Below are 60948 nucleotides of genomic sequence, written 5' to 3' on the forward strand. Positions count from 1 at the left end.
CTTACAGTTCCCTAACCAGAGGCTGATTCGCTGGGCTCTGATGCTCCAGTCCTATAACTTAGATATTCGTCATATCGAGGGGCGGGACAATGTGGTGGCAGACGCTTTGTCTCGGGCTCCCTGTGAATGATGTACTGTTTTTAATGTGGTTATTTTGCTCTGTTTGGTTCCATCATCTTGTTGTTTTCTCTTTCTTTCCTCTTAATCAGCTTCCAGGATCCAGTTGCTGAGGATCGAGAGGGGGGAATGACAGGGTTATTAGGGAACAAACGGTGAGGTGTTACTTTATTTGGTATTATATATATTTTGATATTCTGTATTGTAGCTTATACTTTGTTGTTTTGTTTAGGTATTTAGTATACATTAGTTATATGAGAGAGAGAGAGAGAAGAATCACTTGTTTTGGTGCCAAGGTTCCCTCTGGGACCCTGACTTTATTGGTTTGTGTCTGTGTGTTTGCAGGTCCTTGGATGGGTGGAGCCGATGTCATTTGAGTACTAACTGGGAACACCTGGCCAGTGCCCCAGAAAGCATTTAAACCCGCCTGCCCTGATTTCAGTCTCGCTCTGAGCCCTTCTCCACTCACCACGCTGCGGTTGTTTTTTGTGTTGCCTTTTTGGTTTTTTTCTCTGCACTGACAACACGCACCTCACATTATACAACACATCCACACACTTTCAAACACCACTGATACTGACTTCCACACACCATTGCAATTATTGTTATTTACTTTAATAAACTTCAGTTTATTATTGCTGAGTTTGGGTGTGAGTCTCCCTCCTTTGTTGTGGCCTGCGAGCCGGTCATGACAATATATATATATATTTATACTGTCTTATATGTTTTTATATGTTTTTATTTATGTAACATCTTATTTTATGTTTTGTCTTATTTGTTTTATATATGTAATGTTAATGTAATATATTTGTAATGTATGATCTTTACTTGTTTTTAAGCACATTGAGTTTATGTATGAAATGATGTGCTATATAAATAAATTTGACTTGACTTGACTTGACTTGATAGGACAGAGTAGAAGACACATTTCACCAAAGTCATGGCATAGATGCATTTATTACCAAATAAATCAATATCCTTTGAAATATGTTCTTTTTTTACATGAATCATGTTATGTATATTGTATATATATGTCATGTATATTGAATGGCAGCGTATTTCTGCCGCCATGACAAAAAATCTGCTCAGTTTCTTTTTATAAAAACTAAATTTGCTCATTTTAACACAAAACTCATCAAAACAAGAAACTTTCCTCATTGTAACAAAAGTTGGTATGTTATAAAAAATGAACTTCCATGATGTTGTCAACATGATAAAATATCCAGTTATATAGTGTGTGTTTTTATGTTTAATGGCTGCTTTCATATTGTTCCATGTGGCTACTGTCTGTATAACTCTCTGGATTTGTTGTCAGATCAGATTAGTGACTGACAACAAATAACGAGAATTAGAGAAATGCTAATTTTGCATAATAACAAGAAAGTTTTGTGATATAACAAGGTAAAGTGATATGTTGTTACAACAGAAAAGTTAATATAGTAGTAAGTGCTAACATGCCTGTATGTAGCAAAATTAATAAATGGTAAAAAAAGAAACATGACAAATAGCCTATTTATTTTTTGTTTTTTATTTGATTCATGTACAGGTTATATTACACGGGAAATATACCAAAATCTATTTCAAATTCTCTTGTAAAGGCAATAAAACATCCCTCACTGAAAAAAGGATGAAGGCTAGCCCTACAGTAGGGTGGGACTTAAGCTCTTAAATGTGCATTTGACAAAGTGCAAAACTCAATAAAAAAAATAGTAGCCCTCTTTAAAAGTCTCTATAAACTCATGAAGACAATGAATGACACTTTGCACCCAATTATACAAGTGGACATGTTTGGTAGTAAAACTTCCATCCAAGAGTGCAACAGCTTTGTTCAGACTGCTGCATTGCAACCAGACAAGCATGCCAGCTCTAATCCCTCTCTGTCTGGAAGCAGTGACCTCTTTTGTTCAGTTGATGGCTTATTACCAGTATTGATTTTGGCTCCTGTATTTTATAGACTTCCTGCAGGGAGGCAGATGACCCGTGCACATATCAGCTACAGCTGGCCACTGAGAACACCGACACACATTACCAATTTGTTCTGCTTGAGATACATTTGTTGTTTACTTTTGTTTCTTTTGTTTTTTAAAACCTCAAAGGACAGGATGAGAACAGAGCTGATGACAGAGCTGGAAAAAATGTGTCCCGTTGTGATACTGGGTCATGTGTGATGCTCTTGGACTTAACTCTGCGTACGTTTTTGGCTTTGTGTGGTCCTCACATCGGTGGAAGTTTGATTTCATCTGCTCCATTTGGGCCTGAGCTAAAAGTGGATGAAACATCTTATACTGTAAGTGCTAAGAGTTGACTGACTGACTTATTTTACTCTCCTGTTTTGATTACATGCATAAATTTGTCATTATTCTTCGTTTTCACATATCAGACATATTAATGCCACTGTTCTGTGAGAGTAAATTTGGTCCTTGCTGTCTCAAAATAGGATATATAGAAGATTAAAAATACTGCAAATGGTCATAATTTTAAGTTTAAGTGTATCAGCAAACTAGGAAGTGCGTGGATAACCTTCTTTTTAATCTGTCTGCAGTTTTTATGGTATTTCAGTGAAGTATTAATTGTACACCAATGTTAGCTTTGGGAGGGTTGGACTTTTCTGGATATACTGTAATTGATTTAGAGTAGGGAAGGGTTTCGATTGCATTTTATTGAATTCAAATCCAGTATCGACTACACTTATCAAATCTGAATCCTTATTTGCAAGTAACTAAAGGCTAAAATACCTACAACTCAAAGATGTATAATCACACAACAGTTTTTATTGGCAACCTCATTAACAACCTGAAAATGACATGAGCAGCATAATATATGAACTGTTAATTAAATATCTGACACATTCAGTTAACAGCTATAGCCTTCTGTACTCCAAATACTGATGGTCCTGATTCAGAACTATTAAGCTGATCAGATTAAAATTATATGAATCAAAGTTTAACTGGGTGAATCTTAAATTGACGTGAACTGATCGACTGATAATTTCTACAAAAACTACAAAAACATGCATCCACTGGTGGCCACACAGTGTTTTCAAAGTGATGTTTGTTTTCACTCACAGACAATCCTTGGCTGCAGAGAGCACATTAACCAGAGAACACATTAACGTTTCCCTTTTATAGCCGTTACAGAATTAATTAGCTCAAGCTGATCTAATCTGCCACCGGTGATATCTGTTATTTTAACCAGCGACAGCGATGGTCGGTTAAAAGTGAGAAGCTGCAACCTTCTGTTCTCTACTGGTCTTTGCTAATGAAAAACGGTGAGGAGAGATAAAAGGTTTGATAAGAGATTTGTTAGCGTTGGAACTTAATGAATCAGTTGCCGACTGGGAACTGGAACCAAAATGGAACCGGCCGTGGGAATTCATCGCCAATTCAGAGGACAACTAATATCCAGTGATGCTGGAAATACAGATCATAATATTTTAGTGTTCCCTTCAATGTGGGTTTTAAATATCTTGGCTCCCCAGCTTGGTTACGCAGGCTTCAATGTTTATTATCTAATATACAGTACATGCTTTGTTTTATTATCCAAGTAAATTACCATGTTGAACGGTGACCATTTTTGGAAAGAAACAACCAAAGAAAACTCTGGTATCCAGTGTTCAGTGTAATAATTTAAAAATATCTTTGTGTTTAGGGAATAGGATTTTAGAAGGGGAATATCTTACGACGTTAGATGTTTTCTTTTCTTGATATTTCTATCATTATATAAGACAACAGGGAAAAGTAGCCCACAGCTGTAGTGTAACTTTATCTATTCTTTAGGAGCTGCCGAAAACAGCAGCTGCCTGATTTGTTAGCACATCTGGTTTAGACCGACAACAACCACCGTTAAGGCTTCCTGCTTCACTGAGCTTTTCCCCTTATCACTCTCAGATGTTTGTGTTTTCCTCACCATGGTTTTAAAGACAGGAGTCTCCTGGAGATGGATGGCAGTTTGGGGCAAACAGATATTGACGCTAAATACAACCTAGAAACTATGTCAGGGTGCAAACTGTAGGGGTCAAATCTCAAAACCCCTCAGGGAACCAGCATCAGAAATATTTTTAAAGCAGATGGCAGTTTGTGGTGTCACTGGTGACACTTAAAGACTGACAACTTGTTGAGTTTTTGTTGCGGTAATAAAATCTCAGTGAAAGAGAGATTTTACAGGCTCAGTGTATAATTTGCTGTGACTGTGGCTGCCAAACAGCATGGGACACTGTGTGATTTCACACAGAGCTGCAACGATTCAAATAATCAGTTAGTCAAAGTCCAAAATTTACTGGTTCCAGTTTCTTAAATAAAGATAGATAGATAGATTCTTTATTGTTATTGTATTAATACACAACAAAATACAGTTTGGCAGCAATCCTTAGTGTAAATATGAATATTTTCTTATTTCTTTAGGCCTCTATGATGATAAACTGAGTATCTTTGGGTCATTTGAGGTTGCATCGAGGGCTTTGGGAAGAAAAGATCTACATTTTTTACCCGTTTTCTGACAATTAATAGACCAAACCACTAATCAATTATTTGAGAAAATACAGATTAATTGGTAATGAAAATAATAGTTGCAGCCGTAGTCGCAAACGTAGAGAGGTGACTGACCATGAGTGAGCTTTTAAAAGGTATAACAATGATGAAAGGATAATGTAAAATAAATTACAGTACTTAACAACTACTCTCGCACAGCTTTCAGTGTCTAAACCTCCTAATACAAACAGCCAAATACCTCCGCTACTCACATCAATCACAAAGTACTTTTCTTACATTTTAAGTGCAAAACATTACATCACACGCTCAGTTCACAGAATACAGACACCTCATGAACATAAGTTTCAACGTTTAGTGTTGCTTGTTATAATATTACCCTGATGAGCAGCATCACAACATAATTGTTAATGACTTTAACACCACTACAGTACAGTGGAAAAAAATGTTATTTCCTGTCTTATTTACTATTTACCAATTGTGGTTTACTGTTTTATGCTTTGCAGCATTACAATATTATCATTGTTTGCAATATTTTTGGTGATTACTATAAACTTACAAGTGATTGACATATTTAATGTTTGTCTTGAATAAAAACACACTTTGTGGTGGATACGGAACAGAAAGTAAACCAATGCAGTGAAATACAGTCACAATCATCATTTTGCCTTCTATTAATGTGTGATTTACTGTGGCGTAAAGTCAGAATCCAGATGTCATTACCTATATTTACAGTAATGCATCATATTCAATAAAGTTTTCAAAAGTAATTCTTAGTCTACAGCGACTGAATTCTGCATAAATTGCCCTTTATTTTTTCTCATTAATATATGTATAATCTTGACAAAATGACAGATTCTATTTTAATAATGTCTAGGGCCAAAACTAATGATTATTTTCATCATTGATTTAATCTAACAATTATTTTCTCGACTAATTGTTTGGTCAATAAAATGTTAGACGATAATGAAAAGTTCCCATCACAAGTTTCCAGAGCCCACAGTGACATTTTAAAATGTCTTGTTTTATCCAACTAATGGTCCAAAATTCAAAGATTTTAAGTTTACTGTCATCAAAGACTAAGAAAACCAGAAAATATTTATATTTGAGGAGTTGAAAACCAAAAAAATACATGAATGATTAATTGAAATTGATCAAAATATATCAAAATAGCTGCCATTTCATTTTCTGGATTCAACGGATTTATCGACAAATTCATTTCAGCTCTAATAATGACCATTTTTTATTTTAAAATGAAACAATGATTAAAATTCAACAATGAAGATATACAATGTTGAGATGTTCTGATTGACTCACAGTGTTTTGTACTATCTCATTTGATACAGATGTTTTGATTTTGCATGCTATGTAAGAGTCACATTTGAGAGGCTGGAAATGCCATAAAATTGTCAAAAATACCAATGAAGTCACTTATAACCACAAATCTGTCCATACAGCAGCTGCACCCTGAGCAGGTTGTCGCTGATTGTCTATTAGAGACAATATGTTTACCACAGAATCTCCCTAACGACTGTATCTATTGCCTGACTGTGTGCCATGTGTAAATCATCTATGAGTAATTTCAACGGAAATGTTCCACCTCCCACGGGCACCCACATCTGAAGACAACAGTGCAGTTGTTGTGGTAACGGCAGGTTGTTATGGTTGAGTTGGGTTTTGATGAGGAGGGCATTTTTATAAGTGGCTCTTCACCATTTATTCATCAGAAATGTCTGTTTTAGTAGAAATAGAGCTTTCTTACTGACCTGAAAGTCTTTAATCATATTAAACAGCTGTTGAACTAATTGAACCATCCTTGTCTGTTGAAAGTTAATAAAATCATTTAACTGTGGACAATATATTAGTTGGATTAGTGTGCAGTTTGTCTTTTAGATTTCAGCAGTTTTAACCCTTAAGGCTGATTTATGGTAGGTCACTCATCACTTTTGATAAGTGTTGCTTCACAGAATTTTTCAACAGAGAAAAGTGTCTCAACACTTTCCTTTCAATGTTGTGCAATTGGAGAATTTTATTAATGTCATGCACACCATCATATTTTGTCATGCAATGTGAGTGGGTAGCGTTACTAACATCACTATGGAGATTGTACAAATGTAAACAAAAATATTGGAATTTTTTTTCTGTATTAAGTTGAAAGTGAAGTATATAGTATCCATCATTCTTAATTTCACATTGAATATAATTGAAACTTTGCTTTTGATTTACAACTTAACATATTATTTAACAAAATAAAACTAATGAAAATGGCATGGCCAAACATATTGCCACCCTTAACTTAGGCTAATAGTTTATAGCACAGTGTTTCTACACTTCACCACTGGTAGTTTGGCTCACTTTTCTTGAGCAAAATGCTCCAGTTCTCTCAGGTTTGATGGGTGCCGTCTCCCAACTGCAAGTTTCAGCCCTTTCCACAGATGTTCAATGGGATTCAGATCAGGAGGCCACATCAGGACGGTCCAATATTTTCTTCTCATCTACTCTTGGGTGCTTTTTGACGCATGTTTGGGGTCATTATCCTGCTGGAAGACCCATGACCTGCAACTAAGACACAGCTTTCTGACACCAGGCTGTATGTTGCGCTCCAAAATGCCTTGATAGTCTTCTGATTTCATTGTGCCCTGCATAGATTCAAGACACCCAGTGCCTGAGGCAGCAATGTAACCCCAAAACATCATAGAGCCTCCTCCATGTTTCACGGTAGGCATGGTGTTCTTCTCTTTGAAGGCTTTATGTTTTCTTCTGTAAACATAGGGTTGGTGTGATTTACTGAAACAGTAAACTTCACTGGGAATTTAATAATTATCATTGCAAAAAAATGTGTGTTTACGTGTATATGTGTATATATAAAGAATATCGGCCGATAAATCAATATCAGCATTTCTTTACTCTCCCAGAAATCCAGTATCAAAATAATCTGTTCATTATTTTCTCGATTAATCGTTTAGTAATTTGGTTTGTAAAATGTCAGAAAATGTTGATCGCGGTTTCCCAAAGCCCAAGATGCAACATAAAATGTTTTGTTTTGTCTCTGTCCACAACCCAAAGGTTTACTGTCATAGACGCCTAAAGAAACCAGAACATATTCACATTTACGAAGCTGAAACCAGAAATTTTTTTAATTAAAAAATGACTCAAAATAGTTGACAATTAATCTTCTGTCGTTGCAGCTTCGTTAGACAGACAGTTTAGAGGAGGATTTAGATTTCTTGCATTTCCTGCTGAAGATTAGGTTTCAGTGCAGTTCATCAAAAGATGGCCTCTAGCTGCTTTAGATCTCTCCCACAAGGACTTCAGACCACATAACATCTGACTTCATATCTGGAACGACTTCACTCGTGTGCTGCATGAACAGGGTGGTTTTGTACTTGCCACAGTCAATGGCATGTTTCCTGTCTGTGGCTCACTAGATTTCTGTCCTTGCAACAATGCTTGATTTGGCCATGAGAAATATGTAGAGGTTTTTGATACTTGTAATGGGTACATACCATACTTTTCAGTGTTTCCCCTGGGCTTTGGGGTAGGGTGGAGGAGCTAAACTCGGGAGAGACCCAGCAGCCAGACATTTCTCCGTTCTCTGTTTAGGAGAAGCTGAGACTGACACTAAACTGAGAATAGCTGGTCCTCCTTAAAGGTCAGTCCACCTTAAGTGAGCCTGGTCAGGTTAGGCTAGCCCATTGTTGCTAACTTCGGAGCTAACCCCCTTCACTTTTCCATCAGTTGGGGAAACAACAGACGTGACTTTTCTTGGTCTTGAAAAGCTGCAGCATTTGTTAACTGACACACTGTAGCCTGTACTGTACATTTACTGCCAGATTGACAACTTAGTACCAACCTTTTCCTCTGCTCCGCTCGCATTCACCATCACTTTTCTGCTGCCCGCTCTCTCACACTCGCTCAACCACACACTCGTTATGGAAATACAATACGCACTGCTCTATGCCTTAAAGGGGCAACGCTACCAAGAGTTTCCCAAGCAACGTCACAGAGGTTGACTCAGGTTTCTGAACAGCGCTGCACAGAGGCTCCCAAATGCTATTGATTTCTGAATGAATGGATATTTGGCCTTATTTTTGCAGTTAACAACAAGATTTTTTGGCCTGGCAGGGATTCTCGTTGGCCTCGTAGCCCACTAGGCCTGTACAATTATAGTGGAAACCCTGCTTTTTGTTATATTGTGTTATTTTATACTGTTAGATGTTAGATGTCTATGTTTAACATGGTCAAAGGTCCAAAACTTGAGGTGAACATATGTAAAAATGGTTCTTGTAAGACAAAAGCCAGGGCTTTAGCCTGCTCTGCTGGCTTTGTTTGTAATGCTACTACTCTACTTCCTCCTCATGACGTCAGATTGTTTGTGCTTGTCTGTTCAACAGTATTTATTGCTAAGGTTGTTGCTAACGTTGTTGCATTTGTTGTTTGCATTGCCCACCCACATATTTCTGATCAGATTCTAACTTGAACGTGTACAGGTGTATTTGAGAAGTTTATATTTCAATTGAAGAATGAGAAAAAGAAGTTAAATCCAGCTTCTACTCCTCTGGAGTTGCTGACCAATCAGAGCAGAGTGGGCTCACTGGGAGGTGGGCCTGAAGAGTCAGGAGATGACTGACAGAGGCTGAACTGAGGGGCTGCGTAAAGGATTCGTTTAAGATAAATTAGGAGTTCTTTGAACTGTAAATCATGCAACGATAGTCCATTAGAGCCCTAGAATACAAATATAGACCAGGAATGGTGCGTGACAGTCCCCTTTAAGCTCTTTTAAAAGTGTTATCTTTGATTTAATTACATTCCACTTGTTTACCAGTGATTAATCCTATTAATGGACATTTGGCACAGGGCAGGGTTGTTGTCAAGTGAACATGGACATGTTTACCCAGTAGATTGACCTGAACTAACCTCCCAGTAGCCTGACAAGAATGACATCACTTCTTCTCTTCCCAGCTGTCTGCAGTACTTGTTGTGTGAAGAGCACAAAGCAGCTGCTTTTCGATAAAATCTTAGACTTCACTGTTTGAGTCAAATCCATCTTAACTCATCTTTCTCACTAATCGTGATGACAGTTTACTGGAAATAATGTGATGTGTCAGTTTGGTATTTGGTATTATGTGCCAGAAATAGCCCTCGAAGAGATCCATTTCTTCTGAAAACAGAAAAATATCAACAAACAGATATCTTAAAGCTGTTAATGTCAGTATTATTATTAAACAATAACACTGAAGTGTGGTCATTTGGTTTAGTGTTCAGAATTGCTCAGAAGCATAAAAAATACAGTTCATGAATTCTAAGCTGAGTACTATTTTTGTTTTGTTTTTATTATTAACTACATGTTTGTTTAAACAACAGTGACAGAGCAGGCTGGAGCTTATAAACTTTTGATGGAAATATGACATGGAATTGGTTTATCTGGACAGTTGCATGGGGTTGCCATGGAAATACCCTCAGCTGATTGGCACCTTGTTGTCTTTTTTCTCCCTTTTCCAAATTCTTCTGTAACACTCTTGTAAATGACATGACCTCATGGGTAAATATTTAGTTGTATCTTATGTGCATTTGTTAATGTTTCCTACCACTTTTTATACAAATAGAATCATGAGCAAAAAATGTTGATGGCTTTTTGCTCATCTACTATGCTGATGTTTCCTCCTGCTGTGGCTTCGCTTCATTCAGACTCCAGCCTATCCTGAGATGGTCCCTAACGCTTCCTATAGCATAGAGAAGTAGCTTTGCGCTGCTCTTGATCGGAAGTGAGAAAGTTAACCAGATGTGCAGTTGCCAAACCAATCAGTTAGTCCACATGCTTGAAGCCTTTTACTCTTGTAAAACCAAAAAAATACCGTTTGAAAATACTTCTGTTAAAGTATAAATTTCACATTTGTGTTGCTTAACCAAATAAGTTTTTGTACAGCATTGTCTTAATGGGCTCACTACTACCCCCTGTGGCAGGAAAACGCCCACTGTTACCCTGGTTGGTAAGCAGGGTGTAGTTTTCAAAATAAAAACCTTTCTAATCAAGACAGGAAATAAGGCAATATAAGCTTGAAACAGGTAAAAATATGTAATAAAAACAATAGAAATAAAATTCAACGGGGCTATCTCTTCTTTAGAGCTAAAACATAAATTGGGTTATTTACGCTGGGTGTTTTTGTCCCTCCATCAACCACAAGGGGCAGCAATGAGCCTATTCTGCACTCAAAAAACAAGAGTGTCTCAAAGATGTATGCTTTTTCAGAGGTGTTTTCAAACAGTGTGTTTTTGCTTTTACAAGAGAGAAGGCATCAAGGATGAAGAGTCACTGCTTTTCTATCTGTCTATCTTCTATCTGGGACCGTGTTGGGGCTAACCTTTTGTAGGACCCTAGGTTTACATTTAGGCTCCCAGGTAAAAAAAAAAAAGGGGGGGGCACAGACCAAACTTTTGGGACACAGTAATTGTTTGGGAGAAATAACATTAATCCATCTCTCTCTTTTTTTTAATGAAAAACATGAAGTGTGCACAAGATGCAGAGAGAGAGAGAGATTGCTAAAATATTTAGAAATGTAGTATCGGGACCTAACAAGGGACAGGAATGCATGTTGGATATAAGTATTTCCACTTTAACATGTTATCCTTTGGATTTTGTTTATGTCTGTAATCCATAAATAAATCATATCATATGCAAGAGAAATGCTTGCACCATAGAGCCCAGTTTTACATACTTTATACCCTGAGGATCTTATGTGGTAACAAAGAAAATGTGACAGATTTATGTTACTTCATAACAGTGCTGCCGTTAGACATGTTGTAGTGTAGCTACACATACACTAATGCCTCAAATGCCATAGTTAAGTGGCTGAGTTCGTTTTATGTCAAGCACTAGAGTGATGTTAGTGTACTGTATGTATTTTATGGTACATTACTAACATAGTTTGGGGGCGGGGGTGCAGATGACGTGCCGAGTTGATAGCTTCCCTGCAGATGGACAACAACTGCAAAATATCATCTCCATGTAATGTTTACCACATTGTACACAGATTTGGTTTCCATTGTTAGCCGCACAGATGAAACAAATTTAATTTCTCAAACTGACAGAATATCTCATTTATGTATTCCCAACCATCCTGTGTCAGACATAAAAGGAAAAGATAATAATCAGTTGCAGACAATGGTGTGCTGTGCTGCCAGTGTGGCCCGGCAGCTAGGTAGAAATATACTGTGTCTACGTGATGTATTTATTTTAGGCTGGTTGTACACTTTATGCCCTCTATGCAGCACAGCCAGTGTTGACAGTTACTGATGGCCAGCCGGCTCATCTGCACATCAGTCAGCAACAGATTGCTTTGAAGGAAATAATTTAGCTGCGCCAGTTTCCAGTTAAATGTGGTGCAGTTGATGTATGTTAGTGCTGCAATACTTCGCTTCACTAAGCCATATTTAGTGTTTGACCAAAGCATTTTAATAACAGTACAGGTTTATAAGATTTAGTCTGACGTAATGTATCTGTGTTTCCTCACTGGTGTTAGAAATTAGCCTCAGAAGAGGAAAGTGTTTCACCTCACCTTTTAAGCTTCATCATTCAACATTTCCTTATACTGTAGACATACCATAGAGGTTTTATTAGACTATTCCTCACATGTATGGCAAACTACGGACCTCACAGTCAAAGACGTCATAGGAGTGAGAATGATCACTTCAAGCTCCCACACATTTTCCATATGTCCCTGTCCAAGTGGAGACCACAAAGTTCCTGCAGCTGTGTGCAGTAAAGCGCTGAGTAGCTGCTAAGTAAGGCCAGGCTTAGTAGCCTCTGTGAAGACCAGCCATCTCCCACAGTGGGGAAATGTCAGCTGGATGGAATGAAGCAGGCCTGGAAACAGGGGAGGCCCTGCTTGAAGCACGGCACAGCAGAGAGTACCAGTGTTATAATCATAGACTATAAAAAATATGGACGCAGCCACCGTGATGTCACCCACTGGTTTGTGGACTGCTGTTTTGAAGCCTCAAGTTGGGTGATTTGACTGTTGCCATCTTTGATTTTTGGAGCCAGAAGTTACCATATTTGGATGAGGGGGTGGAGCTGACCCTCGCGCTAGCTTCTAGCTTGGTTACCACTGGTGCATTTACAGTCTATTGTTAACTGTGATAATGCTAATGCTAATATTTGCTAGTGAAAAACAGGCTTAAAACCATAAAAACAAAATGTACTTACTGGAAAAGTTAGTTCAATCAAGCACTGAACAAGGTGACCAAATTGTTACAGTTAACTTGAGCTGAAAACTCTGGGGTTATGTCACCATGGTAGCAACTTGTCCATCACAAGGTAGCCATGCCCTAAAGCATACCCTGCTTTATCATCTGTTTTACTCTAAATGGGGCTGTAATTTACAAAGTGAACATTATGCTGTATTGAAGAAGACTTGAAAGTAGCAATTGAGACCATAAACTCATTGGGAAACAGTTTACTGAGGTAATAAATCAAGTGAGAAGTAGGGTCATTTTCTCATAGACTTCTTCTCTAGACTTCTTTTTGCAGCCAGTGGAGTTGGTGGCCATCAGAGAGAATTTAAGGCACTTCCACATTGGCTTCACTTTTCTGTGACTCCTGTTTTGCGACTCGGAAGATAAATTTATTCAAACATTTCTTCATTATGTATATTACTTTTCTTTCAAAACTGTATTTACTGTTGCAAATTTGTAGTATACATGCATAAATATAATTTCTAGGAGACAGGATTGTGCTATTTTCTAGCTCTTTCTACTATTCTTATTAAAACAAAGTCATTTGGGATATTTCCTGATTTACAACAGTACAACATTTTTATACCCAAAGTGTATGCTGTATGGTTTAAAGCAGTGGTCCAATGGGGACCAAGGGTTTGTGACTTCCTAAAGGGCTGCAAGATAAATCTGAAAGGTAATTGACGAGATAGGAAATAAGAAAAACAACCTGCACAAAGAATGTTTTACTTTTTATTGTGAATTCTGGTTAGTTTGACGTCTTTAGCCTCCATAAAATATTGAAATTAAACAATTTGGTTGAACTCCTCGCAGCTCAGACATTACAAGTGGACATTGCTTTGCTTTTCCAAGTTGGAAAACATTGGTGTAATGCATTCAAAGTTATTTGAATAGTATTTAAAATGCTGTTAGTACTTCCATTGTGGCACAATGGAATTACAATGATTGTACAATAATAATATCCAAACAAGACATGGAGACTTAGCAGGATTGCAGCTGGCATGAATGTCATCAACACCCAAGAGCGGATTATAGTCTAATGCAGTGATGTAAACACCAGTTGGGACCTTGGCACAAGTGTTTAACATGATATCTGAGTTGACACATTCACAGCTTTCCACTGTTGTATTTTTGTCATCTGGGACTTTGCTGATGTATTTTTGGACAATGTGTATTACCTTTTCTCAAAGCCTTAGAAGATTTGTTGAGGAAAAATGCATGTTTCCATTATCTTCTTGAGTTGGCAAGCTTCAGTGTTTTTTTACGATAGTATTGCACACATATTTGGAATAATCTAGAATTGTGATTGTCAGCAAAACACATCAAAGAGGAGCTCTGAAATTCTGTGCTTTATCATTTTTGCGGTTCCCTCTAAAGGTTACTGTTTGGTAAAATATCACTGCGCTAAAATTTGAATATTAGGGACAAAACACCAGGATTCAAAGTAAAAATAAATGCATAGCAAGTAAAACTAAATGCAGCCAAAGGTAGTGGGTATATTTTAAAATTCCGAACAAGGCAGAGGATATCTTGTTTTCAGAAAGGTTCTTTGTGTGGTTAATAACCCCTGAACATCATTACAACACTGAAAAGACGCTCCTGATGTAGTCAGTGCATGCTTTATATTTCTTTGTCCATTTTAATTGACCATGAACATTTCTGTGTCAACTCAAGAAGACCATTGACAGTGCAAATTTTCCAATCAAAAGGAGGATGAATTGGATTGTGTCGATTACAACACCATGACTTACATTCCCTTTATACTTTTAATGTCGAGCCAGTGCTTTATCTTGTTTCTGCTGCTCAAATAATGAGTAGTTGGTCATTTGAGTAATTTTATGTGATGCATCTCATCTCATATGAATTCAGACACTATTCTTTTTACAGTGAAAGAGTTACTGAAACATAATAAACTGATTTTATGGTAACTTGGGGGCAGCAAAAATGAGCTGTTAACACTGACATAATTGTCAGTTTTATAAAGATGATATGGCAAACAACTTGCCTATTTACACATCCAACAGATACGAGGCAACGTTAGCGTTCATTCATAGTCGATTTTCTGGCAAGCTGGCAAATATAAATCCAAGATTCACTCTTCTTTTAGCTCTGTTTTGGTCTCCACCAACTCCTAAGGGAAATATCTGGCTTGTTAGCTGCTTAATGCTCTACTATGTTCACCAGCTAGACTTTTGTCTGGTGTTTGGTGCTGGTGCAGTGGGTTTTTAGAGGGGTTTTAGAGGTTTTTTTTGCTATAAACAGCTGCCCTCTGGGTGTGTGAGACTGAACTATAATACTAAAGTTTGGAAAACAAAAATGAAGTGCTGAAGTACACTGAAACACTCCCTCAATCTGAGGGGAACTGAGAAGAGTGATCCATTGTCATGTTATCCATTGTTAATATAAAAATATTGTTTAGAGTGGCTTTAAACTTGCACAAAAATACAAGTTTATTATCAAAGGGAGTTAACTGCTGGACCTGCAATCTAAATAGAAATGACATGTACATCCTTTATAAAGGATGAAAGCAACCTTGTAATTCTTCTCATCACACTGATATAAACTGCAGTGATGAATGAACGATTGCTGATCCTATTAGCGATATCGGGTCTTGTTGTTGATTTAAGCTCTGACTCAACCCAGCCAAACACAGCTGTTAACAAAGGGTCACATTCAGTACAGTTCATTCACCGATGTCACTATAATCCTATAAACTAATACCTCGACATGCAGATCTCTAATCTGTAAAGAGCAGAAGCTCATTAGAGCTACCACACCGAGACAACAAAGGGAAGGGATGACCATGCGGAGTTTGTGGTTTTAGTTGAAGCCGCTCTTACAGTTGTAACCGCAGTCAGAAGCTCTCAGTAAATGTGCTGGCAGGCCTCAGGAGCGACCTGAGAGGGATTTGTAATGCCTTCAGAGCCATATTAGTGCATGTTTGTGTGAGCATTGACATCTCTGGTCTGCTCAGTGTCTGCATGTGGCCTTTAGCTGACGCAGAATTAGACTGATGAGGGTATAACGTCACATATGAGGAAGCATGGCTCTTCATCTTTCTGTCTTTTTTCTGTCTTTACTACTGTTGTCGACTGTTTCTACATGATTAGATGTTAAACATTATTTTGTTGGGTTTAGACACATAAATCCACCACGGCACATTACTTACTGCAAATGATCTGGTATTTTAGAGCAGTTAATTATTTTGCAACTAAACCTTGTGTACTTGTAATTCACGTCTGTCACACAAATTGTCATCGTTTAACTTTCCATAACCATCCTGTCAAACTGTTGTCAGATGTACTTCTTACAAATGTTGCAATTGTCATATTTTTCAAGAGTTTTATTGGTTCATTAAAACTAATGAGGTCATCTGAGAAGTAGTTCCTCTATGTTGTGTTTGAGTTTGTTGATAATAAATCTGTTGACCTCTACTGCGAAAAGCTAAAAGTGTAGCGGAACAGATACAGCACAACAGGATCCTGGACGATGACCTAATAATAATAATCATGCTATGTTTATCCATGGATAAGGCTTGGAATTAGCAACAATCTGAAGTACAGTACTTATAAAAAATATTCAGCCCCTGGTGGAAGTTTTCATGTTTTATTGTTTTATAACATCGAATCTCTCTCTGATCAGCAGAAATATACTCTTTAATGCCAAAGTGAGTATAGTAAGTATAGGAAGCATAAGTAGTCTCCTTCTTTAAATAGGACACACCTAAATCATCACTGGTGATGGAAAAGGTGGTTTAGAAGTCACATAATTGGTTAAAAGGAAGTCACCTGTGTGTAGTCAAGGTGTCTCTATTGATTTAAGTATATAAATATATATACACTCAAACCTGGAAGGTCCAACTTTTGATGAGTCAGTATCATGATAAAACCTACACGATGAAGATAAAAGAACTCTGCAAGCAACTTTGTACAAGTTTATTGGATTGGAAAGTTGTTTGGAAAACACAAGTCAGAGGATGGATATATGAAAATTTACAAGTCACCGAATATCCCTACAACCCTAACCCTACGGCAGCGCTGTAAATCTAAATCTACACCGTGCAATAAGGAGACTAGTGAGAGAGGCCGTCAAGAGACCGATGACAACTCTGAAGGTGTTACAATCTTCAGATGCTGAGATCGGAGTCGCGTCTTTATGGGAGAGTGGCAAAGAGAAAGCAACTCTTTAAAAAAGCTCAGCAGACATTTCGGCTACAGTTTACCAGGAGGCTCATGGGAGATTCCGAACTTCCAAGTGGGGGGTTTTACAGTTAAGTACCCTGCTACTAATGGTGCTCGAGATTTTACATTATGATACAAAACATTTACACTGCAGCTGCAATTCAGCTCACACGAGTCGCCCCGTTCTTTCTTTCCCTCAGTTTTGTACTCTTTAACTAGAAAAGATCAAACAGCACATTTAATTCCTACCTTAAATCTTCTTGCACCAACACTTTGTGGTTTTATATCCAAAATGTTTAGCTACATAATTAAACATGTAAGTAACCAAATAAGTATTAACAAAAGGTTCATGTCTGGATGAAAGAAATGAACTAAATGACAGTGATTCTACAATACAGTCTTATTTGACAGTGTAATTAAATATAAACTTTCTTTCATCTTGTGATATTTTCCAAGTTGCTGTATACATTATATAAACATGCAGTATTTTGTGGATACAAAAAGTAAAATTGTATGCCAAGTGGTGATTTTGCAGTCATGTAGATACTGTAAATGGATTTTTTTTGTGTTACAATCACGTTTGAGAAAATAAACGACTACATTTATTTACCTCATGGCTCATTGTAGGTGAGGAGTTGAGCCGAAACTGAGCATGACCCACCCATAGCTCCATGATTACAACCTTTTCAAAAGGTCAGACTGGAGACACTTTGATTTACTTGCCAGTTTTCAGCCTGTTAAGATTATAGAGAACTGGACCAAGTAGCATGTCAGCCCCAACTGTATGCATTAAATAAATCAGCTATAATTTCCAGGAAAGAATGCCGCTGTCCAATAAATGTTTAGTCTCAGGCAAGTTCTCAAAGCAGGCCATCAAGTGCACTAGAGATGAAAATGTATGTCATTGCACAAACTTAATAGTTTCAGTCAATGTGTTAAAATGTACAGATTATTTAGAGAGAAACTTTGGAACGTCTCAAAAACAATTAATTGCTGAATTCCTGTTATTCTGTAGCAACCATTAACATTTTTTTACCATTTAAGGGTCTTGTATTCATCTATATTTTTTGCTTTTTTGTGCATCGCATGTGTTCTTAAACCTTAAATACACATTTCTCTGTGCTATGTTGAAGGTAGAGCCATGTTCTTTCTGTTTTCTCCAGTCCACATTACAATTTCACCGCTCATATATTTTTTAATATCTTTTTGTATCATAAAAATTATATTGATATAGCCACATGTTGAATCAAAGCCCAGAATAAGGAATTGGATGTTCAGATTGAGGAGGATCTGTATCTGAATCTGTTCCACCTACTTTAATCTCCAACACAAGAACACCTGTGTTGTTTTAACAGGGGATTTTGAAGATGGTCTTGGTCTGGTTTGGGTCCCATCATGGAGCCATCTGCTCTGCAGATTTACTGTTGAACGTGTTTGACTGTTTGACTTATTTTTTACCACTCTTTTAATACCTTCTGCTTATATATCACTGAATTTCATTCTATATAGTTTTTTTTAATTCTTTATAGGCTATAGTTTTTGATGAATGCCATTTATTCATATTTTGCTACTCTAGTAGTCGGACAATGTCGGTCGGTTGTTTGGTCCTCTGCTTTTGTTCAGACTGAAACATCTCAGCTATTAGATGGATTGCCGTGATATTTTGTGCAGAAATTCATGGTCCCCAGATGATGCATCTGAAACACTTTGCTCCTTGACCTTGGTTTTCATCTAGCGCCACCATGTGGTTGACATTTGTGGTTTTTAGGTAAATATCTTGAAGACAACTAGATGGATCACCATAAATGTGGTACAGACATTCTCCTCAGGAATGGAGACAAACAGAACAAAAAAAAACTTTGATCCCTTAACTTTTCATCTAGTGCCATCATCATGCCAATTTTTTAATTTATACAATACTTTAGTTTTAGGTATGTGGTTATAAAACCATGCCATTCCCATCAGCCTCAGCTGTACTTCGTGTTTAGGGCTAATTAGCAATTGTTTGCATGACAACATGATAAACTAAGATGCTGAACATAGTAAACATTACTGTCTCTGCTAAACATTAGCATGTTGGAATGCTGACATTAGCGTTTAGCTCTCAGCATCACTGTTCCTAAGTGCAGCCTCACAGAGCCGCTAGCTTGGCTGTAGACTCCAGGGCTGCAAATAATAAATATTTTCATTATTGACTATTTGCTTATCATTTTCTCGATCAACCAATTAAATGTTTGATCTATAAAACACCAGGGAACAGTGAAAAATGATTATCTCAGTTTCCTAGATCAAGGTGATGTCATCAAATGTCTGTTTTTTGTCCGACCATCAGTCCTAAACCCAAAGAGATTCAATTTGCTATGATGTAAGACAAGGAAATTCTCACAATTGAGAACCTAAAAGCAACAATTTTTCAGCAGTTGCTTGAAAAGTGACTCAAACGAGTAATTGATTATTAAATTCAATTAAATTTTATTTATATAGCACCAAATCATGACAAAAGTTATCTCAGGGCACTTTTCATATAGAGCAGGTCTAGACCGTACTCTTTATTATGAAAACAGTCGCTGATTAATTTCCTGTCACTTGATATATCGATTAATCCACTAATTGTTGCAGCTCTTGTAGACTGTAAAACCCTGTTTACACTTGGTTTTAAAATGCTTCTTGGGAGTGTAAACGACCACCGAGATGCATTGTGATCCAATCACTCAAATCGCTTGCTGAGGTGGTCTGGAATGCATTTCACCACATATCTTTTGTAGTGTAAACGCTAATACGTCTTTATTCATCCCCGACAAGAGCGTAACAGGAAAATCCATCATCAATGCAGGACGTGGTGGTTGTTTTGATGACAGTGGTCCAATTCCATAATGACTTTGTCCTGCTAATCTCAACAGTTGGATTATCCCGTACATGTATATTAGTTCTTGAAACATTTTTGTTTTCTTAGCTAACCTGTGCGAAACAAATCTGGTGACAGATTGATATACTAACTGTGCACGGGGCTCTTTGACCGTCTAGCAGAAGTGATGTAATCTGAACATGGTCAGCTGGACACCTTGGAGACACAAGATAGATAGATATAGGTAGGTGTGAACGGCGATGTGTCTCAGCTGTCCACTTGTGTTCAGATCACTGAAATGCATTTTATAACAAAGTATAAACAATCTCTTTGTCTTGTTAAGTAGTGGACATTGTTGCGTAAGTGTGTTTTGTTCCATTTGAGGCAGACATTTTTCACATTGTCTTCACTACCATTTGTTTAGGGTTGTAGCAGCAGTAGCTTGCAGTGGTTTTTGCCTGAGCAGCATGAGCTCTATTGCATTTTGCAGTACATGTGAAACACATGTGGAGTCTTAAATTAAAGGGGTTCACAGTGTGACCTATTTACCTCGTTCCACACACATTTTCTCATTCCTCAGGGCCCTCTATCAGACTGGATCCCCGGGGGTCGTCAGAGGCTCACAAGAAGATTTCATTTGATGAATAGTGACAGATTTTATGAGTTTATCCTCTGCCTGTGAGTGGACCCACTTCAGCACATACTTGAACTCCATCTCAGACATACATATACAGATAGATAACAAATTCAAGGAAAATCCTGTACAGGCCTGAATGCTTGACCCCTACAGTGAAGGGATCTGATGGCTCTGTTATGCTGTAGGAGACATTTTGCTGGCATGGTTTGGGTCCACTTGTCCCTTTAGAGGGAAGGATCACTACAAATCAATACAAAGTTGTTGTGAGTGATCACCTTTATCCTATGATGAAACATTTCTATCCTGATAGGAGTGGTCTCTTCCAGTTCACAGTGCATGAGGGGTCACTGAATGGTTTGATGAGTATGAAAATGATGTGAATCATATGCTACGACCTTCACAGTCACCAGATCTCAACCCAGTTGAACACTTATTGGAGATTTTGGACTGACGTGTTAGACAGCGCTCTCCACCACCATCATCAAAACACCATATGAGGGAATATCCTTTGGAAGAATGGTGTTCAGTGTTTCCCCTAGGTTGAGTGGTTTGGCCTGGCCGTTTTCTATTTGTCTGTTTAGCGTTGTCAGGCTAGGCTAACCCATTGTTGCTAACTTTGGAGCTAACCCCTTCACTTTTCCAGCAGTTGGGGACTTTTCATGGTCTAACACACTGTAGTCTGTACTGTTCATTCACTGCCAGACTGACAACTTACTGCTAACCTTTTCCTCTGCTCCGCTCGCATTCACCATTGTTTTTCTGCCGCTCGCTCTCTCGCTTACTCTCTGCCCTATTCCATAAAAGGAGTTACCTGCAGTTTCCCGGGCAATAACACAGATGTTAACTCACATTTCGAGACAGCGCTGCTCAGAGGCTCCCAAACGCTATTGATTTGCAAATTAATGGATATTTGGCGTTATTTTTGACATTAAAAAAAATATTTTTTGGCCTGTTGGGGGTTCTCTCTTCTATTATAGGGGAAACACTGGTGTTCATCCTTTCAGAAGAGTCCAGAGACTTGTAGAATCAACGCCATGGTGCATTGAAGCTGTTCTGGTGGCCCAACACCTTACTAAGACATTTCATGTTGGTTTTCCTTTAATTTGTCACCCGTCTGTATATCCCGTTTTCCATTACAAGACCACAAAGTACAGGCATTTGTTTTTGTTTGTATGTTGTGGCCTTGTTTACCTGACTCGACCTTCCTGCAATGAAAAGTGACAAATCTACTTAGAATCTGTTGTGCCGTTAGATTAGTCTGGATTTATTGTTTCAGCCTATTAAACTGACATCTAATTCTAAGATTGGAGTTTATTGTATTTATTTATATTATTTTATGTATTTATTTTATTTTTTAAAGAATTCAGAAGTGGTGGTGAAATTTTCAACATTTAACATTTGTTAATAAACTGACACCTTGTGTAGAGCCGCAGCAGGACTGCATTTCTATATCAGAAAAATTATGAAATTTTTTAATTCCCCTGAGCTCAAGGTGACGTTTTCAATTTGTTTGTTTGTTCCGACCAACAATCCGACCCCAAACATATTCAGTTTACTATCATATATGACAAACCAGCAAATCATCACATTTCATTTCATACATTTCAGAGGCTGAGACCAGCAAATGTTTGTCATTTTTGCTTGAAAAATAACTGGAATGATTAATAGATTATAAGATCTGTTGCTGATTTTTTGTTGATCGACTAATCGATTAACGGCGTTATCGTTTCAGCTCTACAAACCAGCGTTTACATATTATCCAACACTGACTTGTACTCAGTCAATACAGGAACAGGTAAGATGACGACGGCAACAGCATCAAAAGAGTAATTATTAGATTAATTATTAGATTATTATCATTTTTTTGCAATTAAAATTGCATGTTTTCTGCCACAGCAAATATCTGCTCTGTAAGTCATTTGTTTTCTGTTCTCCGTGAGAAAAAAACCACAAAGGAGAAATTTCTTTTCATGCCATGATGATGCAGTTTATCTTTCCCCAGAAAGTGTCAGAATACAGTTAGTTAAATTGGCAATTAAAATTATTTTGATAATCGTTTACGCCATTTTTCAAGAAAAATGTCAAATATTTTTAGTTGCAGATTCACAGTTGTGAATATTTCTTACTTTTCTTCATCTTACATGATAATAAATTGATTATATTTGAGTTTTGGACTCTCGGTCAGACTAAACAAGCTGTTTGAAAATGTCATCTTGGGTTTTAGGAAATGATTTTCAGATTTTTTTGTAGACCAAACGATTATTTGATTAAAAAATATGCACATTAATCAATAAAGAAAAATCCACATAGTTTGCCTAATCTGAATTATCCTTCTCAGTTCAAGGCGTGTTTTACACTTTGTGTTAACAACAAACAAAAAAAACAACATGTATTGAATCTCTTAAACTGTCTCACAGACCGACTTTAAAGATTTAAGCTGATGCTTGCCTCATCCTGGTCTAATCATATTAAGATTAACTGTGTGGAGTCTGGCTCAGTATGGTGGCATGTTGCCCGTTTCCCCAGCTGGTCTTCAAGTAGTCTTGCTGTTTGACATTCATGTTTGGGATCGACTACAACTGATATCACATATTCCCTCGCAGCTTGCTTTCATTTTTATTCTAGATGGCTGGACGCAACAGTTAGAAATGAGTCTGTTTCCGGCTCATCCCATCTGCTAAATGTATGAAAACGTAACTGTATCCGGGCAAGAAATGACTGTGTGTTTGAGCAAGGAAACATTTCCCACAGGAATTGGAGATTGGCCTCACTGATACACATCCACTCCTACTTTTAGCTTCATTCATTTATCCCTTAATGGATAATTAACTGTAACTTTTCAAGCTGGGAATGTGCCACAAATCTATTCTATTAAAAGTGCTCGGACCTAAAATAAAATGTGGCTTCAGCTGCTGCTGATGTTTATCACTGTGACAGAGATGGAGAAAGATTCACTCTGTGTGTGACTCTATGAGCTGAGGGTGTAAAGTAATGTATGGAAATGACAGATGATTTCCTCAAATATGACTAAGTAAATTGCACTAAGATTATGCATAATATTTGCACCCTTAATCACGCCGGAGAAAATCATAAATCATTCATTCATTATTTGCAAAGTTAATATGGTTGAAGGGAAACGTCTGTCTGCCGTTCTGACTTCACTTTCCTCTCATTCCTGCCCTTCCCCTCTAATTTTTCCTGCACAACCACAAGAACTGCTTGCTCTGTCATGACTCCCAGTAACACTGGCATTTCATTTAAAGGCAGCAGCCCAGCTCTGCATCCATTAGTTACAGTAGAGGGAGGGAAAACGGGCTGTGGAGGGGAGGGGGGCAGAATGACGGCTATTTAAGGGTTGGAGTTTAAGAAATGGGGGTCTGACCTAAACACTCCTCACACTTTAAAAGACATTTACTCTTACTCTCTTCCCCCCTCTCTCTCTCTATTTCTGCTTTCCACTCTCTCTCTCTCTCTCTCACTCACTCTCTCACTCTGTCAGTGTAGACAGTTAAAGAGCTGAACCCCAGCCTGAGCTGCGAACGGTGAGGAAAAGATAAAGAGCCGGCTGAGGGAGGACTGACAGAGCTGCCACCTTGCTGGAGAGGCTGCAAGACAGAGCGGTGGCACAAGAGAGCAAAGCATCATTTTCTTGGCTTCACTGACTGTGCAAAGACCCGGAGGAGCTCCTCATCTTACCTGCCGGGACTTGTGAGAAAAAGTAGATTGCACTCGTGCAGGTAAGGAGATATTTTTTGTGTATTTCCCTGATGGAAATTTCCTCAGATTTGAGACCATTTTTGTGGCAAAAGTCAGTTTTTTTGACCTTTTCATTCTTTTTTTTTTTATCCTACTTTAGTTCAATTTTCTTTGGAATGATAATTGTTACAAGAATTAAGGAATTTGAAGCAGTATTCCTATTTTTCTAGCAGTAGATTTCTAACTAGTGCAGTTAACTACACCAGAGGGCATTGATTATGGTTTATTGGAAGAACATTCTTGGTGTGTACAGCAACTTCTTCCTCAGTCAGACTGACGTAGCAGCCAATGCAGGGATCAGAGGTGATGGCTGTGAATAACTCTTCCACATGTTCACTCCGTCAGCGGTCAGCTTTGATCGCTTTTAGTGGAAGGTCCAGCAGCCAGCACACTTCACAGCAAAAATATTTTCTCACATTTTTTGTTGGAATCTCCAAGAATAAACATAAAACCCGTCCATCTGTGTGTGTGTGTGTGTGTGTGTTCCTGCATCTTGGTAAAAATGTGTTTTTGCATAAGTATCCCTCTGTCTGGTGAGCTTTTTGCAGCCTGATGATTCATCACATTACCTTGGGGCAATTCAATTCAGCTTTCATTGTGTATAATTTTTCCATCGTGGAGATTAAATGAAAGGAAAAGTGGGTGATGGTAGAGGATTTGCCAGCGTGGGCAAGGAGAAAAAATACTTCATCCATTCAGCCCATTAGTTCTGCTTAATTGAAATCGAAGTCTGGTCTATGGTGGTTTTAACTTCTGTTTTATCCTTTTGTGTGGTGGGTTTGAGTCACTGATTCCAGTCCACATTGAGCAGAAATGACTATTTCAGCTGAAAAAGATTATAATCATCCGGTTTCTCTGTAGGACTTTTTCAAAGCTTTTTGTTTTATCCCACTACCCACAATTCCTCAACTCATATCTAAATGCACATCATGTCCCTTCCGCAGCTATTTAGGCCAGGATGTTTTACAGCCTCTCTGCTATGTGCTGGGTGTCCTGGGATGTGTCTGTGCAGCAGAGTGAGAAAGGTGTCTCAGTGAACAAAACCTCTGTCAGAGGGACAGCTGGTTTAGTAGCTGGATCTCCCCCAGGGCTCGTCCTACACTGTTTCCCTCTGCCTGACCTCTACACAAAGAGCCAGGGGTTGATCATAACTCAGCATCGCACGCCTCTGCATTTTATGTTAAATGTGTTTGATTGTTTTCCCTTGTTCCAGTCTCCAGGGTCCGTTGAGCCACTGAGTCGGAGGTTTTGTGGCCAGAAAGTGGTGACACGGGGTTAGTGAGGGCATTGTGGCAGGCTTATTTGTTGGATAACCCATCTCTGTCTCACTCTCTCTCTCTCTCTCTCTCTCTCTCTCTCTCTCTCTCTCTCTCTCAAGGGTGACATGATTCACAGAAGAAAACACTTCTGTGTTTTCTTCACAGCTCCTTGAGTGTGTCATCATGTTAGCCCTTTAACGCTGTAAATCTACCAGCGTGTCTAGAATCAGGTGTGTTGGTTTGGAGGACGTCTGTGCACAGATGGCTGTTTGGAAGTGGTTGAATTTCTGAAGTAAAATCTTCAGTTTTCTTCATTATTAATGTGTGGAGGAAACCTTGATATCCTGCACAGCATCAAATTGCACAAGAGGCTTCAACTAACGATTGTTTTCATTATTGATGAATGGGATTATTATTTTCTCAGATTTGTATCATATTACAATAACAGTTCAAAACCCAAAGATATTCAGTTTATTATCATATATGACAAAGAAAAGCTTCAAATCCTCACATTTAAGAAGCTGGAACCAGCAAATGTTTTGCTCGTTTCAGCTCTAAAAAAAAACACAACACTTATTACAAATGCTTTAAGCTTTTTCATCTTGATTGGGGAGAGACCCCACAGCTGCAATTGAAACCGAAGTCTGCTTCCTGTTCAGGATCACCTGGGGACACAATAAAGCTCCGAGTTATTGTTCTTAAAGCGCTGCTGGAGAATATCTGCCATGCGGCAGAGGGTATATTTGAAATGCGTTAATGAGGTGTTGCCATTTCTATTATTGTATCAGCTACAGTAACTTCCTCCAATTAACTTTTCTTGAGATGATTTCCAGCTGTTCCAGATGCTATGCGAGTCAGACCTGCCGCTCATGGAAAATAAGAAAAAATAAAAAAGCTAAAATATCACAGATGAACAAACAAGCAGATGCATTGGATTAATGTTCACCACTGACCGGAATCCTGACACGCCGCTGTCTGCAACAAATGTTTTCCATGAGACGAATGTCCGAACATGATGCACTTCTGTGAGTCTCAGGAATAAAAAATGGTTTGAGTCAGGGTGTGAGATGACGAGAACAATCCGACTGCTTGTGTGTTTTGTCACTAGGAGCGAGCCTTCGACTGTGTCATTGCCCACAGATGGATATGATCAGAAATAACAAATTAACCATCAAGTAATGCATACAGTAGCACTTTCAGTTTTACTAAAGGTGGCGGTAACTGAGCCATTACCTGGAAACGGGACAAGTACCTCTGTGCCTGTTTTTTTCCTTGACTAGGCAAAACAGATGTCCTCAGTTCAGGGCCAACATTCCCAGTTTCTCTTTTCCACGCGGGAAAGTTCACTTTTCTCTGCCAGCATGGGGGAAGAGCACTAAAGCTACAGCAATTCTGGATTATAGCTTAGTGAACATGTTATATTTGTTTCAATTTTCTCTCCAAATTGTCTTCCCATGTCCTGAAGTCAAATGAGATGTCCTTGATCAACCCCAGGGTTCCTTTAAATGATGTTTTCTTGGCTTTTTACAGCACTATTAGTCTCAAATGATTTAACTGTCTAATGTCAAATGGCTACAACGTCAAGTCACATTTGTATAAAAATCATTTTAGGGCTATTTTTACAAAGTTTGAGCCACATTTGAAGTCAAAATTTTCAGCATCTTCAGAAAACACATGCAGCCAGGGTCGTGCTGAGGATTTTCAAGGATTCATTCTTTACCTCCAAGACTGCAAATTATCAATCTTAACGTCTCGTAAAGATTTCTAGAAGGAGGAGAAACATACTGCAAGACCTAGTTTCCACATTTACAACATCAGCCATAACCTACCTTTATCCTATCACTCACCAGATGTGCGAGAACTTGTGAAACTCAAGCTTAGTTTTATACCTGTGGCTTAACGGAGTACATGAAAGGGGTGCAAAAATGCTAGGAAGGGGTGCATGAAGAAAAAAAAAGTCAGGTCAGAGGTCAGGTGAAAGGTCAGAACAATAAAGGAAAGAGAAGAAGATTGATGAGAGGACTCTACCTTCAAACCTATAGTTTCAGTTTGAAGGCACTGCGATGACAGTAATGGAAAATATTTGTCATACACATCAACTTGATTTAGGGAACACATCATACTGCCTGTCATCCAAGAATAACAAGATTAAAAAAAACATAAAGGAAGGAATAAAAAGAAACTGAAACACAACATTCACTCATCATGGTGGACTCCTCAGACCTGCGTGAAACCACCAGATTTCCTGCCAACCTGTAAGACGTACGTTATATCCAAAGACTGATGGCCGATAGCCCGCAAAGTGTCACATCGTGGTTTGTTGATTCCTGCTTCTTAATCTCTTTTATTGGTTTTCCCCAAATATAAATCTTACTATTCCTCTCAGGAAAACTCATCAAAACCTGTACGGAGCTTCATATTTTGGAACAAAGATGAATAAACACAAGCTCCACCTGCCCATTAATCCTCTGTCAGCAATCTTAACAGCCCGTTTTATGTGGAACAGTGGACAAGTGACTATAACCTGTCCCATAAAAGTCTACTGAGATTGTGAGACTCCACAAGATATTCAGAGTAGAGCTGCAATAATAAGTCGATTAATTGATTAGTCAATCGACAGAAAATTAATCTGCGACTATTCTGATGATCAAATAATTGTTTCAAGGAAAAAAGGCCAAATATTCTCTGGTTTCATCTTCTCAAATGTGAAAATTTTGCTGCTTTTCTTTGTCATATTTGACAGTAAATTCAAATCGTTTAGGTTTTGCACTGTTGGTCGGACAAAACAAGCAAACTGTAGACATCAACGAGAGCTCTGAGGAACTGTGAATGACATTTTTTCACATTTTTTGTAGATGAAACGATTAATCGATAGACCAAGAAAATAATCAGATTTTATCGATAATGAAAATAATCCATAGTTCCAGCTCTAATTCATGTCTTGGTGTGAGTTAATCCCATTGTTTGGGTCAAAGAGTCATAAGAAATGGGGTCAAAGGACTGAGAATGCAATGGGAGACTAAAACTGTATATTTTTGATGATTTTGGGCCCCTTTTCTTTCACATTTGGAAAATTTTCTGTTGTGCAGATTTGTAGATTGATCTAAACATTATGGATTAGAGTGGAAGTTATGTGGAAGTTAAGCTTTTTGCCGTGACCTGTTTTGATTTTGAATGGCGGAAAAAATATGTCTATTCATAAATCAAAAATCAAGTGGCGTGAAAACAGAGAGAATGAAGTCATGGTTACATCGAGATGCAACAAACACTCAGCTGAACTTTAGCTGAACATCTTCTTGGGTTACCCGATAACTGAATATCAGCATTGTCTCGATAAATTGTTTCCAGAAGTCTTCATGAGGCCCTTAATCCAGGTGCACCGCCACATGTCTTTTCATCGCTATCACTGCATTAACAATTCCCTTCTGGAAGTCGTTATTCATTGGTTTGCGTGTGCAAGCGCTGTCAGCAGCTACCAATCAAATTTTGTGGATAAAATAATTGGCAGACATGCAAACCATTTACAAAGGTGTTTGCTGCCTCTCAGACATGCATGTTAACCTGAGGGCTTACAGTACATCCTGCCTGGTCAACATTTGCTGCTTGTATGAGGATATTTAACACAACGTACTGTTGACAGCCTTCAGTCTGTATACTGTCAAGCTGAGGGTTGAAGGAAGGAAAAGCTGGTGAGAAATACGCTGTAGAGATGATATAAATCAAACAAGCAAATCTGACCTTTTCACAGATATCCTGTTTATAAATGTTGGCCTACGCATTAGGTAACAAGAGATTACAGTACAGATGTGCCAAGTATCAAGAGTATCAAGATTTATGTTTTAGTGATTACTACTGGTGGATATATATTGCTATCTGACTTTTTTTAAACCCAAATAACGGACATACGGTATCAGTATCTGTCTCAAAAATCCAGCATCAGATAGGTTATCGTACGTAGTAAACTTTGGGCAAATCTGCCTTGTTTACTCCGGTTGACTGGGACTCTAGTTCAATTTCCCTTTGGTGCGATTTGTTTTGGCAGATCTGAATCTTACTCAGCAAACTGTAGAATGAATTGAGGTCCGAGCTGGACTCGCAACAAAGAACATTGCATTTGGCCAGAGGACCTTCTTCCTGTGTTGACTTTTTCGCTCACACACCAGATGTAACAAACCAATAATTGGAGTAAATGTTCTCACGTGGCTTTTAATAATGCATTTTAGGTTCGCTTGGATTTTTTCTGTGTGCACAGAAACCGTACCGAGTGGAAAACACAACAAATTAACCAACTCAGACCAGAGCAAATTATAGGTTTGAAAATAAAGCCTGCAAATATATCATAAAAAAAATCTTCCAATATTGATCATCTTCCAATAGTTAGGAGGAGGCCAATGATACAGTATGTCAGTTAGTAGTGCGATCATGGTGGGCCTTTCTATTGATGTTCAGTCTTACTCACTCGTGCTTTCTCCTTTGGAAACTCAACGCTAAGTAATCCAAGGAGGCTTTCCCACGCTGAGAAAGAAGCTTGTCATTTGTTCTAGTTTGTCTCCCACAAATTATAGTGTTGTTTGTGTCCAGATGATGAAGTCATCTGAGAGACCTGTGGGCTTTAAGGAGTACCGTGTTTGGAATGAATTATGCTTTTGCTAAATATGTTTTCACACTATTTTATACCATTACACCATAAAAAAATATACTGGGGGAGAGAGACAGCTGAGACTTTTCAAATATATTTGCGAATACTGTGAGGGAACTTAACGTGCCAGCACAACTGTGGATTCTGTGGTATTAAGGCCTTTCCTATACAGCAGTAAATTCAAGAGAAAGCTTAAAGGGAATTTTATTTTATTTATGACTGTTTTAGTTAGTTTTCTCATTTTTTACAAGTCCTACAAATGTATAAAAAAGACTATATTAGTCATGTCTTTATTTGTTATTGCTCTATCACATAGAGCTGAATAAAATCATAATACAAACTTTACACACTGTTTATTGATAAATACTCCTCTACTCACAGTGGTTTGCAGTATGATGTGGTCAGTGCAGTGACTCATTGAAAACCTTTTTATTTCTAATGTAGCACACATGTTAAATATTCAGACTTATGCACCTAAGGACTTGTGTGAGCCTTAAACAAGCCTGAAGTTAACAGTGTAGGGCTGCAACTATTGATTATTTTCATTATTTATTAATCTGTCAATTACTTTCTTAATCGATTAGGCGTTTGGTCCATTAAATGTCCAAAAATGGTGCCAAATGTCGATCACCGTTTCCTAAAGCCCAAGGTGTCGCCTCAAAAGTTTTATCACGACCAACAGTCCATAACCCAAAGATATTCAGTTTACAATCATAGAAGATGAAGAAACTGGAAAATATTCATATTTGAGAAGTTGGAACCAGAGATTTTTCTCAAAGAATTACTCAAAAATAGTTGCCGATTAATTTTCTGTCCATTAGCTAATCGATGATAATGGTTGGGGCTTTAAACAGTGCGAAGGGATACTGGTATACTCGACTTCGCTGTTCGTTCAAATGAACACATTTGGCTTTGTTTGTGGTGGGAAGCCAGCTTGTAGAGAATTGAGCAAAAGTAAGTAAAGAAGCAGATGTTATCTTTCAAACTGATTCCACAGTAACTTAATATTTAATACTGTCTGATGTTAGATTGTGGATGTTCTTCACATGTTTGTGTCGGTTTCTTCTCACATCAGAAGATGTTCATTTGAGCTTCAAGGATTAATTCTGCCGTTGCCGGTTGCCAGGTGTTGTGTTGTGGCTGCTCAGCTCCTAATTAGTTAAATAGAGCGAATCAATTAAGCAATAATGACCACATGTGCTTATCAGCCTTATATGGAGATGATACTGTATATGTTTTGCCTTATAATAGTTAGGAAGCGCAACAGCATACTGGCCCAAAATAGTGGTTCCCAACTGTTTTTGGCTTGTCACTCATAAAAACGAAGCAATGTTTGTCAGCGAGCGCTTAGCTTCGTTTAGTTTAACCAAGTGTTTTATTTCAAATGTTTAGGAGGCCTTGAAGAGGTACGATTATTCAGTTTTTACGCAAGAAAATAAAGCGAAGATTAGTGGAAAGTCTGAAAGAATAAAATATAAATATATAAAACATTTTATTTTGCTTTCCTATCCTGTTGTTAATCTTGGAACCTCTCAGATTTATTTAGTGGCCCCCTGTGGGGGTCACAACCTTCAGACTGGAAATAACTGGTCTAAAAAATGTTCTGGTAAACATGACATTCATGATGGATGATTTTTGACCTCTTATCTTACTCAATTCTTCAGTTTTTTGGATGTTATTGTAAGATTGTTGTTTGTGTCAATATACAAGAATATTTCATGTCATTTTTACTGCGTGCAAACATGAGGTGCTTTTCAAGCTGTTGTCTAATTTTGGTTTTATTGAATTTGGTAAATATTCAGCATTAAACATTACATTAAAACTATGTTTTGTGTGATTATCTGTTTTCTGTCTTCTCCAGAACCTTCACTGTTAACCAGGATTGGCCTTTAGTCAGAGGTTCAAACTGATTAATTTTAGGAAGTCAAGGTCCCTCATCTAGCATGGGTACAAGAGGCCTTCTGGGCTGCCTCCTCCTGACTGCTTTGCTCAGCTTTTCAAACGCTGGGCTTGTGAAGAAAATCCTACGGCATCGACGACAGACTCTGGCATCCCCTAAAGAACACAACATCACCCTGCCCAGTGCAGATCATCCTGTGGTGTTCAACCATGTCTATAACATCAATGTTCCTGCCAGTGCTCTATGCTCAGTGGACCTAAACGCTCCAGAGAACAAGCAGCTCCTTCCCAATGACGCTGCAGTTTCCCCGGGCTATCGCGCCACTGAGCACACCCTCGATGGAGAGAACCAGATTGTCTTCACCCACCGCATCAACATTCCTCGGCGGGCCTGCGGTTGTAGCGATGACATGCCGGGTCTGAAAGACCTCATGAGCCGGTTGGAGATGCTTGAGGGAGAACTTTCAGCATTGAGAGATCAGTGCAATGGTGATGGTAACTGCTGCAGTGCACAAGTCACAGGTGCGTGAAATTTTTCTGTCATGCTTTGTCAGTCAAGATTACAGCGAGTAAAGTAAAATCCTTTATTTTACTCAATTTGCATTGAAAAGTGCTACTCTCAAGATACCACATAACCCCAAGAGTCTCCCTCAGTATTAGGCACATCTGTTATATTCATCTGCTGAGTTCTTTGAAATTCAATGAGGAGGCGTAATTTGCTACAGTTAAGACCAACATCTCATCAGTTAACCTTGAAAGGGGCTTTATTTGGCTCAAAATGACATGACCTACAGTTGCTGTAATATCAATTTAAGTAAAGAGTATTCTCCAATAGTTGCTAAAATAAACCTTGGACCATTTGTGAATGATGCACTCTTATTAAAGGAATATTTTGGTGTTTTGGCAAATTTGCCTGTTCATTCTCTGGCAAAGAGTTAGATGTGAAGACTGTTAAATATAAGGCTACAACCAAAAACAACCAACTATTGCCTTAGAGAGAATTCTTAATCTGATTGTATTTCATACAACTAAGAGAAAATGACACTGATGTGTTATAAAATAATGAAATACAATGCCACACATATGATGTTATTGCACAAAACTTTTTGAATTGAACAAAGTAAATCAAACCATTTCTTTACTTTATCTATCAAAGGTGAGGTGGGAACTAAGCCTTACTGCAACGGTCATGGAAACTACAGCACTGAAACTTGTGGCTGCAGTTGTGAGCCTGGATGGAAGGGACCCAACTGCACCGAGCCCGAGTGTCCCAATAACTGCCAGGACCGAGGCCGCTGCGTGGACGGAAAGTGTGAGTGCTTCAAGGGCTTCTCTGGAGAAGACTGCACCCTCAAGGTTTGCCCTGTGGAATGCGGAGAGTACGGACAGTGTGTGGACGGCATTTGCGTCTGCTCGGATGGTTACTTCGGAGAAGACTGCTCTCAGACAAAGTGCCTCAACAACTGCCACGGCCGCGGCCGCTGTGAGGACGGAGACTGCGTATGCGATGAACCTTGGACTGGCTTTGACTGCTCTGAACTCATCTGTCCTAAAGACTGCTACGACCGCGGGAGCTGTGTGAACGGCACCTGCTACTGTGAAGAGGGCTACACGGGGGAGGACTGTGGAGTACGCACCTGTCCCAACAACTGCCACGGTAACGGTTTCTGTGTTGAAGGAAAGTGCGTCTGCACCGCCGGCTACAGCGGAGAAGACTGCTCTCAGCTCACCTGCCTCAACGACTGTAACGACAGAGGTACCTGCTCCAACGGGATATGTATCTGTGATATGGGCTACCAAGGTGAAGACTGCAGCCAGTTAGCATGTCTGAACAACTGTAACAACAGAGGCCAGTGCATAAATGGACAGTGCGCATGCGATGTCGGTTTCCAGGGAGATGATTGCTCTGAGCTGTCATGTCCCAACAACTGCCAGGACAGGGGGCGCTGTGTTAATGGCCAGTGCGTGTGCGATGAAGGCTTCACTGGGGAGGACTGCAGCATCAGGACATGCCCCTCAGACTGTTACGGCCGTGGGGAGTGTATTGATGGACGCTGTGAGTGTCACGCAGGCTTCACTGGCGAGGACTGCAGCGAGCTGAGCTGTCCTAACAGATGCAGCAATCGTGGCCGATGCATTGATGGGCAGTGTGTTTGTGACGAAGGCTTCTCTGGTGAAGACTGCGGTCTGAAAGCTTGTCCCAATGACTGCATGGCCCGAGGTTTCTGTTCCGATGGCAAGTGCATCTGTGAGGAGGGCTTCACAGGAGATGACTGTTCCGGGCTCGCCTGTCCAGATAACTGCAACAACAGGGGTCGCTGCATCAATGGAAGGTGCACATGTGAGAGTGGATATGAAGGAGAAAGCTGTGCAGATCTGAGCTGCCTCAACAACTGCCAAGACAAAGGCCGCTGTGTGAACGGTCAGTGCGTCTGTGATGAGGGATACATTGGAGACGACTGCTCAGAAGGTAAGAAACTCTGTTCAGTGCAGAAACACACACACACACTCAAACAAAATGGATTTGGCAGCTCGGTTTCTGAAAGTTTCCATGTGTCAAATAGATGTACTATAAAAGAAAATCCAGAATGATGCAATTTCCTTATATTCTCAAAATTCACTGACCACTCATTCTGTGAGAAACTATTGTGAATATATAGTGATATAAAAGAGGGTTTTGGTCTCTGTATTGCTGTTGTCTGCACTTGGTTCACACTTTTTTGGCAGTTTTTCACACCACAACCAGATGTGTCTCTGGAGTTTGCATTAGCTGTGTGGTGGATATTCAGTGATTGAGGGCATGGGAAAACTATCCAAGACAACACCCTCAGCAAGGTTTTTTTTGGTTTTGTTTTTCCAGTGTCTCCTCCAAAGGACCTCAATATCGGCAAGGTCACAACCGACACAGTGGATCTCTTGTGGGACAACGAGATGCTGGTGACTGAGTACCTTGTGACTTATGTGCCCACCAGTCCCGGTGGTCTTCTCCAGGAGTTCACTGTTCCTGGAGACAAAAGTGCCGCAACTGTCAAAGAGCTTGAACCTGGCATTGAGTACCAGATCAACGTCTACGCCGTTCTGAGCAACAAAAAGAGCATCCCTGTCAGTGCGAGGGTGGCCACAGGTACGTCACTAACATGTCTAAGTATTTTTCGAATCAGTTATTTGTTTGGAGTCATTTTTTTAAGAAACAATGTCAAAATTTTTGAATATTTTCTGGCTTATTAAGTCTTTTATGATAGTAAACAAAATATCTTTGGGTTGTTGACTGTTTGTCGGGACAAAAGAAGAAATTTGAGTTGCACCCTGGGCTTTGGGAAACAGGGATTGACATTTTTCACAATTTTTTCGATATTTTTAAGACCAAAAAACTAATTGATTAATTGAGAAAATAATAGACAGATAAATTAATAATGAAAATATTTGTTAGTTGCAGCCCTATTAAACATTTTTGTACTATCAAAAGTAATAATTGTTTTGATTGTTTTTTGTTTGCATCCTTCCAGCTCTTCCACAGCCAGAAGGTTTAAGATTCAAATCAGTGAGTGAGACCTCAGTAGAGGTCGTGTGGGACCAGCTGGACATCTCCTTTGATGGCTGGGAGATCTATTTCCGCAACACGGTCAGTGGTGCCCATCTCTTTTGAAGGCTTGCCCAGGATTTTATTTAAACCAACGGAAAGTGATAAGCTATGCCAGCTTATTAGAAATCTCAGCAAAACACGGATTTATTTGAGTGCTGACCGTTAGAATTGCTTTGACATATGGAAAACCTCAGTGAGGGCAAGTCTGGATGTCATAGAACTGCGGGTAAATCTGCTGCTTAGATACTCTTTGAAAAGAAAATACTGTGTCAGCTGACATGTCAGAGACCTTTTTTGGATTTTGCATCTTTTGCTGAGTTTTTACCCGTTTTTATATACGTTGTCCTTTCCTGACCTTTTTATAACTGTGTCATGCTTTTCACTACTGAGCAGTTCTCTGTCTGTTTAAATCGACACCTGCTGTCTCATCCAAACATCAGTGCTCAGTTTATTGCATGCAGCGTTGTTCCATACTTTCCATACTTCTTTTTACACAAAATTAATGGAGAATCAATTTAGTTCTCAGCAGAAACGTCTTTTCTACAATGTCATGGAATTTTTGTTTTATATTTTATGAGGTTTGGAGCTCGAGAGAACAAGGATTAACACAGGCAGATTTTAACTGGAGAAACCTGATTATTTGCACATTTGCACATGAAAAATTTTTACAACTGAGCAAAACTGTACTGATCTCCCTGTTTTGAACTGAAATGGACAAAACCAAAGAAATCATTCACTCTCCAAAGCTGAACATTACTTCTAAAACCCAAACACATGTGAAACTCTTCACTCCCACTACTGAGCCTGTCCTGTAACGTTTACACTTGTTTCATTTAACATATTAAGTTTAAGGAATAATTACATTATTATGACATTTTAGGAGAGTTAGATTAGTTGGATTAGAAGAGTGAAACCGTTCTCATGTCTGTCCAATTACTTATGAACCTAAAGCCATGAGACAGTTAGCTTAGCATAAAGAGTTGAAACAGGGGGAAAGGTAACCTCATGTTGACGACAAGACTCCAGGAAATCAACGGTGTGCACATAACCTCCCATAAAACCACAACTAACCAAGTAATAAGATGTAATGTGTTAATTAATTAGTGAGATTTAGAGCTGCTGGTAGGTGGATGTTTCTTTATGCTAACCTTAGCTAACTGTCTCACAGCTGTAGCTTCATATTTAAGACAGACATGAGAGTGGAAACCGTGTATTTTCTAAAATGTCAAACTATTTCTTTAAATCCAACATCTGGCAGGGGAGAGAGGTAAACTGGAAAGGACAATTAAGACTATTGCTGTCAATGCATGTAAACTAAAATGTCTTATTTCTTGCCATAACCTGATTTTCCCCACAGTTATCAGATTTCTTGTGTTCATGTGATTAACAGGATATCGGTTTTTGTATTATGTGTCTTTGCAGAAAGAAGATAATGGTAAAATCGTGAGCAATCTTCCACCCTCCCAAAACCAGTTCATCCAGTCAGGTCTCGGACCAGGACAGGAATATGAAGTTTCCATCAACATCATCAAGAACAACACCAGAGGACCCCAGACATCCAAAACAGTCACTACGAGTGAGTTTCTGGCTGTAACAAACATTTTCCAAGGACACAGATTTTTATTTAGATTCAGCTGGTGAGATCATGGAAATTAAAAACATCCAATTGGCTTATAATGATGTAGTTATAGCTAGAGATGATTTGGTTATGTTACTTTCCTGCTGTGTCTGGCAGCTATCAAAATAGCATTTGGTAGGATACAAAAAAACCCCCTTCATTTCACTTGAGCACACAATAATAATAATCCAGTAAGAGTGAAAGTGAAGAGTGAAATTCCACAATGACAGAAGAGTTACAACAGGAAATCCCGACTGACTTTCCACAGTTCCATCAATCAGATTTTAGGTTAAGCGCAATAACTCAAACAGCGTGACCATGTTATAGTTGTTTTCTTCACTTTCACTGAATTTGCTTTCAGCTCTTGTCCTCGGCTCACTGCAACTTTTATTGCCATGTCACTCTATACGTTATGCTGTGAAATGCCTTCAGTTGCTTCTGTAATCAGTATAGCATGCCAAGGTAAACAACTTTCCCAGCAATGAATAGTAGAGGTAAAGTTGAACCTTTTGTACTGTTCAACCCCCAGAGGTCCTTTTAGCACAGCTCTGAAACATTGAGAAAGGATATCTCCTCCACATGCAAACACAGGAAATTTGTTAGGTTGTAAACACAACGTCAGAGTGAAAGCAAATCAGATTATATTTCATGCTTGTTGTGTTGATCCAAGCTTTCTCTTAAGTGATAGAGAGCCAGGTTGAGTCTTACGTGGGCTGTTGTATGTACAAAGACAGGAAGGTTCATATTGTTTCTCCGCTTGAATGTTTTTCCTTTTAGATGTACAGTATCTTGGTCTCCCCCACCTGCTTAGACTCAGACTAAGACTTAGCCAGTATTGGATCTTAGCTTGACATTTTCCTGGATAATTTATAGATTATGGTGAATTTCAAGTCTGTCAACAGTAGAAACCATTTATTTTCTACATACGCTGATTTATAGCTGAAGAAAAAAGAGCGGATTTATCATTTCAATACCTTTTTAAACAAAAAATGTCTAAAGCGCACCGGTTCCAGCTTCTAAAATGTTAATATTGTTTGGTTTTCTTTGTCTTTGATGATAGTAAACTGAACCTTTTCAGAACTTTAGAAACAACATCAATTTTTATAGTTGATTATTCATTTAACTTATTAAGGAAAAAATTCTAAAAAAAATCACTGGTTGCAGATTCTTAAATATCACAATTTGCTGCTTTTTCATTACTTATTATATGTAAGTCTAATGAAAGTGAACATCTTTGAGTGTCACATTGGGCTATTGGAAATTTTGCCACTTTTCTGACATTTTATAGACTAAACTATTTATTGATTCTACAAAACAGATTGAATAATTGATACTGAAAATGATAATTAGTTGCAGCCCTACTTGTTCATTTACTTAATATTTGTTTTACTTGACTCCTGCAGATTTGTTGGTGAATATACATCTTAAAACATAATTAATTTTGGAGCAAATCTGCCACAGACAGAATTTTTCAAATGCAAACTACTTTTATTGCAAAAATTTTGCCCCCAACACACTAGTCTTAAATAGACCAACAAGTTTTACATACATCCCTCATCCTGATGCTGGATGTTGTTTCCTCTGTGCTGATGGATGTGTGTCAGCTTGTAAAGACAGTCAATCATTTTCCCAGTTGTTTGTCATTTCCAGCCCATTTGTCTCTGTAATTTAATCACCATTTACTAGATAGAGGAGCTGAACTAATTTCTTTGCTCAACTATGACTCACCCTTGCCTCCTCCCTCCCTCATCTCAACTCCCACTCAGATATCGACGGCCCCCGTCAGGTGGAGGTGAAAGATGTGACGGACTCCTCGGCTCTGGTCAGCTGGTCCGAGCCGGTGGCTACTATAGACAAAGTCACCATGGTTTATGGGTCCAGCTCCGACCCCACAGATGTAATCAGCGCGGATATTTCCTCCCCAGACAAGCAGTACAGCATTGACGGTCTGAAGCCGGACACTGAGTACGTAGTGACCCTCATCTCCAAGAGCAAACACATGAGCAGCAAAGCTGTCACCACCACGTTCACTACAGGTAGGTTTGTGATGGCAAGAACTGCAAAATTTCAAAGGATTAAAGGATAAGTCTGGTGATGTTCTATATTTTGCCCATGAAAAGACCAAAATCATCAATGAATGATTCTACTAGTACCATAGAGCTCCGTTGTTGTCTAAAAAATATCAAAAACACATCAATGCTTGACATATTCCTTCATTACTATGAACACACACACACACATACTGTCCTGCTGCTGCAAATACTCATTAGTGCACCACATTTTTATCAATCCCCTGCTGACAATACTCCTTAATATATGCACTTTTTATTTCTGTTTGAATAGCATTTACTAAATGTCTATTGCCCAGCTGTTTTAGTTAATAACTGAACCTTTTTTTAAAAAAAAAAGAATTTGTGACCCATTTTTGAAGATTTATGTCTCCAGTAGGAATATCAGGTCACAGACAGGATAGGGAAGTCGGAAAGAATTAGAGACGTACTAACACGTCATTGGTTTTGGATTTTTTTTCATGGAATTTGTTGACAATAAAAAAAAAATGTATAAAGAGTAATGCCAAACTATTGCAGAGCACGTGTGATCATGTGAACAGACTTTATATATATTTATTTTGTGATAATTGGGGATAAGAATATACTTTATATATATATATATATATAGTTTTTTATACATATGTATTGTTTTACAATGTCTAATAAGAGCCAAACGTAATGAATCAAAGGTTCAATGTGTGTTTATAAATCCAAAGTTTGTGGTTTGTATTTTAACCAAGATACTTCACTAAAAAAAGCGCCTGAAGAACATTTCCTTCTCTGTTATGATTATAATTTTCTGTACTGCAGCCCTGGACGCCCCTAAGGACCTGCAGGCTGTTTCCCAGACAGACAGCAGCATCACTCTTGAGTGGAGTAACAGTCAAGCTGATGTTGGCAGCTACCGAGTGAAATACAGCCCCATCTCCGGCGCCGCTCATGGTGAGGAAGTGTTCCCACGAGGACCAGGAGACACCACAAAAGCTACTATCACTGGTGAGGGTCATTTATTTATCACGCACAGACTTCCAGACTTCCAGACTGCTCTGCATTTCTCAATAGGAAATGGTAATTTTCCTTATATCTCTCTGTCTTGCAGGGCTAAAGCCAGGGACGGAGTATGGGATCGGAGTGACTGCCGTGAAGAAAGAGAGAGAGAGCCTCCCAGCTACGACAAACGCAGCAACTGGTGAGAGACAGTCCTGAGCAGCTGTCCAAACAACATACTTCACACCCCTTCATAAATACACAGACAACCAGATTATGTCGACACATATCGGGGCGATATAATAAAACTAAGGGAAGGAAAGTGATATATGATTTGTATTAAGTGTGTAACAGAAGTGATTACACACATTACAGAGTGTGAAATTTACCATCACAGTTTCTCACACACTGTACCCGATGCATGATTCTTCTATTAGACCTCGATCCTCCCAGAGATTTGGAGCAAGTCGAGTCCACAGAGACCTCCATCACCCTGAGGTGGCAGAAACCTCGAGCCAAGGTCACCGGCTACAGGCTGGTGTACATCTCCAAAGACAACCAGGCCAACGAGGTGGAGATCCCAGGCACGGTGACTAGCCATGTCATACGCAACCTGACTCCTGGAATGAACTACGGCCTCAGCTTGACCGCAGAGAGGGGTCACAGGAGGAGCACACCTGTCACTGTGTCTACATCCACAGGTTGGTAGGGAGCAATTTTCCCACGATTTGATCTTCGAATAAATGATAACAGATGCTTTCAGAGGACGATCAAAATGGATTTGTCATTTAAAAATATACTGTTTTAACAGTTTTTTAAAAGATGAAAAGGAAAGATGCTTTTTTTTAGGGTTCATTGACGATATTCTTCATCGTAAGTCTGTCAATATTTAGTTGGTATTATTAAAATGACTGCACACCAAAAATAAACCTTGATATTTAGAATTAATAGTATAGAGGTTTCACGGTTTTGCAGCTAACGAAACACCAAGAAAATGAGATACACCTTACACCTAAATGATGCTGTCTTGATTTGTGCCTTTTTGTTTTTCTTGTAGCGTCTTTCACATTTTATTTATCTGACTCAGACGACCGCGAGCTAACGACTCCTGCAGGCTCAGAGGACAATGTCATTAGCTTTGCGTATTTAGACACCTCCGAGTCCCATTTCTCTGGGACGGAGCCTGACGATGAGCTGGGAACGCTGACTATCTCAGGCGCCACACCTGATGGATTTGACCTCACGTGGGAACTAAAGGGTCACGGTGTCTATGATAGTTTCGCAGTAGAATATAAAGACACTCAGCGTTTGCAGGATGAGAGAGAGGTCCGACTTCCTGGAAATGCCACTGGCTCTAGAATCCAGGGCCTGAACGCATCGACAGAATATCAGTTAAAGCTTTATGGGATAACCGGTAGCCAGAGATCTGCTCTACTTGAAGCTGTTGCAGTCACAGGTATAAGTTTCTCTTATAGACTGATTGTTGAATAGAGAAACTGTCTCCCATCAGTGGAAATGAAGTACAGATATGATTTGCATGCTGGTATTTTACTCATTGAGACTTCTTAGCAAAGTTTTTTACTTTAAACATCATCTGCATACCTTTTGGCATGGTGCAATATGATGACAAACACAACAGAAATTATTATTTAAAAAAAAAACTTATCATCCCACATTTCACCCTGCCACGGCTTCATTACTGTGGCAGAATGTTGCTGCCCAAAGCTCAAATACAGGAAGAAATCTACAGTGTTCCCAAGTAATGCTGTGATGAGAATAACGTCCTCTCAGAGCCATTAATAACTTCAGGTACAATGGGCTTTAAAACACCGTCTGTCTCGATTTCTTCCTGCGTTTGAATTTTTAAATGCAACCATTTTGCTCTCTGAAAGCCTGAGCCACTAATTCCATCCTCATCATTCATCGTTTTCAATCCCATTCATCACAGTTAAATGATTCTCTAGCAGTTGGAGAAAATGACAGCATACGTCAGTCGCATGTCAGACAAATGACTCAACAGACGTTTTGTAGGACAGAAGGAAGAAAATGGCTGTGCATGGCTTCATCCATTTTGAAGAAAACTGTGTACTTCCACTCTGGTGGGCTACTCAGAACCTTCAAAGATTAATGGCACCGACACAAGTGTCATTAATTCCTTTGCTTTTCCGCATAGATGGTCAGTAAGTCTCTGATGCTTGATGATATAAGACAAAACAAAGATTATGAATCCAGTTTAAAGACAAGAGACAATGATGAAACCTTCACGGGAATAAGGTATCAGGATAAGCAGAATTGTTGTTTAATTTGAATTCTATCTCGTATTTTCCCAGTTTCTTTATTTAACCCAGTTTTTTCTTTACAGGTTCTTTTTCAGTCATCAGCAGAGGCAGTAACAAATGCATTCTTAAACTTGCTTTTATTCACTGTAGCAACCAAGCCTACCTCTCCAGATGTACTTTCGCTGAGCATCAAAGATGCCCCAACAACCCCACAGTCTGCTTCGGATATTGGAGCAGTTCAAACCCCAGAACCCCTCCGTCCTCTAAGCACAGAGGCTCCTTCCTCTACTGATACTGATGTGACGAGCTCTGGGGCTGAGCCTGAAAGCTCAACCCTGGATGTATTGGGAGACCTCACAGTCACAAATGTTACCGCCAGTAGCGTAAGCCTGGTTTGGTCGGCGCCTGATGAGGTGTTTGATAGCTTTTTGGTGGAGCTCAGTGCTCCGTCAGCTTTGATACAAGCTCATGTGACCACCGTACCAGGAAGTATGAGGAAGGCTGAAATAGAGGGCTTGTCCCCCTCGACACGCTATGATATTATAATACAAGGGCTGGTGGAAGGAGAGAGATCTTTACCTCTCAGAGGTTTTGCTACTACAGGTACATGGAGCAAATATTTCTTTTTGTAGGCATTCATCACAACCTGTCTTCATCACATCCATTTATTTTTTATGCTCTAGATATTTCAGGCTGGCTGCATTGTACATTTTTATCCACAGATGGATGATGTTTTATTTTATAATATTTTTCCTTCATCCCATATTTCCCTTTGCTTAACCTCTGACTCTTATTTATGATGGAGTATTTGGGCCACAAAAAAATCTGAGATTTTGATATTAAAGTTGGAATATTGTGAGAAAAAGTTAATATTCTGAGAATTTAGTTGGGATTTTTTTTTGAAAAGTCTGAATATTTAGAGAATAAACTATACTAAATAATATTTTGAGATATCATTTTAATAATTTTATGAGAAAATAATATTTTTTAAAAAGTCCTTTATTTATAAAAAAAAAAGTCAGTTATTTCAAGATTAAAATAATATTTATAATCATAATCACAACTTTACAAGAATAACTATGTATTTACAAGTATTTTGAGAGTTAAGTCATAACATTGTCATAACAACAGTTTTTTACTAGTTTAACTTGCAAAAGACATTTTCCAAAACGCTCAAGTTCTCAGTTTACTACAGTGCAAGACAAGGAAAAGCAGCAAATCTTCCCATTGGAGAAGCTGGAACCCAAAAATATTTGCCATTTTTACTTGAAAAGTGACTTAAATAATTAATTATCAAAGTATCATTATTAAAATAGTTAATTGACCAATCATTCCAGCTCCACAAGGCCCTGTCTGCTATGCACCTGGGATTCAGTCTCTCACAGTCTAGGATGGATCCCATTGAAAAGCAAAGGGAAGCATTTGTCCACTTTTTGTTTCAGTTTATAAGAGAAAAGTCCTCAAGGATGAAGACTTAGTGGTTGTTTTTGGAAATATATAAGTCTTGTTAACTTCCCCAGCTCCGATACAGTGCAGCATAGATACATCCTCTACCCTAAACGTTCGCTGTGTCTTAACTTTAATCATTTTCTGATGACATGAACTTTTGCTGAGCTGTTTGGAGGAAACTAAGTCTTCACTGTGCTCCAGCCTCTGCTTCAAAACACATTTAGTCATGTGATTCACAGGTTTAATTTCATTTTAGCATCTTAAAGTCTATGATAACAAGATGCCTGTTGTTGAAACCTATTAGATCATCCATATCGCTTATTTGACATGTAAAAGCTGACAGACTGCTCTCACCTGTTTACTATAATAAGAATATTATAAAATCTGACTTTGTTCCTGAAGTGTTACAACTTTTTTTTAGTAGATTTGCAACCTAATTCTTAAAATATTACAACTTTTCTCTTTTCTTCTGTCTTTTTTCTTGTAAATGTTTGACTATATCCTGTGTAATATTTGAACTTTAATCTCAAAATCTTTTTTTTCCCCCTAACCTTGGCCGAAATACTCCATCATACTTTTTGAAATGAGTAATGTACCTTGAAAAGTTATGTGAGAGTAATTTTTGTAATCCATCTTGCCATTCAGTTGACCCCACTCTGATCTGTCTATCTACCAGAGGAGCTGAAGCCCATGGTGGTGAACCTCACCATCTCTGACAATACATGGGACGGCTTCACTGCGTCCTGGATCCCCATGGGTGGGGAATTTGACAGCTTTGTCATTGAGGTAACAAACTTGGAGAATATCGCAGAGAGCCAGAACCTCTCTCTTTCCGGAGACGCTTTGAGCCTGGGCATCTCCGGGCTGAATCCCAACACCAGCTACATGGTTGGCCTGTATGGGATGTATCAGGGCTCCTTCCTTGAGCCCCTGTACACTGAAGCCATCACAGGTACCTGCTACTGGCAGCGTTCTGTCGTATAACTCTTTTCCTGTCTTTCTTCCCTTGTTTTTTTTTACTTCTTTTCTATTTCAGTCGGTATCTGCAGCATACACAGACACATACTAGACCCTTTGTTGTCCCACTCACAGTGGTGCGCCGACACCTCGCTGCATGAAACGAGAACCACATAATAACCTCATTTCTGTTTTCCATCACTGTCCAACACTCGGTGGCCACAGTGTACTGTATTGCTTCATCTTAACCAACATCCCATCTACCACTCCTTTACCCTCCAGCCACTGTTTCTGTCTAGCTGAGAGAGCGCAGGGTGATGGGCTCCTGTGCCTCGTCAGTGAGCCAAGCAAACGCCCAAGCAAATGTTCACCCTTACCCCCAACTGCTCCCTCCATCCCAGTTACCAAAATGCATGAAGCCCCTCCCTCTACCATCCCCTGCATCGTGGTGAGGTTTGACGCTGATGTGCTGCAATGATCGCAAAAGCAAACCAATAACTTTCATCCTCCCTCCCCCGCCCGTCACACAGTGACAGCGTGACCATCTCATTTCATCCCATCAACACTCATTCAGTGTGCAATTGATTAACCTTGAAGGATCATCTGCCCATGGATGTGTAAGCGCTCGCAGTATGTGTGAATGACACAGAGATAGTTTAGCTTTGTCGATTCTGATAAAGTTTGTCACAGAATGTCGCAGTAAATATCCTCATTTCCTTTTTAACTGCTAGGTGGCAAATGATTAAATCATCTTGTCCTTATCAAGGTAAAATGCTAGTAATTTAATCTGAGGTTAACTATAACGCCACCACTGTTTTACATCTGAATGATGCCTAAATTGTCTGCTGCATGTTTGCATGCAACTGACTGTATTTCTCAATGCATGTAAGAACATGTTTTTGCAAGGTGAACTTCCTCTTTGGCATTCTTATTCCGCTTTGATTTGTTCTGGTGCAATATTCTGCAGAATTTATTCTGTCTGCAATATTAACAGATCAAATGCACGCTATATGTCTGAAAGAGACTGTTATCTCTCTTCCTCAGCCACATTTTCACATTTAAATCAACACTTCATTCATGTAAAACCTGCAGGCCAGTCTTCTTCAGCTATTTACCCTGAAGGCTTATGTGTCATTCCCCTTGGCGTTATATGTTTGTCCATCTTAATATTTTTTGTTAAAGGGGACATATCGTGCTTTTTGTGACTTTCTGTTTCTGTTACGTTAAACATGATGAAAGTTCAAAAACTTGAGGTTAGTGACAGCATATGTAAAAATGCTCCCTGTAAGACAAAAGGCAGGGTTTCAGACTGCTCTGACTGCTTTGTTTGCAAAATTACCTTTACCGCCGCGTCTTTCGCACATGTCCACAAATGGCCGATCATTTTGTAATCTTTGTTGGTAAGGTCATTCCATGTGTCTCTTGCTGTAACAGCCACAGATTGAGAACCAGTTGATTTTCTTCCTTGTTGTTTCATCTGTGCAGCCTTGGGTTGAAAATGTGATTGTAAATCTGTTTTTTTATAGCTTCAGTACTCCGTTAATTATACATTCAATACTACTGGAAGCTGACCAATCAGAACAGAGTGGGCTCATTTGGAGGGAGCCTTAAAGAGACAGGAACTAAAACGGCCTGTTTCAGACAGAGGCTGAACTGAGGGGCTGCGTAAAGGGCCAGTATAAGATAAATAAGGAGTTTTCTTGAAATGTAAATCATACAAAGTTATTCCAGTGGAGCCCCAGAATATAGAGACCTGGAAATGCGCATGATATGTCCCCTTTAAGAAAAGCAATAGGCACAGTTGGTTTAAAATTCAAGCTGTTAAGTTGATTTTGGTGGAGGATTCTCCATGTGCATGTACGTAATCTTTTATTACTCAGACAACAAATCAGAAATTGCAAGTTGGTGGTGGTGAGTGTCCAGTAACTCTACACATACTTCTATACGCTACATCAAACCAAGCAGCTACCAATCATATATTACTTACATCTGTTAGATATATGTGTCCTGCTAAATGGTTTTGATAAAAAATCTAATAATGGTTTCTTTCTTTAGTGAATCAGCCATTGGTTGGCAAACTATATGTCTCAAACTTAACGTCAGAGAGCTTTTCAATCTTCTGGAACGACACTGAAGGAGAGTTTGATGGTTTTATCCTGGAGATTATTGATTCTGATTGGCTGATGGAGCCAAAGGAATTTAACTTATCCCACAATGCAATGTCCCATGACGTCACAGGGCTCAGGCCCAGCACTGACTATATAGCCTACCTCTATGGGACATACAAGGGATCCAGAACAAGCGCTGTCAGTATTGTTGCATCAACAGGTATTTTGATTTTATGTGTATTTATCATTAGTCTTACTAGCGTCCTCTAGCGTCATCTATTTTTAACTTTTAAATATTATTCATTTATTATCTGCACTTCATAGTTGACTTGGGCCTGTAAGCATACACAGGTTTTTTCAAAACAGACATATACATGCTTTCTATTTCAATAAATGAATGTATACTATATTTTTCTCTCCCCTGTAGCTAAAGAGCCTGATCTGTCCAGGCTAGTTGTTTCTAACATTACCTCAGACAGATTCTCTCTGTCGTGGCGGACAGGAGAGAACACTTTTGATATCTTTATAGTAGAAGTCAGAGAGTCTGCTTTGCCCTCGCAGGCAATGGGGCGCGCTCTGCCAGGAGACGTGCGCTCCACAGTCATGGCCGGGCTCAAAGCGAGCACAAGCTACAACATAAAGCTGTACGCCAGCGTTGGTGGCCAGAACACACAGCCGCTATTTGCTGTAGCTACAACAGGTATCACATTACATGCATTTCTTGACACTGCATGTACCAACCACCAACATTGTGACTTACAGTACCAGTTCCCAGCACAACATAACTGAAAAGCCGTGTTCTTTTTCTTATTCAGAGGATGTCCCACAGTTGGGGCCCATAGCTGCTTCATCTGTGAGCCCACATAACCTCAGCTTGTCCTGGAGCACAGTGTCGGGCCATTTTGATGGCTTTGTTGTCCGGGTCAGCGACCCTGAGCAGCAGTCTGATACGCTGGAGTTCAGACTGCCGGGTGAAGTCCGTAACTTTACGATCTCTAACCTGATGGATGCCACAGGCTATGATATTGAACTGTATGGTATTTCTCATGGGCGCCAAACTCCCTCTGTGTTAGCCCACGCCGTCACAGGTACTACGTATTTTACTCATATCTTAAACTCTTATCACTTGCAGTTGGAAATGGAAACAGTTAAGTCTCAGGCCTGGAATTCATTAAGAGCAAATTTGACATGTATCATTCATCATTTTTGTAATTCAACAGTCACAAACTGGTAGCAGTTTTTGGTGCATAAAACTGTTTTGATTTGCCAACTCTGAAAATGTTTCAATAAGGCGTTGAAGCAGCAAGATCTGGCTAGCTGTCTGTTTAAGTTAATGAGACTCAAGGCAAGGATGTTATTCAAGCAAACACTATTTATTAACCTATTATGAATTGGAAAGCAACTTAATCTCATGATGATGAGCTGACCTTGTTTATACTTTGATTTTAAAAACAAAATTCCCACTTAAATTCCACCTGACGTGCATCCATGGAAATACGGTGGCAATGAGGACTAAAAGCTAAAGCCGGTGCAGAAGTGCGTTAAAGGAATAGTTTGACATTTGGGGAATTGCACTTATCTGCTTTCTTGGTGAGACCTAGATGAGAAGATTGATACCACTTACCCATCTGTTGGTTAAATTTGAAGGTAAAGCCCGTGTCCAGTTAGCTTACCTTAGCATAAACAGCTAGCCTGGCTCTGGCCAAAGGTAACAAAATCCACCTGCCAGCGCGTCTAAAGCTCAATATTAAACATGTTACATCTTTTTTGTTTAGAAATGACAGTCTGTGGTTTTACAGGTGGTTATGTGCCGGACTATTTCTTGCGTTTTTTCTTAAAATGTGAAACTATTCCTTCAGATGCAGTACCAGTAATGGTCTCTAGATACTGGTTGTGTTGAGTTTTATTCAGAAAGTGCTGAAGGCACTTGAAATTGATTGTGAATAATATTTTTCTACAGGATGTTACAGTTTTAGGAGATAGGAAAACTTCTGTGTGTATTTCCCAGAAGTCTCAGCCTATCACAATGTGATGGTTTCCAGTTTCTTCTCAACACCTTTATTTTGTACCCCGTTTCTAGCTCCAAACACCAAAACCAAATCCAAGTTTCCAAATACCCTTTTACCGTACTGTCTGTGTGATGGAAGCACATGAAGCAATATGATGTGTGCCAAATTTGCCCTTAATGTTTTGCCTTTAAATTTTTGGAGATATTCAGATTAGAAGTTCCCATTTTTAAGCTGATATCTGATGATTTCTTCTTGCCTCTTTAAAACCCATACCTCACAGGAAGAGAGGAGTTTTCATGATTTGCTTTTGCAACCATTGCACACATTATCCTCCTAATGGAATATTGTTCCCCCTCCCACATCTGTTCCTTCTCTGGATAAAAAAAAAAAAAAAAAATCAAACTCACTCCCCTCTAGCTCCTTTGCCTAAAGTGGAAAACTTGACCATTTCCAACATAACCCCCTACGGCTTCCGTGTGTCGTGGGAGGTGAAGCAACAGCAGCAACTGCAGCAGCCGGAGGAATTAGCCCCCTCTAGCGGTGGCTTCAGACACTTTCACATAGTGGTGACAGACTCCGGCTGGCTGCTGGAGCCTCAGGAGTTCACTGTGGCAGGAAACGAAAGTCACCTGGACATCTGGGGCCTCATCACCGGCATAGGCTATGAGGTCAGGCTGACCGGGGTGTCAGAGTCAGGGCTTCTCTCTCGGCCTCTGACTACAGTGGCTGTGACAGGTACCACTTACAGTACACTTACAAGGCCCCTCGTCTTACTAAAAAGGGCAATTCCTCATTTTGTTGCAACTACTGTGTATATATGTGATCATTAAACTTTATGATCCAACGCTGAAGTTTCACCATCACAACCTGGCAGGCCTATAAATGAGACACTTACTCGATATTTATGCTTTATAGCTTTAACAAGTTTAGCTTTAGCGTTAATATATTTTGGTTAATGCCATGTTTTGATGGTGAGACCTCAGGTCTGTACTGTAACCTAACCCTAACCTCAATTTATAACATAACTTTTTTCCAGAATGATCTCACTTTTCCTTTGTTTTAAGCATCCAGTCTATTGTCTTGGTATGCAGCTTCATCACTGGGGGGAAGAGGAATGTGGAGCTCCCATCTGTTTCTTCTTAGATCCAAAATATGAGCAAGCATATATGTTTGTTTTCATATTTTAAAGTGTGTTTTCCTTCAGATTTCTGATTGGCGATATGCAGATGTCGGTGGACATAATATGATTATCGTATCATGTCTATAGATATCTTTTAAACTGACTTTTACCATGCTGCTTTCCTTTCCTTGTTGGTTCATAAATGAGGCTAAAAAAGCTCCAGCGGACGGATACAAACAACCGAATAAAACAAAATCAGAAGTGGGAAAACACTGATAAATCAACAGACATTCTGAGCATGAAATGTCAGTTGATTTAACTTCTAATCTCTTTTGTTTCATTATCTTTGAATGCACTGAATGCATCGCCTTGACGGACGCATGGGGACCTCGTCTCAACCAACCGAACAGATCCGTTAGAGCCTTTTAAGGAATGTCAACCTGTTAACTGACATAAATAAACATCTACAAAAAGCATCTTGTCTTTTTAATTCACTCAACTACCCGACTGATTTACACTAACGGAGCATGGTTGGTCAGAGGTGGTGGACAAAAAGGCCTTCACCCTGTCTGCCACCTGGAAACCTTCTTGCCTGATTTGCTGACTTCCAAACTGATGCCTGTGGTCGTCTCTCAGAAGTTGGTGAATATTTCTGGGAAAACAACAAAACCTACTGCAACGTTATGTTTCCTTTCTAACCAGAGGCTGAGCCGGAGGTGGAGCATCTTTTTGTCTCGGACATCACAGCTGACAGTTTCCGTCTGTCGTGGACGTCTGATGAAGACATGTTTGACAGATTTGTGATCAAAATAAGAGACAGCAAAAGATTAGCCCATCCTCGGGAGTACAGCGTCCGCGGTGATGAGCGAACCAAGGTTTTAACTGGACTCATGGGTGGCACTGAGTATGAAATCGAGCTTTATGGTGTCACATTGGACCGACGCTCCCAACCTATTACTGGGGTTGCTCAGACAGGTATATGAACAACACTGCAAAGTGTTTAGTTTTATACTAACTACTAAACCTTTTAAGTTTTGGGTGTGACGTCTGCTGTCAGAGAACTGGACCTACAGTCCCACTAATCATCTTTATTCCTCTGGTTTAAGGCTTAACTCCATGTCTGTCTGTTAAGGAAAATGGTCATTCCGGAGGTCTTTGGACATATTTTCTTCACTTTGATTCACCTTTTTTTTCTGCTTTCATGTCTGCGCATATCCATTTGCACTTTGCTAGGCCTGTCAACTCCAAGAGGACTGCACTTCTCTGAAGTGACTGAATCCTCAGCCATAGTTCACTGGTCCCTGTCGAGCTCTACAGTGGATAACTACCGCATCACCTATGTGCCGTTCGAAGGAGGTAAGAGGTCAATCAGAGTTACATTATTATTTATTTCCAAGATGGATTTAGATTTGATTTTAGTTACAGAGTTTAGTTTGTAACTTTGTAGATATTTAAATTATTGTTTAGTTTAACAAATTTTAGCTGTGCTCTTAAGAGAAACTCTAAGCTGACCACCATGACGTTGACCTTTTTTGTTTTTAGTGAAATGTCTCAACAATGATTAGGTGGATTGCTGTAGCACTATGTACAGACATTCATGTCCATCTCAAGATGAATTATTACTTTAGTGATCCTCTAACTAACTTTTCCTCTAGTGCGATCATCAGGCCAAAATTTATACTTTGGTTTATGACCAAATATCTGCAAAACCAATGACGTTCCCATCAGTCTTGGTGTTACCGTGTGTTTATTGCTAATTAGCCAATATTAGCATGCTGACATGCTAAAATAAGATGGTTAACATGGTAAACATTTTACTGGCTAAACATCAGCATGTTAGCATGCTAACACAAAGTCTTGTCAACTAATGTATGCCAATATGGGGTGTGTAGAAAATTCTGCATATATTATTACTGGAGACTTCAAATACAACAATGCATGAAGTGTTGTTAATGAAGTTAGATGTTCAGTTTGTGGTGTTGTTATTTTCTTTTCTCTCCCCCACAGGAACCCCAATGATGGTGACTGTGGATGGCGACGTGTTAGAGGCTTTGCTGCCCAATATGATCCCTGGCAAGTTGTATCAGGTGACTGTCAGCGCTGTGAAGGGTCTGGAGGAAAGTGATCCCAGCACAGACACTGTAACCACAGGTTGGCTCTCTTCCCTTCTTGTCCATCACTCATAACTTCAGTGTCACTCTTCCTGACTCTGAGTGACAATGGAGTCAGTTCATATTAAATTGAAGACATTTCTCTTGAGACTGTTCATGTTTGTGCCCTCCAGCTTTGGACAGACCTCAGGGTCTGACTGCAGTTAATGTCACCGACATCTCTGCTCTGTTGCTGTGGCAACCCTCTGTAGCCACTGTTGATGGCTACGTGATTACTTACAGTGCTGATACAGGTGAGTCTGTTTTTTCTGTTCTGTTATTTTTACTATTTAAGGTAATGTTTATCTCCATAACCACTTAACAAAAGCAGAATTTTTAAGAGAAAATAGTACTATAGGTCAATGTGATTGCTCCTAAGTGTTCACTAAAATTGTTTTAGAAAAGTAGCAAAGTGTTTATGTATCATAACTGGATTTTTGTCCTTGTATTGCGTATTAACTGGATATTGTGTTCACTCGTTTGTAGTGTGTCAGATTTGTATTTGTTTGGCTGTATTGTTTGTGTTTAGTTAATCTCAATGAGACTTTTACCTGGTTAAATAAAGGATATATATAGTTAAAATTAGTCAATCTGTAGAAGTGATATTTCTACTGGTTGCATTGCTTATTTAATAAACTAATGAGGTTTGTATGACTTAAAACGTTGCTTTACTGTGATTGTGTGATTTGATCAATCGATGTGTGTGTGTGCCCTGCCTTACAGTGTCCTCAGTGGTGGAGCATGTTTCTGGGAACACGGTGGAGTTTGAGATGGGCTCCCTGGTTCCAGGAACTCATTACACAGTCGGAGTGCATGCGATGAAAGAAGCTCAGAAGAGTGCTTCTGCTGTTACTGAATTCACCACCGGTAGGTCTAGAAAGACTACCTGTCAAGAAAATGACTCAAAGCTAAATGTTATTCTAGTTACACAACATTTAATGAGTGTGGTGCTGTATTTCCAGATGTGGACCCTCCTCGTGATCTGACAGCTACTAACATTCAAACTGACAGTGCGACTCTCACATGGAAACCTCCGCAGGCTGCTGTCACTGGTTACACGCTCACCTTCTCCTCTGCTGATGGTACAATCAGGGTGCGTACATCCACTCATCAGTTCAATTATTGGACGTTGTGAAGTTTCACAGCTCAGACAAAGCAGTGGTGGTTTTGCGTGGTTTAACAGATTGTGTAAACTCAACATTACTGAAAACCATTTTCCAAATCATACTAAAAAAACTTTGGATTGACTTCCTAACTTCTAGGCAGTCACTGCTGCTTTCAGTTTACAACAACGTGGAAGGAAAATCGATTTGAAACGTACTCAATGGTGCATTCAAGGAAACATCCAAGGCCCTGGAAGTCATTTAAAAAAGGAAAAAACTACTAAGTTAACATTATTTTTCTTGCATATGGTCCATTTGTTGTTATAATTTATCTTCTAGGTTTGATTTTCTGACAGAATACAGCACTTTTGGGCATAAACTGTTAACTGATAATTTATATCAGACAAAAAACAAATTATTAATGGATATTAAAATAATCATGTGATGGGTTACTAATCTCAGGCATGCTTCAAGCCTCTTCCAGTTGTTTTTCACACCAGAGTGTATTGACTTGAATGTAAGACCCATCTGTTTTCTTCAGACTTTTATCATCACAAAGACACTCTGTTTTTATCTATTTATTCTTTTTTTTCACTATTCTTAATTTGTTCTCTGTGCAATACTGTTGTACTTTTGGGATTTTATCCAAATTTTAACTATTTAATTTTTATTTTATTAATTTTCTCCTTGATCCTCACAATTATCGAAAAAAGGGCAGCATGTGTGCGTTCCAGCTGGGTGCTCAACCTCAAAAATACATCAGTTTAAAAGTTGAAAAAGGTGGTTTTGATGTTGTTCCACCTTTTTCCACTTTTGAATCCTCATAATTATGTCTGTTTTTGTTTGATGTAATTGTAATTCTCAGTCTCTGTAAAGCACTTTGGTCAACATAAATTGACTAAACCAGCAGCTATAAAAATGAATGGTATTTCTTGGAAAATGGTTAGCAGTAGTTCAAGAGTTTGAACATTTCATGGTTAATGTTTTTAATGTTTTGTATTTATGTGTGTGTGTGTGTGGTTTCAGGAGGTGGTTCTAAGCCCGACAGCCTCCTCTTATAGCATGGTTCAGCTAACTGGTTCTACAGAGTACAGCGTCAAACTGCAGGCCATCGCTGGAACCCAGAGGAGTCGTCACATTACCACCATCTTCACTACCAGTAAGGACGATCACACCTACACACACCTTCAGCCAACGTAATGTAGTTAGATTTACTGGTTCTTTCACAGCAGTAAAGGATCTGGTGATTTAGGTTACGCAACAGTCCAGATGCACTTCTTCTTACGTAAATTCCTTTCAGTTAATCTGATATTCCAGTCAGATCACCTGTGCTTGTTTTTCATTCTGTCTGAGCTGCTCTCGATGGGAAAACCGTTCATTTTTTTCCCTTTCTTTTTCCCTTTCCTTTTTTAAAAGCTACTTTCCGAGGTCCTAACTCTGACACGATACTGTATGCCGTCTCATGCATTTTTTTTTTAATATAACAGAGATGAAGATAAAGTAAATGTGTCTCAAAGATGATGGTCTCTAAGATGATATCTTTTTAATGTGTGCGTTTAGTTGGACAGCTGTACAGATACCCCAAGGACTGTGCTCAGATTTTACTGAACGGAGAGACGACTTCTGGTCTGTACACCATCTATGTGGGTGGAGAGGAGAGTCAACCAATCCAGGTTTACTGTGACATGACAACAGACAGCGGAGGATGGATGGTGAGGAAATCAACCTGCTGGAATCCAATTAAAAACAGTTTTAAAACCATAAATCACATTAGACAGGATATTATCATGCACATTATGTAATGCTTGTTTTTCTAATGATAGACAGCACCATAATGACCTCCGTGTTGCATGTTATGATAATTGTGAAGGTGTTGTGACATGAAACACTCATGAAAGCCAGTACTCCTCAGGTTCTCCTGAGACGCCAGAATGGAAAGCTGGATTTCTTTAGGAACTGGAAGAACTACACCGCTGGCTTCGGTAACATGAATGATGAGTTCTGGCTGGGTAAGATCACTCATCCACGAGCCTCGTTCACTTTGACTTTTTCTCTCCCTCTATCAGTCACCTCCCAAGTAACACATATTAATCCTGGTCTATAGGTCTCTCCAACCTCCATAAGATCACTGCTTCTGGCCATTATGAAGTGCGAGTGGACATGAGGGACGGCGGGGAATCAGCCTTTGCTCAGTATGACAAGTTCACGATTGCAGAGCCAAGAACACGCTATAAAATCTCCATAGGAGCATACAGTGGAACAGCAGGTAGGCATCACTTTAAAAGGAAAAGTTTGCCACTTTGACTTTCTTGATGAGAGTTAAGTAAGTAGATTGATACCACTCATGTCTGTGTGCTAAATATGAAGCTACAGACAGCAGCCGGGTAGCTTAGCTTAGCATAATGACTGGAAACAGGTGGAAACAGTTGGACTAGTTCTGTCCTAAATGTAAAAAGTCTGTCTAGCAACATCTCTAAAGCTCACTAACACACTTATATAACTATATAACCACACTTGTATAACTGTCAGATCTTCACCATCTGTCTGCACTTTAAAATCCAAGCTAATGACGCCTTTGAGTTTGTTAATTTTGAATATAATGATGACATTGTTGAAATTTTGTCTGTTGCAGTTACTGATCTATTTAATTACTTCACATTTCTCTGTTAAGCACTTTGGTCAACATCTGTTGTTTTTTAAATGTGTTCTATAAATAAATGTGAAGTGACGTTTATGGGGGTTTATGTGCCAAACTATTTCTTGGCCGAGCGCAGTCACTTCCTGGAGTCTTGACATCACTGTGAGGTTGCTGGGCAACCAGTGGAGACTCCAGGACAGATAGATTAAACAAACCAGTTATAACATGTTAATTGGTGTTAGAGGTGCCGGTAGTTGGATTTTGTTAGCTGTTTCCACCTGTTTCCAGTCTTTTATCTAAGAAAAGCTCCTGGCTGTAGCTTCATAATTCATGCATAGACATCAGAGTCAATCTTCTCATCTAACTCTTGGCAAGAATGTAGAACTTTTTTTCCGAAAATGTCAAACTATTCTTGTAAGAAAAGCCCATATGGTCAGTTTTAGTTACTCTAATAGGACTGTCTTTAATTGAGATGCACTGAGTCAATAATCAGCCCATTTCTCAGTTTTTCTAATCAATTCATCTCCACCAGGTGACTCCATGACTTACCACCAGGGTCGGCCATTCTCCACCTATGACAATGATAATGATATTGCTGTCACCAACTGCGCCTTGTCCTACAAAGGTGCCTTTTGGTATAAAAACTGTCATCGTGTCAACCTCATGGGGAAATATGGTGACGACAGTCACAGTAAGGTACGTACATTGTGCACATATTTCATTTAATATCAGATTACTCCTTTCTCCTCCAGAGAAACGTTACTCTGATGTGTTGAATGTCTCACTATTACAGCCTTTTCCCCCGTAATGTGTATTCTATTCTTCCACAGGGGATCAACTGGTTCCACTGGAAAGGCCACGAACATTCAATCGAATTTGCAGAGATGAAGATTAGACCGGCCAACTTCAGAAATTTCGAGAGCAGAAAAAAACGATCATAGACTTGTGAACCCCCTTCCTCGTATACACCTCATCTCCATCCCCCGAGCCTCGTCAGCTGTCACGAACTTCTGCGATCCCTCAGCTTGAAAATCATTCTCTAAAATACACGTAAAACCACACTGAATGTAATCCAAGTGGCTGTGAGAAACGAACCTGGTAACATCACACCAAAGAATCAAACAATTAGCCGTTTTTAGCGTAGCTGTCCCAATTTGGCACTGTTGTACGTGTGATTACGTTTCTGCGTTCCCACATTTTGGGTTCCAAGAGAAAAGTAGCTATTGAGTTTGATTAGTATGAATGGATATACATGTGTTATTGGGACCAAACAGCTGTATAAATATGAGAATTAATTGTAAAATTGTGTGAATGGATCCACTGATTCAGTAACATGTCAAGGGCACATAATCAGAAGGCATCAGGCCACTCACATCCCCTCAAGTAATGGGATAAAAGATAATTCAGTGGCGTTGTATTTTAAATTAGTTGACTGAGTTATGGATAAAAAATAATTTATAAAATGATACATAATGAACTCCATACATTTTTTTTCATATGTTGATTGTGCAACCAAGAGAACCATCTGTCAAGATTTCGCATTTGGAGGCCACTAATACTGTTGAATTCATATTTAAGTTGTGATTTACTTATTTTGATAGGAAATAAATCTGATGCTCTGTAACCTTCAATGCAATTAAAAACAGTTTGATAAAAATGTGTGCAAGCTCTTCTTCTTGTCTTAAAACAATAGTCATGTTCTCAAATGAACATTGAAATAGTTTTTCTTGCTGTAATCATTCCTTCCTGTTCATACTGACCATTAGAAGATCCTTTCATAATGTAAGTGATGGAGGACAAAATCCACAGTCCTCCCTCTGTGTAAACATGTATTTAAAAGTTTATCTGAAGCTAATATGAAGCTTCAGCCACCCAAATTAGTTTGGTACTATACTTCTACCGCAGCTCAACAGGGAAACACTGTCCAAGGAACCACAAAGAGGGAATTTGATGCTAAAAAGACTGTAAATGTGGCAGATATCCACTTTCAAGTCAGTTCCATGTCTAGTCCAGCAGATGGCAGTGTTTACTCTCTGTTCAATACTAGCAGGGCTCATATGATGTACCATATGAGATTGTCTGTTGCCACTTAGAAGTACATTTTACATAGTGGATATTCATTATAACCTCTCTGATATCAGAAAATATTTTTCAGTTTGAAGAAGAAATTAAATCTGTCACCATGTCTAATTTTATAGGTGTAGAAGCAGGCCATCTACCCTCAACTGAGAAATACTTTTACAAGTTTTACTGGTGACTTTTAAACCAAGGCTTGGTGAACTTGTTTACAAAAGTCTTACATAAATATATTAGATTTTAGTGAGGACTTATTAGCTTGAGTGCAGCCTGATATGCCTGCGCCAGCATCTCTTTAACACTCCAAAGTTTAGGTTCAAATCTGTTATCTTTCTTTTGCAACCGAAGCCCTTTGGAGCCTTTTGTGCAAGCCGCACCCGGTTTGCAAAATCGTTATCTTTCTACAGTTGTCATTAAATCCATAGATTAGGTGAACTGTTCCAGATCTGAATTGAAACTGTTATTTGGTGCTGATTTACTGCCTCCATCCCCTCCAACAAGAGTCGGCTTTGGTGTTTGAAGACTTGCCAGTTTCTTAAAATCACAAGAGCCTAAAATGAGCCATAGCAGAGTTAAATATGGCCGATCTGTTCTATTTTTTGTTGGATTTGGCTTGCAAGTATCATAGTCAGGGGTCATTTTAGACTTTCAACATCAAGCACATGACCCAGTGGTCTGTCCCTAACTCGTGTCTTTGTAGAATGGATCATTTCTCTAATCTACAGCCAATTCAATGTCCTCCCTGTGATTTCTGGTACTGGTTGTTTGTTTTGCAGCTTACTTGAATGGGTACATTTTGGTCTCTTACATCCAATCCTCTCAGCAATCAGTTAGACGCAGACTGAATGTTTTGGTCACAATCACAGTAATGGTTTCTGGGTATTCATGCTGGTTGCCCAGGTCAACTTGTAGCCTGATACACTCAGCTGTCGAAGGTTTAGGATGTTGGGACATTAATGTCTAAATTACAACGACAATGAGTAATGATGAGACACTAGATGTCGGCTGGCGCAGAGATGGGAGTTTTCCACATGGAGTTCGAGATTTAGAAATAACTGATGACCTGGATTTCTACCTACGCATATTGCTGAGATCTAATTTCATCCTGAGACGTTTCTAAATTAGGACTTGGAGGTTATGAGTCAAGTGTTCTTGTAATATAGCTCCAATGAGAAACAGTAATAGGAATATATTTCCAGTATAAATATTTAATCTTACCCCTCAGTGTTGGGAATAGATTGTACAATTGGTTGATATGTGGCACTATCATATAAGGACCATATTTCCCATGATCCTGATTACTTCCTGCTGTCAGGAGATAACAGATGATACTGTGTGTATTCTGAGAGGTGAACTTGTGGAAATACGAACTATAGCTGAACTGCAATACACATGGTTTTAATGGTGCTTGCAAAGTAACAATGGTGGCGGTTTTGTGCCATAAATCCAGCTGGTTTAGAAAACTAACCAAGGAAAATGCTAAATTTTAGGTTTCTCATGTTTTTGGCTCAAAGGATATAAATGTTGGTCTGTCTGTTGGTCCACCACTTTGGTGCAGACTGAAATGTCTCAACAACCATTGGATTGCCATGAAATTTTGGATTTATGGTGCCCAGAAGGTGACGCCTACTGACTTTGATGATCTCCTGATTATCTGTCTGATATTTTAGATTTTTAGTAAAATGTCTCGACAACTACTGGATGGATTGCCGTGAATTTGGCAAAGACATTTATGTTCCCAACTGAACCAGTTGAGATAACGTTGGTGAAAACGTTTCATCTAGTGCCGTCATCAGGTCAAAATTTCACTTTGTCCAATGACTGATTGAAGTCGGCCTCAGCAGAAGTTTGTGTTTAGCACAACCTCCGGGGCTGAAAAATGAAGCCAATAAGGAAGTGCCAAAAACCTGCATTTTCTCTAATGGCCATCAGGTGGCGACTCCACTGGCTGCAAAAAGAAGTCCGGTTGTATGGAAGTCTATGAGAAAATGACCCTACTTCTCTCTTGAGTTATCACCTCAGTAAACTGTTTCCTAACGAGTTTATGGTCTCAATCGCAAGTTTCAAGTCTTCTTCAATACAAATTTTGTAAATTAATAATTTTTGTAAATTATGGTCCCATTTAATTTAAATTTGACGATAAAGCAGGGTATGCTTTAGGGCGTGGCTACGTTGTGATTAACAAGTCGCTACCACGGCGACGACGTTGCTTACCAAGTAACTGTTGTGTATGGGCGCAGCTGCTGCTATTTCACAGTGTGCTTTCAGTTCACTGAAGTTAATTAACATTGTGATCGCCTTAAAATAGCCTTGATCAGCATTTGGTTGTAATAAAAGCCTCATCAATGAGTCGGATGATCATCAGTTTTTCTGGTGAGTACATTTTGTTTTAACGGTTTTAGGCCTGTTTTTCGCTAGCGAAAATTAGCATTAGCACTAGCATGATCGCTGTTAACCATAGATTGTAAATGCACTGTGCTAACCACGTTAGCAGCTAGCGCTATGGTCAGGTACACCCTCTCGACCAAATATTGTCACTTAAGGCTACAAAAATCAAACATGGCGACGGCCAAATCCAAGATGGCGATGGCCAAATCGATACACTCGAGGCTTCAAAACGGCAGTTCGCAAACCAATGGGTGACGTCACGGTGACTACGTCCATATTTTTATTTTTATTTTACAGTCTATGGTTTAGCATCATAACACGCTAACTCAGATAAAAAGATGAAGAGGGTTATGTTAGCGTTGAACTAATATGATGGTTAA

The 60948-nt window shown here is 39.1% G+C and overlaps 1 protein-coding gene and 1 long non-coding RNA gene across 7 annotated transcripts in view; both read left to right on the plus strand.

Moving 5' to 3' along the window:
* Positions 1-1613, plus strand: part of LOC137170831 (uncharacterized) — a 7641-nt gene extending 6028 nt beyond the window's left edge. Inside the window, exons 1-2 of the long non-coding RNA XR_010924677.1 lie at positions 1-272; positions 463-1613. The exon at positions 1-272 is cut by the window's left edge and continues 6028 nt beyond it. This is a non-coding gene — a long non-coding RNA (uncharacterized lncRNA). The remainder of the gene's footprint in view (positions 273-462) is intronic.
* A 22252-nt stretch (positions 1614-23865) lies between these two features.
* On the plus strand, positions 23866-57761 carry LOC137171302 (tenascin-like). Of its 6 annotated transcripts, XM_067575236.1 has the most exons (29): positions 23866-24236; positions 32015-32574; positions 33209-34522; positions 34913-35176; positions 35559-35674; positions 37058-37211; positions 39020-39289; positions 40115-40300; positions 40404-40493; positions 40729-40992; positions 41349-41747; positions 42721-43173; positions 44696-44971; positions 47032-47304; positions 47512-47784; positions 47900-48172; positions 49511-49828; positions 50916-51188; positions 51447-51569; positions 52221-52364; positions 52498-52617; positions 53087-53230; positions 53326-53456; positions 54493-54625; positions 55027-55178; positions 55379-55475; positions 55571-55732; positions 56637-56800; positions 56935-57761. In XM_067575236.1, exons 2-29 carry the CDS (start codon positions 32097-32099, stop codon positions 57043-57045), a joined length of 7155 nt encoding a protein of 2384 aa, XP_067431337.1. In that variant the 5' UTR covers positions 23866-24236; positions 32015-32096; the 3' UTR covers positions 57046-57761. The 6 variants fall into 6 exon arrangements, with proteins under 6 accessions (XP_067431337.1, XP_067431339.1, XP_067431340.1 ...); XM_067575238.1 differs by lacking the exon at positions 42721-43173; XM_067575239.1 differs by lacking the exons at positions 41349-41747; positions 42721-43173 and having other exon boundaries at positions 23867-24236.
* Positions 57762-60948: the final 3187 nt, after the last annotated feature.

Source organism: Thunnus thynnus, chromosome 19, assembly GCF_963924715.1.
Source record: "Thunnus thynnus chromosome 19, fThuThy2.1, whole genome shotgun sequence".
NCBI lineage: Eukaryota > Metazoa > Chordata > Actinopteri > Scombriformes > Scombridae > Thunnus > Thunnus thynnus.

Bases quoted from the DNA above. Each gene is read 5' to 3' on its own strand.
- LOC137171302 (XM_067575236.1), top strand. From the start codon at position 32,097: ATGGGTACAAGAGGCCTTCTGGGCTGCCTCCTCCTGACTGCTTTGCTC. The intron at 47,305-47,511 runs GTATTTTGATTT...TCTCCCCTGTAG, and splicing joins CAGTATTGTTGCATCAACAG to CTAAAGAGCCTGATCTGTCC. The intron at 56,801-56,934 runs GTACGTACATTG...ATTCTTCCACAG, and splicing joins GTGACGACAGTCACAGTAAG to GGGATCAACTGGTTCCACTG.